Here is a 72,089-nt window from a genome sequence, read left to right on the forward strand (position 1 = left end):
GACGAGCAATGAGTATGGAATTTACTGCCACAGGATGTTATGGTTGATTTATTGAAAGAGTTCAAAAGAGATCTGGATGCCTTTCTTAAAAGAAATAATGTAACATGTTATGTGAGCTAGATTGCTGGAGATGGGTTGCTGATTCAAGTGATTTATTAGGCCTCATGTCCACGGGGAAAATCAGGCCCGCCGCGGATTCTTCATGTAGAATCCGTAGCGGGTCCCTCTTGCACCGCGGACATGAGGCCTAAAAAGAAGAATAAACTCACCTGCTCCGGACGATGCGGTTCTTCCCTTCTTCGCAGCCGGATCTTCTTTCCTCAGCCTGGCGGATGTGCTCGGCACGCCGGCAGCGTGCCGCCCGCATGCGCCGGGCACATCCGCGTGTGGGAGAAACGCTGCGGATTTTAACCCCGTGGACATAAGGCCTCATGTCCACGGAGAAAATCAGATCCGCTGCAGATTTGTAAGGCGGATTTGGGCTGCGGATGCACTGTAATTGTCTTTTATTTTTCATGCGGGAGATCAATTGAGCTATATGCTCTATGAGCTCCCGCACGCGTGATCCACACTAAAATGGAGCATGTCCATTTTTTTTCTTTGAAAGCGCAAATTTTAATAACCAATCCCTGCACTTATAGCTCTGTGCAACACATGGATATATCACCTAGTTATTAAATAATTTGTTGAACATGATGGACTAAATGGTTTTGTTTAATCACTATATGTTATACCAACAAAAACCACAAAAATGGCCATTTACTCACAATTGTGCTAATGAAAGGACAGGTAATTCACCTAATCCTCAGAATGCAGACAGTCAAACTGCTATAATGCAGGAGCAATAGCACAAGTGCGAGGTACTGATAAACAACCCCTTATACATCAAACTACTAACGACCACTTGACTGTATGTTTGTGTGTGGATGCTTCTCATGCTCCGCCCCTGGTGAAGTCATCGTTACACCCCTGGTGACGTGATTGCAGGTACTACAACATATATAAAACACAGAGCCTGACTGACAGGGGAACAACACAGTTAAGGCTCTTGGAAGGGGAGGACAAAAATAACGAAATGAGAATACAACTAAGCCGCTATTATCTGAGACACAACTCACCAGTCCTAACAGAAGACACCGACCTACCACCACCACAGAGATCCAGTGGACCGAAGCACCTGTGGTGATGTCACTGCTGTAGGAGGAGGAGCTATTGTGCAGTTTGGTAAAAAAGATCCAGTGGGCTGAAGGACCTGCAGTGCTGTCACTGCTGTTGTGTAGTTTGATAAAAGAGATCAGGTGGGCTGAAGGACCTGCAGTGATGTCACTGCTGTGGGAGGAGCCATTATGCAGTTTGGTAGAAAGTACTGTATACTTGCTAATCCGACAGCAGCCACCAGGACCTGTGATGACATCACCGTCATGTGATCACCTGTGTGGGTGAAGTCAGGGATCACATGACTAGAGGCTGATCACTGTATCCAGGAGTCTGCTGAGCTGGTGATGTCTGGAAATAAGCATGAATGTACCACAGCTGTGTGTGTGTGATGTGTGTGAGTCAGGATGCATGTAGCAGAGGTGTGGGTGTGATGTGTGGGGATCATAATGTATGTAGCACAGCTGTGTGGCTCATTCCGCAACCAGAAACACTAGTACGATAATTTCCTAATAATTACTAGTCCTCCTTATATCGAGGGGTGGCTGGCTAGTACTATACTTGCACATAGATAAAGCATACACAGGGTTTCAGGCCACATGGTACTTGTCGTGCACCATGCAGGCTCACAGTCTACTGGTGATGCCATGTTTTAATCTAGCAAGCTGCCCAAAACACATGCTTACAAGCCGCGTCAAAGCTCCTCGTTCTCTTCTGAGTCCCTACACCAACATCAGTTAGAAGCACAGAAAAATGAAAAGATTGACCAATGCTTTGTATTTATCAAGAATTGTTGATATGTATTAGTAACATACAGTGCGGCTTTGAATGCTTGGGGAGCCTGGGGTGCCAGTGCCAGTGTGGTTCACCTGTGAGGTGCAGGGTAACCCTCTGGATTGAAATATTGTGTCACTAGTAGGTTGTGAGCCTGCATTGTGCACTACACGTACCATGTGGCCTGACACCCTGTGTATGCTTTACCTATGTGCAAGTATAATGCTAAGCAGCCACTCCCTCTATATAAGGAGGATGTGTGAGTGGTTGTTTTCCAGTATCTTGCACCTGTGCTCCTCCATTATAGCAGTTTGGCTGTCTGCATGCTGAGGAATAGGTGAATTACCTGTCCTCTTGCATTAGCACAATAATAAGTACATGGCCATTTTTTGTTGGTTTATGTCCCCTTTTAATTTTTTTGTTATACCACACATGGGATAAGGGAAATTGTCACCACTTTTAAGCCCTTTAAGTGACTGATAACATCAGATAGATGAATTAAGTATGATAGATGAAGTATAAACATACCTGTGCAGATGTTCATAGTAAGGCTGGCTGTCCACAGACGAGGTGTCATTGCAAGATCTGTGGCAATAAATCGCACGCGCAGCTCACATGACATGCTTTCCATTGGATAATTATGGAAAGCGCAACCTACTGCACATGAGCAGAAAATCATAGCGATTTTCCACTTGCGTGATTAAAATCACGACATGCTGTGATTTACCGAGATTCTCCGCGGTGAGCCTATCATTAATATAGGCTAATCTCGGAGACCTTTTAGCGCTCCCCCCCCTTTTTAGCGTTGGAATATCACTAGCGATATTCCGTTGCGGCCATGACCAGGCGGCCTAGTAATGGAGAAAATTTTTATTTACTCACATAGTGCATACTAAATAGATGCCAAATGTCCATGGGGCATTGCTCAAGCCAGAAAGTGTCCTGAGGTTTCCCCCTTAAACCCCTCCCCTCTGTTCTTGTTTGACACTTCTAGAATTTGCCTGAGTCGTTTTATATACTATCCAAATCCCATACAGTTTTAAAGGTTTGGATTAGAGATGAGCGAACGTACTCGGTAAGGGCGATTTCGCAATCGAGCACCGCGATTTTCGAGTACTTCACTACTCGGGTGAAAAGTACTCGGGTGCGCTGTGGGGCGGGGGGTTGCAGAGGGGAGCAGGGGGGGGGGGTAGCAGCGGGGAACAGGGGGGAGCCCTCTCTCTCTCCCTCTCCCCCCCACTCCCCGCTGCAACCCCCCACTCACCCACAGCGCACCCGAGTACTTTTCACCCGAGTAGTGAAGTACTCGAAAATCGCGGTGCTCAATTGCGAAATCGCCCTTACCGAGTACGTTCGCTCATCTCTAGTTTGGATAGCAGGTCAATGATCTATATCAGTGTCATAGCCTTTGAAATGAGCAGTGCGGTATATGCTTAATTATTGATGCATAGTGCATCCCCCACAATGAAGAGGGGATTGAATGGAATTGCAGTCATACGTGCGTAATACCAATCCATTCATGTTCATTGGAACTACCGGAGGTAGCTGAGCACTTGCACTCGGCTATTTCCATCAGCCCCATTGAAATGAATGGAGTCTCGCCACGCATGTGTGACCTCTGCCCCATTCAGTTTCCATGTCCCTAAAGGTAGGTGCAGTGAGCCCGCATTGAGGAGAAGAGGAGGGCACGTGACCCTGATTCTTGGGATTGGCAGAGGTTCTCAGTGGTGAGACCCCCACTGATCAGACTTGTACACATCATTCTATGGACACAACTCTTTGCTAGAAGCGTGGTAAGTTTCCAGGATCGAGTTTATGTGATGTTAAATACTCTTATGTAGAAGAGACTACGTTTGTTAACATCCCGATGAAGGAGCCTTTGTGCTCTGACAGCTTGCAAATATATTTTCTCTGGTTGGCAAACAAAGGTCTCACTTCTACAATACTTTTGACTTTTTTATATTAAATAGATTTTTTTGACTAACCCCGTGCCATGCTGTTTTTGCTGTACATCCCAATGGGGTTTCAAACTCCACAAGATCCAGCTGATATTGAATCCTTCAAACTGGTTCCTGCTGTAGTTACATGGGAATAGAAAAAAAAGGCTATTTGGGGTGATGCTGCAAGGGTCACGAATATTAGCATAACATATTTAATTGTCATATACCAGTCATGTTTGCAGCCATATTGGTTTTCACTTTTAATTAGCTGCTCAGCTAATGACAGTAAACTGTTAATTGTATTGTTGGTAGAACATGAGGACAAAATTACTTTTTTGTCAGTTTCTGAGAAACTAATTAAAAAATGAAACATGCTTAACTAAATAAACTTACTTAACAAACTTTCACTATTGCTCTAGCTTCTGATTTACAATAAAAATGTTTGTTTTGGGTGGAAATCCTACTCAAATTCTATGATTATCTGTATATTTCTTCTATACGTGTCTCTTGTCTTTCTAAGTAGTACTGTATTTAGTTTATTAGTTTCATGATTGCCTATATTAATTGCTGCATGTATTGTATATCTCTTTTCACACAGAAGATAATCAACAATTGCAGCTCTCCTGGGGTGAAGAAGTATGTGAGTGTTTCAGAATAAATTAGGGGTGACTTACCTGGCGTGATCGGGCCACCCAGGATAGGTCAGTCTCTTACTCCTCAAGTGCCTGTTGGCAATTGGATAATGGGTAGATATTCAGATCAACGTGCCCTGGTCACACGGACTTCCAGAAGGAGAGAGCGTCAATGAGACCCCGAATCAGGATTTTGGATGTAGAAGATGCGAATAATCAATAGATGAAAAAAAACAGCGCTCTAGCAAACTAACCATGAATAAAAAATTGGTAAAAGTAAGGAGAGATCGCTTACTTCACAGGGCGGGGGGTCTATGATGCTTGAGAAAGATGGCAAAGCTATATCCCCCGAAACGCGTTGCATACCTTTTCTGGGCAACGTTTTTTGTTTTTTTTATTGTTATAATGTGTTAGGACTAGAAGGTCCAAAAATCTATTGTAAATAAATGTTGTAAATGAATACTCTGCTGGATCCTCTTCTTCAAGGCCTTTGGCGACACCACTGTAGCACACTGCAAACCAAGATTAGGGGGTGTTCTCATCGGAGACCCCCCTGTGAAGTAAGTGACCTGTCCTTACTTTTACTAATTGTTTGTTTATGGTTACTCCCGTGGAGCGCTGGGTCTCTTTCATCTATTGTTTATTTGCATCTTTTCACACATACATAATATATAAACCCTTTGGAAAATATTGTTTTAAGCAGAGATCAATTAACCATCCATAGCTGAAAGTAAATTTCTACCTTGTTACACCTTGCCATTTTAGTTTCAACATTCTGTGCCAATTCTTTTAACTATCTATATCCCTCTAGCGATGGGGGCTTTATTTCTCTCTTATAGAGCTCTAAATTCCCTACATACATATAGTGACATGATAAAATAAGTCCGCTTGCAGCCACTACTAGCGGGGACTAAGGATCTTACTGCATACTGTTTTATTTTTGCGTTTAAAGTGGTTGCCTGGTTACCATATGATTTTTTAATGACAGGTAGACGGGTGTTAAAATAACAAAACCAATACTATACACAGACCCTCAACCTCAGCGCAGCAGCCCCGTGGTCCTCCTGGTCTTTGTTTTGGAAGGTTACCACCTGACTGCTGCAGCCAATCAGAGGTCGCAGTGGTCAGATGCTGTTCTCCTGGCATGTGAGCGGATATGCCAGGAGAATAGTGCCTAGCTGCTGCGGCCTCTGATTGGCTGCAGCAGCAGTCAGGTGGCAACTGTTCCAAAACAAAGACCAGGAGGACAGCAAGGTTGCAGCACTGGATCCTTGGGACTGAGAATGGGTAAGCACCACTGTTTTTGTTATTTTAACACTTGTGCACTTGTCATTAAAAGATCATATGGTAACCGGAAAACCACTTTAAGGTATTCACAGTATGCAGTAGATTCTGAACCCTCTGCCAGAATTTTATAATTTAATTTCATGTCTATTGATAGCATATTTTGTAGTTTGTAAGGCTGAGTTCATATCACTTTGTAAGCCTTCCATCTGCAGTATACACGTGGAGGACTTCTGATGTACAAGGGGGTACCCAAAAAAACAGGAATCGTCTTCTGGCGGGTGGGGCATTACTAGAACGGCCTTCTATTGCCATATGAATGTCTGTGGATACCTTCTGAGGTGTTATGCCAACCGATGCTGTTGGGATAGGTTGCGTTTAGCTCCAGTGCATTTTTTTCAACACATTTTTTTGCCTATTCAGTTTTTCGCCTATTTTGTGATGGCTGATTCATATGAACAACGTGCAGCTGTGAAATTTTGTTTCCTTTTCCACTGCCCAAAGCACTCGTAAAAAAAAAAATTCACGGAGCGAAGTCAGGTGAATATGGAGGGTGAGGCAAGGGTGTCATGCCACTTTTTGTGCTAGCAATTTAGCGCTATGGAACTATTTAGATGACATGAAAACAATGATCAAGGATTGATATTTACTCTGTTCTGCCTTTATAGCCTGCTACCCAAGTTGAAATTGAGGCGTTACATAGAAGTTACAGTACTGTATTTCTAAGTGTTGTACAGCACTGGAAAAATTACAGAAATTCATCATGAACGCGTTGCTCAAAAAAGTCTCTGCAGACACATCCAATGCTTCCTTGTTGAATATCTGCCATTTAGTGATTAAGGTTACAGTTAACTCATTTTTTCTTGATCAGTGACGTTAACAGTGATGTAGAAGTATTTCATTTATACTACATTTCACAATTTCAACATCAGCATGTTCCATTTGTCATATTTCTTAATCATTCTGGCTTTGAGAACTTGACATGCAATACAAACATAGTAATTACTTTTAATTAGTTCAAACAAACCCCTACACCATCTATAAGATGTTGGCCAGAAAGAAGAAAGCATAACAGACACTTGTATCATAAATATTAACTTCACTTTATTATTTCAGTTGTTATAATGTCTGTCTGGGATGATTTAGTAAATCCTGGACTCAGCAGGGGGTTGGACCCGATGACCCTGGAGGTCCCTTCCAACTCTACCATTCTAGGATTCTATGAATGTCCATAATGATATAAGGATGAGTCAGGAAATTTGCAACTAGTCTTGTGTGCCACCTCGTACTATGCTAGTAGTCAATGTCTGGGATCTGTTCTTTGAAGTATTGCAAAAAATACATTATCACCATAGAAAAATGTAGATTGCTACATAAGGAACAGAAAATGTAACAGCTTTATCTCATCTTTAAGATTTAAATATTTATAAAAGACTTCCTCAAAGATATTGTTCCTTAGTTCCGTAATGATGAAAAAGTGAGCTAGTCTGTATACAGTAGAGATAATATTACTAAGGGGTTACACTTCAGGTAAAAGACATTTCTGTAGCAGTCTGTCAATTTTTAATCATTACGTTCTGGGGTTAGGTCCGAATCTTAGAAAATGGGATTCCGATGGAAATCCCCGGGATGGAGCCATAGGTTGTCACTACTCAAACAGAAATCAGTAAAGTTTCCATCTGAACAGCTTTCTGTTCATTTCTGGTTTTTCTAACAGACAAAATATCATTGGGTACTATGTAATTCTGTCCGGCACAAATGCTGGAAACCAGGAGCGTAGCTAAAGGCTTGTGGGCCTGGGTGCAAAATTTTATCTTGGGGTCCCCTAACTTCTCTTAACCCCTTAATGCAGAGGGGTAACTTGAAGCTCCTGGGCCCCAATGCAAAACCTGTAACAGGGCCCCCAAATATAATGCTTTATTCATAGTACTGGGCTCCCTATATGGAGAGGAGAGAGGGCTTATGGGCCCCCTAAAGCTCTTGGGCCTGGGTGCAACTGTATCCCCTATAGTTACGCCAGTGCTGGAAACTAATGGAATGCTGGAAATTAATGCAGTGGAGCCTGTGGAACTATCATGTGAGGACAATGGAAGGGTATGTTCACATGGGGCGGAAATGCTCACATGGTGCAGATTTTTACTGATTTGAATGTATAAATGCTGCAGAATTTGCAGTGGATTTTCCATTGGGGAAATTCTACAGCATTTCTGTATCCAAAACAGAGTCAAAATTCACACCATTGGTGCGGGGTTTGACCCCAAATCAGCTGCGTAGTCAGAGTTGATTTCAGCAGATACAGTGCTCCCCTCACCTAGAAAATGCTGGGTTACTGGTCAGATGATGCAGAAGTGGATTTTAACTCTGTTTAAGACATTCTGCAGCATTTCTGCCCTGTGTAAACATACCCTAAGAGAGAGTGTGGGACAGGTCTTGTAACTAGAAGCTCTCAGCAGTTATTCAAAGAGAGAGCTGTCAAGAGTCTAAGAGACTGTTGCAAGTGAGCCAGTGGCTGTGGAGAGAGCAGACCGAGAAAACTTATGCCATGATCAGAGAAAGCAAGGTTTCATGAGTACAAGCTGAGCAAACTACCGTAGTAGAGGCAGATCGGAAATACACGTCTGTAGTTATCCTCCTCTTGTAGTTGAGAATTGTGCAAGTGGCACCTAGAGCCACAGAAGTGTAAATATTAAAGTACAAGTGAAACTCAGACCAATATCGCCCTTGTAAAAATTGTAATTTTCTATGCGAGTACAATGCAATTTGCAAGAAAATGACATTGCCGAAAATAGGGTTTTCACATTCACTTTTTTACATATGTAAGAATCTCGTATTTTCAATAGAAAATATTAAAAATCGCATTCCACTTACATGAAACTCACATGTACATGCAAGTGTGATGCGACTTTTTTCTCACCCATTGGAAATAATGGGCAAGATTTCAGTGAAGTTGCAGAAAAATAGAGCATGCTGTGATTTTTCGAACCAGTCAACTAAAAAGATATAGGAATGTTTGTGCCTGCATCAGTGAAGAAACTTACCCAACATACTATATTTTCAATTTTACCTCTGATCACCATTCTGTCCTATCTTCAAGTTATTGGAAGACTGTGGATTTTCTTGTTACAGCAAGATGTCCTGTTTGCTGATCATAAGTAGACAGACAAGAAAATACCAGCACTCAAGAGAATGTTCAGTAAACCAAAAGAAAAGAAATACTGTACATTGAGAGTGGTGCTTACTTGTTAGGGGGATAGGGAATGCCAAGTCATCTACCCTCCTTCCTTGCCAATATCCAAGTAAAGAGCCTCACCCAGGGCGCTGTCTCTTTTTTGATTGGTTTTATTACCTGTTTGCCGATCATGTTTCTACTTATGGCTTGCCCTTCACTAAACAGAATGTGATGGGTGACATAGCCATGTGAATCATGAATGATGCGTCTGTCATTTAGAGACAGTGCCTGCCTGTTTCTTCAGGTGCACTATATGCCTTTTAACCCACCATTAAGCCAGTGCCGCGGTTCTCCCTTTTCTTCTTGCCTGCTCATAGAAGAAGCAAGGACTATGTAGGTAAGTATTAAAAAAAAACATGGCTCATTATTTGGGGGTTACTTCACCACTTATTCCAAATAATGTACAGTATGTTGTAAGACAACCCCTTAAAAGTGACAATAACCACCAGAAGTGGTGTGCCTCTGTGTAAGAAAATAAATATTTCTTGTTTGCATCAAAAAGTGTCAGCAACATTCAGAAGCATTGGCCCCATCAAATAACAATTGGAGCATCTTTCCTTAAATTTTGCACTGTGTTGTTCCTGTTATTTCTGCTTAAAATATGTGAATAAATTGACAAGTGGGTGTTACCATTCACCTTTTTACAGGCTGTGTCTCTACACAATCTGGCAATGTCAGCATTGACCTAAGTGCCCTTTTACAGGGTCCCGTGGGACAATTATAGTTCAGTGTAAATGCATACCCCATCTATGAAGGAATGCCTGTTTACAGTGAATGGAGGTAGGCGGGTCAGAAGATCCCTGGCTCGCTCTGCTTCCATTCACTAGCGATTATTGTTCCTGTATAAAAGCACAGGGACGTTATCGCTGGGACAACCTGTCAGGCATCTGCACCCGACAGGTCGTCCCATGTAAAAGGGCCCTTAGACTGAGTTCTAAGAAAGGATTTTGTAGTATGGTTATTTCTAGGAAGATGCAAGTATTTACTAGAACACACATCAGTATAGTTGACAAATCCACTTTAAAGAGGTTTCCTCCATTACATATAATGTATGGCTAAAAGAATGTGGGCATCCCTTTGCCACAAGTGAAATGTCTAATCTGCTAGATCTGCACTGGTCAACTATATGTGCAATCATTGTGAACTGGAAGTGTCCAGCCTTAACAACAGCTCAGGTGTGAAGTGTAGACCTCACAGAGTGTTACTGTCAAGCGATGAAGCATGTAGCATGCAAAAATAGTCTATTCTATATTGCATCATTCACTATAGAGTTCCAAACTTTCTATGGAAGCGACATCATTACAAGAACTGTGCATTGGGAGCTTCATTAAATGAAATGGGTTTTCATGGTTGAGCAGATGCACTCAAGCCTATGACTACCATGCGTAATGCCAAATGTTGGCTGGAGTTGGATAAAATACATCACCACTGGACTCTGGAAATGTGTTTTCTGGATTGATACATTAATTTTCACTATAAGGCATTCTGGGCTAAGGGGGGATAATGGTATGGTTGACCTAGGCCCCTTGTTTTGAGTGAAGGAGAATATTAATGCTATAGCATACAACAACGTTTTGGACAATTGTATGCTTCCAACTTTGTGACAACTGTTTGGGGAAAGGAAAAGTTATCAATAGTTGATCAGTCGGGGTCTGACGCTCTGTATCACCGCCAATCAGCTGACTGAGGAGATCACGTTGCTCAAGTGGGCACAGCAGCCTTTTATTAGACCGCTGATGTCATGTTCATTAATCACATGGCCTGAAAGCAACCCCATTCCATTCAATTGAATGGAACTGTGCTGTAAGGTACAGCCGCTATACAATGTACAACGCTGTGCCTGGTATGGAGGGCCAGCGGTGCTCCCCCAAGTGCTACTGTCAATACAATCAGATGATTGGTGGGGATCCTGAGTGATGGACTATCCTGAGGATATGTCATCAATAGCTTATTCCCGAAAAACCCTTTACTATAATAATGAAATCTGAAAGATATAAGAGAGGCCACTTCCATGTGCGTAAAGATCTCAGCTCTAAGGGTGTGTTCACACATATAACTGATTTGCTGTAGCTTGTGTTGCGGATTTTGGCACATGTGAATGCACCGTAAGGCCTTCCTCACACAGACATTTTTGTGCAGCGTTTAGCGCTGCGCTAAGAGCTGTACAACGCTCCTATTCATTTCAATGGGGCTGTTCACATAAGCGTCAAAACGCAGTGCCTTCAATGCTGCGCTTTGACAGCAATGCATGTTCTATCTTTGGCTATTTTCAGCCCTGCCTCGCCTATTGAAATAAATGGGCAGCAGTTTCAGTGCTGCTGAAAGCGTGGCACAACTTGGTACCACACTTTTGGCAGCGCTAAATGCAAGCGCTGGCTGCACTACCTAAAAAAAAGGAATACTCACCTAGCTGGCGCCATTGGGGTCCCCACCACTGTTCTCTAGAACTCCGGGCAGGCTGCCAGGCACTTGTCAAGCCGACAGAGCATCTATTGCTAGTGACAGGGATTGAAATCCCCGCCTCTCAGCGAGAGATTGCTCTGATTGGTTCAGAAGCATCGGCTCCACCAATCAGAGCTGGCACTCTATGAACCAATCACAGCCGTCACTACAAAAAGATACTCTGTCAGCGACGACAAGTGCTGGGAGCTCCGGAGAACAGCGGCAGGGACCCGGACAGTGCCAACTAGGTGGGTATTGATTTTTTTTTCAGCATCCTTCGCTGAAAACGCAGCCAAAACATTGTCAAAAATGCATGACAACACTGTTGAAACCACAGAAAACCTGTGTGAGGGAGGCCTCACAGAAGCTGCCACAGGACGAGCAGCTCTGTTATAAGTCGAATAGATTTATCAAGTTGACTATAAAAGAGGCAGTACTATAGGCAGAAATCCATGCGCATGAGCAGAAACAGCCCGGTTCAATTGTATGGAATGGATTCTTCAGCCACATCAATTCCTGCAATGAATCTGTTTCGTGTGCATATATCTTGGGCGCTGAACCACAATTTAGACTTTACAGTATTTATACATGTAGCTCCTGTAGACATGACATAAATCAACAAGTACTCAGTAATAAAAATGTAAGGCAATAAAAAACAACTTGAAAGTTAAAATGTTGTCATGCTGAGATAAAGCAAATATCACATGATTCATGATGTTCATTTGCAAACACAGACCTCAAACCAATATTACCAGGGGCAGAAAAATCATTTCTCACACTGTTGTATTAACCTTTACACGTAAAGGATATTGCACCAATGTATTGCTCATATGCCTTGACCTGCCTTTATAAACACAACTTCATGTAAATGATTAAAGCAGGAGTGAAGAATTTACTTAGAATGAGTAGAAAACTAGTACTATAGCTAAACTAGAGAAGGTTAACATATCATATACATATAACAATATAACCTGAGCACTACATGCTACAACAACTAAATATACATCTTCTGGTAAAGAAAAGGGAAGTTTCATTAAACTTCCATTAAGAGCCATAACATATTTGTTCTGTATGTATATATATATATATATATATATATATATATATATATATATATATATATATATATATCAGCCTCAAAAAGGGGTTAAAAGCCAAATCTAATCTGAAAGCATTAAATCATCAAACATTCTTAACTTTTATTTCTTCATTTTTTTATGGCATGTATGTTAATAATCGTCAGTTTAACTAGTCACAGAAAGTATTGTAGTGACCCTGAAGTAAAAAGCAGAATTAGTTTAGAACCAGACACAGTTTCAGGAGACTACAATTAAATAAGTGGGAAAAGGACAGTGCAGTGTATCTTCAGTGACCTTATCAACCTTTCTTCCTGCTGCATCCTGCACCCACTCCTTTCAAGCTTACATTTTAGAGCAAAGTAAATTGCAGTAGAATGTGTCATAGTCTTTAATGCATGACGCCCATGCAAATTTTAGAAGGAGGGGTTTGGGTATGAGGTATTTTTTTTTTCTCAATGGAAACGATGTGACTCAAGATGTGTCATCTTCTGAAAAAAAACACACACATACACATAGTGAGACTTCCATTCCATCAGTGGTGTATATAAACCCCCAATTTGTAGTGGTGTGAGTTCAAATGCTCACACATATATCCACTTAAGTCAGTCACACTCACTTTCTCCCTCTATCAGACACTGGTAATAGGGAATACAAGGACTGCTTTGCTGTTTCCTACCTCAGAGCCGGGGAGCAGGTGAATTAAAGTGGAACTCTGACAAGCCCTGATAAAGTTGGGACATAGCTTGTGTATCCAAGAAAGAGAAATAGGAACAACAAAAAGAGAGAGAACATTACAGAACAGGAAACATCTTACAAAAACAACTTACCGAAGCAACACAAAATATGAAAAGTAAGTATATTGACTTGAAATGTTTGTTTTTAAAACTTCATTTGTGTATATCATGGGACTATGGTTGCTACTATGTTATCAGCTGAAATGCTTTAACTACTGTCAGGACTTCATTGTATGCCTTAGATTTGTCCTACACTTATAAGAGAAGATTTTGAATGTTGTGACTTAGGGCATCATTATGAACTCTTTCACTTGGTACCCAGAGACTCCTCTGGAGAAAGAACTTCAGCAGAAGCTCATTTACAACAAAGCTATGTGAGCTCATAGCGCCGCCTGCTGTCTACAGATGAAATTCCTTCTTGCACTCCTTTTTCAAGACCCCAAAGTTTTTCTTTTATTCATTTTGGAAACTTTGCTATTATGTAAATTGCCCATTAAAAGCTAACATATAACTTGTACTGCCAGTTAAAAACGTACTTAAAAGCTAAATGTAGCAATACCTTAATAGCTTTATAGAAATATAATTTGATGCGCCAAATGATTTTTTTTTAGAGGTATTTAGAATTAATATAAACTATGAAATAACAGCAATACATATTACATACAAGCAACCTTGTTCACAAGTACTGGACTGCAGCTACAAGTAGAAAACATTGTTTTGCATTGGATAATAATGAGTCTTTATTCCAATATTAGGGAATCCTAATCCTAATTAGCGTCCATTTACTAAACATTCCAACATTTTGTAACAGTTCAGTGAGATTTGTAATGTACCGTGCAATGCCCATTATTGCCTGCATAGCTTACATACAGTTCCTGGAATGCATTTAGAACACTTCTGAGTTGTCAGACACTCTGACTGCTAGTGCTGCCTCCCTGACAACATGTACAACTGCTGCTATAACGCATAACTTAATACGTATGCAGTTAACTACTAAACATGATATAAATTATGTAACTGATATGTTTTTATAAGTTACATTGTATTTAGTTCCGAAAGAGAGCACTCGTCTGATCTAACAGCTTTAGGAAATGGTATAAAGTAGCAGCAAACTATTTCATAGGGTAATATACTTTCATTAGTGGAATTAAACTTTAATTGGCTTTAATGATTTTAACTTTCATTAATTATGTTACATCATTATGTTTTCATTAGCAAACGCAGACTGAGATATATGACACTCAATAAACTCTTGCGGCAAAGCATTTCTACTACTTGCTAAACAGCAAATAGAATAAATGTGTCTGGCTAGAACTGAGGCATTTAATATCATAGGGTTGAACACTATAACCGCATTAAGTCAGGGCATAAAGCCACTTGGAAAATAAATATTATGAAGCAACTATACCCACGTGACCCAACCTAGACAGTGCTTAAAAGCAGAATTCTGTAGTTAGATTATGCCTAAAATAAGAAACGTAAAGTTATATATTTTAATGCTAGCAAATGCATTCGTAAAGCCAAGAAGTACAATATTTATAGTATCATACCTTCGCACTATTTATAATATTTTACAGTTATATGAAAATAACAATCTGCAGACAAATGGTTGTTATGTCACATGTATAACACGGCGGACGTTTGCTTACTGTGCTACGCTATTTGCTGTATATTTAGTGCTGCTCTGCACAAATAGTGTCAAGTTTGGTGTTATTACATCTGTATATACAGTAAGTAGCATGTATATACTATACATATGCATAGATTTTAGTAACTTTGTAAATACTTTCCACTACTTATCTTGTACTACTTCTTCTGCTACATTCTGTATTACAGCCAAGAGCTGCATTCATAGTTCTGCTGACTGCTCTTGGAAACAGTCCATATGTTTGTCAACAGGCACATTTGTATAGTCTTAGATGCAGGGACATAGTTATTTGTACCTATATCAGACTACTGTACAGTGTCCGGTTCAAAAAGGACACTTCTTTAATCCACCTTTACTACTAAGCACTAACACTGTTAACAATTAAGTAGTTTGAGAAATACTAAAATGGGTCCACTTTCAATATAAAGATTTATCTTAGCAGCAGCTTATATTGTGCTGTCTAAACCTGCAGGGAAACTATGCAGTCCTGCAGGTTGTGATCTTGTAAGGCCATCTTCATATACTGCCGAAATTCCATAATGCGTACCATACAAGCCATATGGAGGGGATTTAAAAAAATCTCCTTCACATGGTGCGGAAATTGAAAAATACTGCAGATTCTAAATCCACAGCATGTCTACTTAGGATTTATGATGCAGCATTCAACCACTGCAATACAAGGGTTAAATTCCACAGCTGATCCGCAATTTAAAACATGGCCAAATCTGCACCATTTGTCATGTGTGAAGGAGGCCTTAGGGTACCCATACACATTAGGTGGCCAAACCCGCTGATTTGGGCAGGACCAGCTGACCATCTAATGTATATGGTGATGTCCCGACAGAAGATCTCAGGGAAGATACAACATGAATCCAAAAGATTTTGTTTTGGCAGCAACTTATTCTTCTCTCCCCCTTGAGAACATAAATGCTCCGATGAGCGAATATGGATGCATATGGTGGGGAGCGGGGGTCAGGAAGAATAGCTGTTGGCCAAATGAACATTTGGCACCAGCTATTTCAAATGTATGGCCTACATTACTGTGTTTACAAATTAGAATATTCTTTATATCAGATGAAATCCATAGATTCACTTGAAACAATTTGATTTGTTGTCATCATTGTTCACATTATGATGGAAGTGAATCATCATTTTGCAGACCTACAAATGTCCTGTACATAAGATGTCTTCTTCTTTATAGTCTCAGTATAGTAACAATGCAGAGAACTGCAAATATTTAGTTTTAGCTCTCTGTTACTTCTGGTTTCAGCAAGAATGCTACAGAGAAGCTAAGAACACTGTTCTAATATTTTCCTCTAATACGAAGAAAAACCACAAAAATGCCACATGTGAACATACCCTTCGGATATGTTCATACATGACAGACTTACATCTTGTTCCATACCTGAGAAGTTTGTTTCTGCAGCATGTGCTTACAATTTCTACAAGCTGTATTCAAATGTGTAAGATGGCTTTCAGCTGTAAAAACAAAAACAATTCTCCCATTCCGGGGTCGCTAAAAAGCATTTCTTGTATACTACTTGACCCACCCAAGCTGGAGAACTTGCTGCATACTCCAAACTATGCAATCGAAATTAGAGTGACTGTGGCTAAATAAAGGAACACTCAAATGCTAAACATAATATTTGTATCATTTACATAAATTCTAAAGGAAATTAGGTGCCAGGCAAGTTGCACCCACAGTTGTTCCCCAAGTCACTGCTCAGAGAGCAGGTAAAAAGTGCTCCATGGGTATGAACTGAGCATTCCTGGAGCACGACCGCAATCATCGAGCCAATATATTTATTTTTATATGTTAGTCCTTTACTCTTCTAGTCTCTGAGGACAATTCTAAACAACCAATCTGCCTCGTTTACATTAACTCATTACATACCTTCTCATCGAAGATCATAAGCTCGTAATGACGTCCTTTGGAGATGGACAGGAAATTCTCTGTCCAAAAGCAGCAGAGGAGGAGGAGTCCACCTCTGCAAACAGGACTCGCACAGCTGTAGGAGCTGAACGCACACATCCAGTATGTTTGCTTTCACTCACATGTGATCTGCTAGTAGACTTCTTGCAAGCAGAATTCTGGACATTTTATATACTGTAACTATTCTACTTTCATTCAAAAAGTGTTCAAACTTTTTGCATTTTCTAACCTTTTCATTCCAGGATATTACAGATGCAGTATAACTAGTTGACGGCTTGCTTACTGTTATGGCGTACATATGTGTTGCGCCATAACTGGTTTCAGACACTGGTTTGACATTAACATTTTTGTGGAAAACAGTAACAATAAGCCCTTGAGTTTGTTGCAGATTTCAACATTACATGTTTGAGTACTGGGGCAAGTATCTCATAATAGTCTTGTCCATATATATGGCCAATATAATTCTCCAATATAGTTCTGTAAGTATCCCTTCACAACTAGTCTTGCTGTATATCATTAAACTGTGCCATCTGTATTGTATTTCATCCTTCATAGAAGCTTTATTAATGTCCATCCTTTGTTTCATGCATAGATTTTATTTCTTCCTCTGCAGCTTATGTCTTCCTAGGCTGTTGGTTCATTCACATTGTGATGGCCTTGTACGTGAGACGTACAGGTGGTTTACCTTTTGCTTTCTCTTGTTGAGCGCATTGGTTCTATATCTGGTCTTGCTTTTGTCTTATTTACTTGTAGTGTTTGGGTTGCATTCAGAAGACACAGAGGAAGTCTGAACTGTCATTATTTTTCTTCTGTTCTTGATTCCATTAATATCACCACATCATCTTTTAGATCTTCAGGAAAATAATACATAATTGCTATTAGTAACTGTCTGTTTTGAGGTTTAGGATTCTATACCCTTTGGAGTTGGCCCTATATCCAACAAAGATTCCCTTTACTTGTCTGATTTGTAGTTGGTGTGTTTTTCTTCTGTTCCATCTTCCTTATTTGCATATTTCCCAGAGGAGCATGGATGGCCTTATAAGTCTCCTAACTCACCTCCTATGTGTCTTCTCACACACCTTCTAGGAGAGAGGATACCCTTCCTGATCTTCTGGAACATACACAAATGCTCTGCAACCAATTACTCTCACATGTTTTATAACTTGCTTCTCACTGTGCCACAGTTTAAATAGGGTTATCTCCACTATTCTGGATAAGTCTATTTTGTGACTACGGCAGCTGTCCTTGCGGCTTAAGGGGGTTGTTCAGTTGTAAACTATTGATGATCCACGGGGGTTCACTGCCAAGGACCTCCACCAATAAGCTGTTCGCTGGGTTGATGTGCTTGTGCAAAGAGATGATTTCTGCAGGAAGCAGACTGCTCCATTTCCACTGCAGCGGCCTGGCTTGGTATAACAGGCAAAGTTCCCATTCACTTCAATGAAAATTTTGACTGTAATACCAAGCTTGGCCACTGAAGTGTGGACTGAGCTGTCTGCTTCTTGCAGAAATCAGCTCAGCGTACAAGTACACAGGCCTAGCGAACAGCTGATTGAAAAGGCACCTGGGCTGCAGCTGATCTACTATTGAAAGCTTATGTTGTGGATAAGATATCAATAGTTTACAACTAGACAACTCCTTTAACCCCAGTATTTTTCTGGTAGTCCAGAATCTGTCAGCATACATATGATAATTTCATTCAGAGTTCTGCTTTTTCTCTCAGCTACCCCATATTTCTCTGTTGAGTATGGGATTACCATTCGATACTCTAGTCAATGTAGTCTTAAGTAGTTTCTATTTTGTGTCTTGTGAATTCCCCTCTATTATCACTTTGAAAAATAAGTTTTTTTTCTGAAACGTGTCACTTGTCTTTGTTACGTAGTCTTGTAGTTTATTCAACACTTCACTCTTGTTTTCTATTAGTGAAGTGCGTGAGTATCTTGAAGTCATCTGTAAAGGTCACTATACAGTATATCTGTTGTCTCCAGGTCTAGGCAGTTTTATGGGACCACACACATCACTGTGCATTAGTTCATGTGGTTGTGAGCCCTGGTCAGAGTTTCTGTAGGAAGAGTTACCATTGTAGCTGTAGTTTTAATAGAACATTCACATCTAACAGTAATTAGACAAGTGAACATTATAAGATCCTTTGTCAGGTTTCAGTTTTATAGTAACAGTATGATTTCTAGATGTCTGTTGCTTAAAGAGAACCTGTCCGCTTCCAACAGCACCATAAACAAAGTTATAGTGCCGTACCAAGAGGTATTGGTGAGCCGGGTGATGGAATTTTTATACTTAGCTGTTCTCCTGATTTTGCGTTGTCGATCAGTGAAGTCTGCATGTGGCACAAAAATCTTGACTCCTTCTAGATTGCCATGTGCTCATGGCGCACTGAAGAGTCAGATTTTCGTGCCGTGCATTAACTTCATAGGGTGACAGCACAGGATGAGTATAAAAATATGTAAAAAAATGACATGACCCCTTCTCCCGTCACCTGCTGAAACAGCTCTAAAACTTAGCTTACGTTGCTGTTGTGAGGCAACAGGCATTCAGAAACCAGTCACTTGTGGCCAAATAGGTGAATGGTTCTTCCATCATGACAAGACACCTACCTACACAGCGCTGAATGTTAAGCTCTTTTTGATGAAAAACGGTTTGACACCCTCGCTCACCCTCTGTATTCACCCGATCTCGCTCCAACTTTTTTACTAGTGCTTTGAGCAGGGAAGAAGACAACAACATTTTACAACTGACTGTTGTTCATATGAATCAGCCATCACAAAATAGGTGAAAAACTGAACATAATAACATAGTATAAGGCCAAAAAAAGACGTGTCCATCCAGTTCAACCTATTATCCCCCAATGTTGATCCAGAGGAAGGAAAAAAAACTCCAATGGGGTAGAAGCCGAATTTCCCCATTTAAGGGAAAAAAATTCCTTACTGACTCCAATCTGGCAAGTGGAATAATCCCCGCATCACCAACCCTTCTGACGTTATTAATGATTATAACATGTAATATTGTATCACCCAAGATAGTTGTCCTGGCCTCTCTTAAACTCGAATTCACCCTCACAATATTCTCAGGCAGAGAGATCCATAGTCTCACTGCTCTTACAGTAAAGAACCCCCTTATATGTCGGTACTTGTTGAAGTAAAATCACAGGAGCTGAATACAACCTTCCCTAACAAAGTTGGCTGGCATATCGCCTCAGAAGAGTCCTACTGACATTCACCTAGCAACAGAAGCCTGTACTAGTAACACCCCACCTAGCAGAAGAAGATTCCTGTTTCTTTTAAGCACCCCATTGTATGCCCTTATTGTTATTTAACCACCACTAACTCATTTCAGCACTATTTGTGATAGTTCAGGCTTCCTTCCCACATGCTTTTTTTAACCCCCCCCCCCCCAAAAAAAAAAAAAGATACAAAAAAGCCAACATTTTTTAAAACTGGCATGTGTTTTTTTACATGTGTGGTTTTTTGGGTGGTGTTTTTTTGTTCTCACATTTTTAGCATGTGTTTTTCATATCCTATAGAGAAATCTATGCAAAAACACTAAAGAAAAGTGCCAAACCTACAGCCTGCCGAAATTGCAAAAAAAAAATGCCACTGACCCAAAACACACGTTTTAAGTGAAAAAAAGCCACAAGATAAACCAACGGTAATGTGCTTTGGAATTTCCTATTGACCTACAGCTAACATCTACCGACAGCCGTTTTTTGCCTTAAAAACACGGCAAAAAACATGAGGAAAAACACCACTAAGACATGAAGTATTTCCGAAAAACGCTGTGTGTGAAACTACCCTTAGAAACAACTATTTTCTCCCAATCTTTTGGGATGGCTTTATACCACAATCACTTCCAATAAACAACTCGTCTGGTAGAAAGTCCTTGACTATTTACACTTGAGTTTTCTTTTTACTACTCAGTTCTGCTTAATTTTATATGACAGTAAGCAAAACCCTAAAGACTGCACAGCTGGTCTGGGTATTCGCGATCCGCCCACCCTACCACAGTGATTTCACCTGCACTGTGAACTTCTGTATAAAAGCATTCATTATACTAAGAGATTAACTATCACAGTACTCAGTGTAATATAGGATTCTCTTAAAAAGCAAACGCATTTTGCCTATTGCAGCATATTTAGGAGCAGACTTACTGTCTCTACTACTGGAAGAACATGAAGTGTTCCAATAAGATTTTGGTTTGGTTGGAAAAAGAATGGCCCATTCAATGGCACCTCTTTCTAAATGCCATTTTCCTTGCTCTTTACAGTCCACTTTCCATAAAATATTTGACTTCATCCAGCCTCGCCTCCTTGGAAAGCTTGAACATCATCAGTGTTTCCGAATTTCACTTTAGCCTTTCTCTGTCCTTTTTTTCCCTCTTCTACATTGCTTTACCTCTTTTACGGCGTGGAGGAATTGCTATGGAGACATGAGATGTTCTCACATGGCAAAAATTGTTTTTGGACGGCTCAACTCGAATGCAAAACCCATTCACCGGTCAACCCCGCCCTGCCTAATGATGTCCTCATGGGTCTGTTCTAATAGGTTTGTTGAATGACTGCCTGAAAGACATGTCTCTGCCAGTTAAGCTGGCAGAAAGAAATTGATCTTTGCTTTATTGTCAAAAACACAGAAATACCTTTTTACTTACCTACACTAGCCTATTTAAGGTTGTTAGCATTCCTATGTGCGGTCTGAAGGACAGGATTATATGATTATTGAATGTACAGGCCAGGTATATAGTAAGCTTGAAGTAGTCACTAGTACAAGATTAAAAGTATTGTCGAAGGAGTGTTCAAAAGACACACACACTATTAAGTACTAACTTGTAGAAGGGCGAAAGCGCAAACACCAAGCAAAAAGTATGAAGCACGGTTTCTGAATGACAATACATCTCAGTTCAATCCAGTAAAATTTCTTTAAAAGGAATCTGTGAGCTACTTTGAACCCTATAAGCTAAGTTTATGGGCTCAAAGTAACTGTCCCACTGAATTTGGCGATGTTTTATATTGACCACTCCCGCCATTCCCTCTGTGTTAGCCGTCAAGTCTGCTGCTGAACGCTTCCAATGGACTACATAGAATGAGAGAACTACATAGTGCGCTATGTAGTCAGCGGAAAGCATTGCAGTACAAGTGTGGTGTATGAACTGTCCTGTTCTCTGTTGTTATGCATTCCCTTGTGTGTTGGAGTGAACTGTGTCCTGTTCTGCGTGGATTGTTCACCATCTAGGATGCTAGGTCCTTAGGTTCCAGCATGGGACCGTCCCTATCGGGATGATTGCCCCGTATGCAGGCAGGATTCATGCGGAAGTTGTCTCATTAGAGAAGGGATCCACGAGACAATGAGGACTTTTGTCGGTGGGCTTGTGGGCTTAAGTATCTTGGCCAAAATACAAACTAATACCTCGTATATTCTATAGCAATTCTATCTGGTTATGCATGCAGGCATGCTGGTAAGTGTTTTGGGCATTTGTCAGACATTGTGCTATGTTTGCCCTTCAGCTCAGTTGGAGATGTAGTTGAAGCAGGTTGGAACATCTATCCTGGGTGAAAGCTTTTCACTTTCAGTTAAGTGCAGGTTTTCTTTCTTTTTGCTTTTGTTAGTCTTTACACAGTTTCTTTGCAGTGTTTCACTGCAGTGCTCAATGAACCAATCACAGCCATCATGTTGAATGGTTGTGATTGGTTCATCGAGAGCTGCAGTGATTGGCTGAGCAGCGGCGCTCGAAAACCAATCATAGCCAGCAATTTCGTCGAGAAATAGGTGAACAGAGAAGTGGAGCAAACCCACAGTGAATACTGGGACTAAAGGCCGGGGAACTTACCTTGGTCTTAAAGTGCTTAGATTGGATATGGTAGATAACAGGAGGTGCTGCCACCCAGATTAACCCACGATGGTGGGAGGGTAAAATATGCTAAAAAAATTCTGTTGCATAGGTGCCACTCTCCGGAGGTTCCAATAAAGGTACTAGAACAATTAAATGAATATCCAATGTCTTGTTTCATTTAGAATATTGAAATTTAAACGGAAGGGAACTCATAATCTTAAATACTGGGTAACAGAGTCATGAGCTGAAGTAGAGTTGATGTCCAAGAGAGAAATAGAAGCATTTCCCACCCCACCCTGCCAAAAAAAAACCCTGGCAAAAGATCGCTACAAATTCGCACGACTTTATAGCGCCACAAAATCGCGACATCACCCTCGTCAAAATGCAGCAATATCACACAGAACCCAGGTGCGATATCGCTGTGATTTTCTTGTGGTGATATCATTGCCACAGTAAAATTCTCGACAGAGTACACAAATCATCGAGATCTAGGGACAATGAAGAAGACTTCACTCCACACAAGCAATTCACTTTTTTTAAAATCCTTATTCCAGGTTTTTTCTTTGCTGTCTTATTAACCCCCTGCTGTCCACATATACGCCTTTTTACAGCAGTCCCTACGGAGCTCTATTCTGATTCATGTGCCTTCATACCCTTTCTTCTTTTAATTTTGGAGTTTGAAAACTCATTTTTGTTGCGATTATTGTGCTCAGCATTCATTTTGCATGTATTTTTTTTCTAGTTTTATTATTTTCCACTTTTATCAGAAGCTTCTTATTCCTTTTTTAGTTTTTACAACGCAAGAGAGGTGTGAGAAAGTCGTAATGTATGTCTACACTCCCTCTCTCTTCATCCAGTTCGTTTTTAATATTGTTTTTAAGCCGTCTCACTATGAACGCAGTGCTAAAAGTCATTTATACAAATGGAAAATTCGGTTTCCTAAACATTTACAGTACCTGCTTGTGTCACAAGAAACCCTGCAACTTCATCATCATGACGTCAGAGGCTTCCATGACAACCTTAATTGGCTAAATTCACACTATGTCTGTGGTACACAGACTCTTTCACTAACTTGCCTATAGACTTTAATAGCTGAACGTACTCCAAAAAAGTGTAACTTTGTCATGGGCTTGCTTCTGCAACCTCAGATGAAAAGTGCAGTCAACTTTTCAGTATAACTTTATGCAAATACATTAATTCATGGCAGATGTATACAAGTATGTAGACTAGACATACATTCTGCATACATCTGTAGCATACAGTAAGTTCGGCAAGACAGTTTCAGACAGTTCTACCAGATGCAATCATTGGATGCCGTTTGCATCTAGCCCAAGCAGAAGCATTGCTTCTATATTTGCTAACAATACATCCGATGTAGAACTGTTTGAAGTGATTAAAAGAAACTAAAAGTCGTAAATTAAACTTTTGTAATTTATTACCCGGTGAGTAAAAGGATGAGAATTGAGGGCAGCTATACAACAGTGAAGAGGAATTTTAGTGTTTTGACCCCACACATGGCTCTATGCTGTAATGCTACTAAGCAGAACTGTCAGTCATCCCCTTACTGAGACCACACACAGTCTTTGAATATGCATCTTGGCTTTCTATCCGTCCCTCTTGTGCCAAAATCTAGCCTTTGCTGTCACAATCGCACACAGCACAGTCAGCTTTTGTCAGGTAGCATGGATTTAATTTTAGAAAAATATTCGTACTCCAGAACAACAGTTTTTCTTCGGCAAGCTGCAGTAATCTCATAAGGCAACTAGCAGTTAGAGCAAGAATATATGCCAGTAATACTCCTGACAACAGTGAAACAGCATCTATGATAGACAGATTTAGTAGTACTTAATAGTTACGATGCAGACATTTTTATTAGGCTCCTGGGATGGAGTTAGCGAGTGGCAGGATGTAGTGTAGAGGTAATTGGAATTTAATCCTATTAATTACTGCGTGTCAAAATGACAGCAGGCAATATAAAAGAATGCTGTGAATGCCAAAGGCTTACCCATTTCTGAGTTCATCAGATGAGGGCTTTATCTCATTGCCTTTTTGGCTAAAATAGGGAATGAAATGAAACTTGGAATGTTAGCCAAACCTCAAAGGCTTAGTTCAGCAATATGAACATGAAGTTTCCAAAGAGTTCAAAAGTGCTAAAAATCTTGTGATAGCTTTCTAAAAACGTCCAAAAAAACACAGTATTTTAATGTACAGAGGAAACACAGAAAGAGCTTTTTGTGCATAACTATGCAGTGCATTTAGCACACAGAAATAAACCAAGTGCTGCACAGTTTAACTCCTCAAGCACACAGTTGGGCCTTAAAGATGCAGCAATTTTTTTTGTTTTTTTACATCTCTGCATTTTGAAAAACTTTATGAGGGTTTATATCAGCCTTATCAGGAATTCACAGTGGGGTACAGCTGATACTATTGGTTCAGCTGTATCCTGCTCCCTGAAGACAGGCAGGGTATGAAGAACACAGCTGTATTCTGCATCCCCCGCTCGGAGCGCTCAGCTGTATAACAGCCAGGCGCTCCGAGCAGAGAACAGCTGGATGCAGAAGACAAGCAGCTCCGCTTGTCTTCTGCATCCCCCACTCGGAGCGCTCAGCTGTATAACTGCCAGGCACTCCGAGCAGAAAACAGCTGGATGCAGAAGACAAGACGCCTGGCTTGTCTACTGCATTTCCACCACGTTTGAGCGATTACCTTGCACTAAAGGCAGGCAACGATTATCGCTTAAAAGTCGCTCAAAAGATTTTTTTGAGCGTTAATTGTTGTGTCTAAACCAGGCTTTAGACAGCATAACATAGACCAGAAGATGTGCCAAATGATTCACAATGGCTCACACTGTAGGAGAATTTATTGCATCTTGCTAGATATGTTACTTTAAGTTTACATATTTTATTGGTTGGCTTAGTTTCTGCCAACATATTGCATCAATAAACTGTAACTTGGACAACTCTCTTAGTAAACCTTTTTTTTTAAATAAATTTTTATATATTGCTATTGTTTGATGACTCATACAGTATAATGCAATACCATAGTATTACATTACACCATGTTCTGACAGGCAGTCTATTGAGACATGTCACAGGCAGATCTTGATCAGCAATTACTTATGGCAGCCCTGAGGGCTTTCAAAAAGCCCCAGGCTGTCATAGCAACTAGAGATGAGTGAGCACGCTTATTTAAGGCTGCCACTCGATCGAGTAGCAGTCTTATTGAGTTGCTGTGTACTTGACCGAGCAGCATGCGGGGGGGGGGGGGGGGGGGCAGCAGGGGCCAGCAGTGGGGAGAGAGAGATCTCTCTCACTCTCCCCCCGCCACCCGCCACCCTCCCGCATGCTGCTCGGGCGAGTACACAGTAACTCAATAAGACTGCTACTCGATCGAGTAGCAGCCTTAAACGAGCGTGCTCGCTCATCTCTAATAGCAACCAAACAGCAACTCGCAATCTAATTAAAGACAGCCAACACCCATCGTGTATGGAACAGGATCGACTCCTCATCCCATTCCTTACAAACCCTGCACGCCTAGGACTTAACTGTCCACCCTAGGGCATGAAGACGTTAAACTGATTGCTAAATGGCTGATTTTGCTAGAATACAGCTGTTTCACCTGCAAGATGATATGGCTAATTGTAATTGCTGCACGGTTTTGCAGGTGAAACAGCTGTTTTCTGGTAAAATCATGTAACTACTTTGCAATATATTTAAAAAGTACATTGCCAACCCAGTTTTTGGCTGCATTGCAGCTGCATCAGTGCTTCAGCATTTAGATTTATTCTGACTATAGGCCTCACCAGAATATTGCTGAATGTATCCCACCGGGTGCCAGTGCTAGCATACAATCAGTGTTATCCACTTCTGCTGTTAGTGATTGTAATGTTATGGATGATTTGTGTATATGACACATAGGAATGCATGCCCCTTTTTTATAAATTGTTCCAAATGCATGTGAAACTGGAATGCATGTCATATCAGGAGTTACTCATTACATTGATAGGGAGATTAAAGTGCTGAAACTAGTCAGATCAGATTGATGAAAATCTGTTCCAGGAGTCAGAACTAGTCATACTTGAATACTTTTTACAATGTAATTGTAAGATCGCCTCTGTTCAAATCTGTCTCTACTGGAGTCCCTAAGGCTTTGTTCACATCTTTATCAAACACTTTAATAGGAGCTCCTATCTCATATCACTTGCAAAATGCATGCTGTGCTTTTTTCTGTTAAAATGATGGACACCATGATGGAAACCTGACAAACTCCATTTCCATCTATGGGGTCTGTCGGTCGCCAGTGTATCTGTCGTATAATGGGTCCTGCACTGTTGTCATTTTCCCTTTTTCTGTTCCTATGACAAAACATGGAAAATGGAAACTTGAAAGCATTTGTGTGAACCCAGCCTTACCTACCTTTAACACAGGATGGAATGTTCTGCAACAGCATTGCAGAATATGCCCTCCTGCAGAATACTCAGCATTAAAATCTGAACTGCTAATGTGCAGATTTTGGTGTGGAATTGATAATTGACAGCAGTGCGGATTTTGATGCAGAATTCAGGGATGGCATATTCCGCAACACCGGTCCCTTAGAAATGTAGTGAAAAGATAAGGAAGAATGAATAAAAGAAAAGTTTACAATACTGCCCCCTATGGTGCCCCACTAGTAACAGTGACCCATCAGAATATGTACCACTTATAACCACCCCCTGCTTTCTATCACTGACCAGTTACTTACCCCCTTACACACATTCTCACCCAGACAAAGCATTCTCACTTTATATACCAATCTTTTATGTGGCACAGTATCAAACACTTTGGAAAACTCCAAATACACGAGATCCAGTGACTCTCCCCGGTCCAGTCTAGAACTTACCTTCTAGTAAAGCTGATCAGCTTGGTGTGGCAGGATCGATCTCTCATTAACCCATGCTGATACGGAGTTATGCAGCTATTTACCTTGAGGTCCTCCAAGATAGCATCTCTTACAAACCCCTCAAACATTTCAGCCACAATGGAAGTAATGCCCCTTTTACACGGGACGATTCTCAAATGAACAAGTGAGTGACGTCACCACTAGTTATTCGCGTTTGTACAGAACATTTAGACAGGCACATCATCGCTGAATGTTTATACATAAGAGTAACTGAGTGAACCAGCGATAATTTTTATGCAGACTGAAACTGAGTGACAAACAAAAAGCAAATAAAAAGTGCACAATGGCTCACATTTAGACATAACGATTATTGTGCACTTTTGCTTGTTTGCGCGAAATTTGAGCGACGACCATTATGCGTAAATGGGCCTTTAGACTTACCACCCTGTCTTTTTTATTAGAAAATATAGGAGAAATGCAAGATGCGCTCCAAAAAAAATCAAGAAAAACAAATGTACTGTGTTGCAAGTTTTCATTTCCTTAATCTTCTTTATCTCATTCATTTTACCACGTCCCACAAAACTTATTCAAACTGGAATAAAGACAGACAAAATAACAACAGCCTAGAATTTTCACATTTGTTTCCTGTTACTGATCTGGCAGCTAATGCTGAGTGCTCTGCCAAGGATGCCAGGAAAATACGTCACAATGACAGGGTAAGCTGGGAACAAAAGACTGTCCATTCATAAATCTGCCCATTAGAGGCTGTTAAGCAACTTTTGAACTCCCTAGATTGTTCCAGAGTTTCAGGACAGCAGTACAACTTACTTCATTATAGAGTGCAGTCATCGGGTTCATAAATAGCATGCTCTCCAAAATAAAGCAGTCCATCTAATATGGAGTAAACCTGGGTAGAAGAAATATTGTTTTAATAAAGAATGATAGTGGTCTACATATAAAAACGTTTTACTACATAACAAAGAAAAAACAAGAATAACAAACATAAGTACATTAATGACAGACTGGTACAGAGGGAGAGGGGACCCTGCCTGTGGGGATTTATAGTCTACAGAGAAAGGAAGAAGACAGTAGGTAGGGTCGAAGCTGCTTGTATGGTAGCGAGGTGGCAGTAGGGAGTAATATAGGTTTTGGGCTTTCCTGAAGACGTGAGTTTTCAGGTTCCTTTTCCTAATGCTCTAACTGGCACGCTGTACTGTCAGTACACTAACAGCTTATTACCATATATACATTTTCTGGGTCTAAATGTGAGAGAGTAGTAATTCAGCAATGGGAATATAATGTCATTGCTTTGGGTTCTGGCAGCTGCCTGGGATGCCCAGATTTAAAATAGGGGACTCTGTGTCCTCTTCTAAATATGTACGTGAGAAAGGATTTTCCTTTCTGAACAGCTGCAGTTGCTTGGTAATTGAAAGAAAATGTGCCATTACTAGTAAGCAATTTACATTTACCATGTTCCATATTAGCATCACTTTCTTCCTCTCTGGTGTTCCCCAGTATGTAGAAGAAACATTGCATTTTGGGTGGATGACAGCCAATATTCTGTTACCCAGCTGTTCTAGACCACTTAAATAAACATAGTGGCCCACACACCTCCTTCTCTTTTAATTAGGTGGCATGTTTACAACAGTGGTTATGGCACTGGTCCCTTATTAGTTAAGCCAGACAAAGTGAGACTTTCAATCTAACATGGTTCTTTTATCAAGTTACTTTCCCACCATATATCCGGTGGCTTTTTATTGGCTTGTACCAGAATATTCTAATATTAATTTGTTCTAGTCATTGCGAAAAAAAATACATAGGGTAATGTTATTCTCTTAGTTAAAATGAAGAGTTGCTGGATCCGTAATCACATAGATCTAGCTACAGCTCTTTTATACATCTTGTAACTGGTATATTCCTGTAGAAAACTACTGTATAGAAGGTAAGAGATACCGTAGTGAATGGAAGACAGCTTCAACGATGCGGCAGGAATGGGGTTAATAAAGTGAGAAAGAGTAAAGGATCATTTTTATTGCTGTTTTCTATACAGTTAAACTTTATTGCCCAATTAAAGCTTCATAGCATGTATGGATGTCTGACCGATACTTAACAATACTGAGAGCATCCTGATTGCATGACTGTTCAACCATACCTCAATTTCATGTGTTTCATGTTAGAATAAGGCCGCTTTCACATAGCAGTATTTTAATAAGTATTTTGCTTCGTATTTGCAAGCCAAAACCAGAAATGGACTATTTCCATTATATCTGTGTAGGTTCCACTCCAGAATTAGGTTTATCAATATAGACTAAAATACCGCTGTGTGAAAGTGATTTATGGTGCAGGATGGCCGTTTTCCCATATATCTGGCTATCCAGTAGTAGTAATAGTGAAATGCCAGATGGAAACTGGGTTTATAATGGCATTATTCATGGTATCCGACACGTCAATTTTGATGCTGGTTGTCTTCCTGTGCTGGATAGACCCTGTGGATGTAGAAACTGTAGGTCTGTCAACTGAGGTATGTGAAACTAGCTTTAGGGCTTCTTTATATTCTTTGCAATTGATTAGCCTTGCTTAAAGGCTAGTCACAGCTGTGTATATGGAGCTTGTTCGGAGCCATAGGCACATCTTGAACCACTGCATAGTACTGTAACTCAGCATGGCATAGTGTTATGGAGATACTGTAACTCCATCATGTAACCTTAAATGGAAGATGGTACCTTTCATGAATCCAACAGAAAAATATCTGTATGCTTTCATGTAAATTTCGCAACGTACAGTAATGTCACATAGACTTTTATGGGTGTCACATTATGACTCTGTAGAGCTCAGAGGTAATAATGAGCTTTGGTATAACATGGCAGCGTGCATGAGGCCTTAAAGGGGTTTTGTTATTAAAAAAAAAAATTCTTTACTCACCTATTCCTCCAGGGGCACACTCCTTACCACATCTTCTCCTCACTGATCTTAACCAGTCCCCCCTTGTCAGCTCACCACAAGCCGTCTGGATTATCTTCTTGTTATGAAGCTAGCATTCCTCGCATTCTTCTTCCTGCAGCTCAATGAAGGTCACGTCCCTGTGAGTTAGTGTCCACTGGCTACGAAGGAATGCTGATCTATTGCAGAGACAGCATACATGAACAGTCTCTGCAATAGCTCGGCACTCCCTACCAGACTGTGATTCAGTGACGTAGCGTGTATTGTCGGGCAGGAAGGAGACTGCCTGTGAATGTACGTAACCTCACAGGAAGCAGAAGAATCAGCCAGCTGGAGGTGAGGTGATCCCCCCACAGCTGGACTGCAGGAGACAGGAGAAGATCAGCGAGGTGAAGATCTGGTAAGTAGTCTGACGGGGAAGGAATAGGTGAGTATAGAATTATAGTTTTTTAATGACAGAACCCCTTTAAGCTGCATAAACAACTGATATATAAAATGATTTCTATCTGCATCAGTTTTTAGTTGTGGAACTTAATAAATGTAGCATATACGTAAAAAAGGAAAAATATGAACCAATTAAAATTGTATCACTTATGTATCTTTGTAGTTGAGTAACAAACTCCAATAAACTCACTAGCAGGCACATGTTTATACAACAATTTTGGATTTGCTTATATATGTTTTGTCTACAGTGATACCTTTTCTTCTTTACTTCAGGCAGCCTCTACCAGATAGTTCTAGCTATTATGAGTGTAAGCGAAGGAATATGGTCGATTCCTCTAATGAAGACAAAGCCTTCTGCAGAATTTGACAGTGTATGGAGCATGGCAAAGCATCTTTTAAGTGATACCAAGCACATGTACAACAACTTTGTAAGTTTATCTTTTACAAGTCATATTTAGTAATAAGTTGGTCTAGTTAAAATACTTTCTCTGTTGAATAAACTGTAAGCAAATGCATGTTTTTAAGGTTTGTTTAAAGTGCTACACTGTGGTTACATTACTACAATATAAACAAAAAAGGAACATTATGGCAGAGCATGGGCTATAATAATAATTAAAAAAGCACTACTCACTCCTTAAATGGCCCCCTTGTCCAAAGCAGCTGTCATGATTCCCACCACTTCGGCCCTAGAAACTCCTACAGCAGTCACATGCTGTTCATTATTAATGTGACCACTGCAGCCAATCACTGCCTTCAGTGCTTAAATGCTATTAATGGCAGTATCACCTCTAAAGCCAGTGACTGGCTGCAGTAGTTGCATGAATAATGAATGGCCCATGACCACTGCATCAGCTTCTGGAACTGGAATGGCAAGACTAGGGTGACTATGCTGGACCAGGGAGCCAGGTGAGTAGCCCTGTCCCTGTCCATACATTTTTTTTTTAGTCTTAGAAAATCCCTTTTACTAAGTTAGGTTGCAAGATTATTGCTGCAATTATATATTTTTCAGCACTTTCAACAGACAGCTTGGTAGTTAGACATGCTTCTATGGTGATACTCAAACGTACAGGTCTTGAAATAGTCTTTATATTCATGTCTGAAAGCAGTCCACAGATTCCTATTCCTGACTATTCCTGGAGCCCTAGATGTGGGTTGGAACATACAGGTCACATTGTGTAGAATGTGCAGATCACTTTACCTCCAAACGTCAAGGACTATAATTCCATTCAATACCAACATTTGAACATAACAATTTCTTAAAGTAGAAAATGTATTTAAAAACTTTGTGATACGCTTGTGCTTGAATATTCTGAATACTGTGCTTAATGATTACTCCAACGCTGCGTGTATATATTTGTTTAGTAGATTATCTAACTCTTATGGTCTATAATCATATCAATGGGCTATGTGTATTTTGCAGAAAACCAAGTATCCTTACGAAGGAGAGCATAAGTTAGAAAGTTTACCTGTACTCTCTATAAATGCTGCAGAATTGTCTACTATTCAGGTAATTACAACTTATTTGGTTTTGAAATATACTTTTAATTTTCTCTCTTTAAATCTGCACTTCATGGCTAAAAAGTAACTCCACTTATAAGCACGCCTACTGTATTTGACTGGCATGAATCAAAAACTGATATCCATGACAGAAGTAGTAATTATTTTTTGCGTAAATGCTTAAAGGGAATGTGTCACCTAGATTATCTTTGCTAATTAAAATCAGATACTGAAACACTTTTCTTTTTTTCTAATGTGCCTTTAGTTTTGGATTGTAGTTTTTAACATTTTGTTTTCTGTACATGTTATGGAGGTTGCATGAGCTTCTGTTAACAGCCTACAGAGATTGGCCTTACAGCAGCCATATGGAACATAGAAACCTGAAGTCTGGAGATTATTTGCTGTTTGTCATTGGTTTCATTAGAAAAAAATATCAGTACTTACTTACCTATTCCTCCCCAGGTAGTTCTCCTCCCTGATCTTCTCCTGGCTCCTCCAGTCCCCTGGGTCACCTCGCCACAAGCTGGGTGGATCACCTTCTTCCTGTGACGTAGCGTTGATTCGCAGTATTCTGCTTCTTGCAGGTCAGTGTACACTATATTACTAGTGATGTAGCATTCAGTGTTTAGCAGGAAATGTTGAATCCTTGGCAGCCTGTTTTAGTGCACAGGCACGGGCTATTGACATGAATGCGCATGCATGGTGTCTCGCCGTAAGTGTTCAAATACTATTGCCATGAGTCACCATGCATGCGCAGTCGCGGCAGTAGCCAACGCCTGTGTGCTAAAACAGGCTGCTGAGGATTCGTGAATTCCTGCTAGGCAGTGAACACTACGTCACTATTGATACAGCGTACACTGACCTGCAGGAAACAGAATGTCACGAATCGATGCTACGTCACCGGAAGAAGAGGATCCGGCCAACTTGTGGTGAGTGACCGAGGGAAATGGAGGAGCCAGGAGAAGATCAGGAAAGAGAAGATGTGGTAAGGAGACTGACGGGGGGGGGGGGGGGGGGGAATAGGTGAGTATTTAATTTTTTTATTCTAATGACAAAGCCCCTTAAAGAACTACAAATGCTCTCTTTCCTTTTCTTTTCTATTTGGCCCAGATTACTATTTGCACTTCTGATGACTGCAGAGTTTACTTGTGTGACATCTTTGGCTCCTCACTTCTGCAGCCATCTACATCTCTATATCAATATGTATACTGCAAATACAGATGACAGATAGACATACAGTATAGTAAACATAAGTGCTCCATAAGGATCCTAGGATCAATGTGGAATTGTCCCCATCTACAGAGATATTGGATGGAAAAAACAGTATATCTGAAATATGAATAAATCGAATCCTTAGAATGTCTTTTGGGTTATGTGTCAGAAGTTCCTGTAATGGAGAGCCATTAGCTAGCTAATCTCCTTTTATTGTACCATGCTGGTAAACATTTTGCATTCAGCTGACTAAAGGATGTACTTGTTGGCTCATCCTGTTCTGCTAGTGTTTTAAATGCAAAATTAATCATAGCACGTCTCTGCCCTTTTATGTGTATGTATGTATATAAGCCTGATGAAGAGCCTGATGTTGTAAGGAGCAATCACCTTTGATTGTCACACATGCCAGGCCCCAGGTCTACAAGAGCTGAAATCCCTACACTGTGTAACAGCCATTAGTATTTACTTCATTACCGAACAATCCATGTCCAAATTCCAAAAAGGTCCGGACTCCTAACAAATTTCCATTGTGTGCTGCCATCTCTCTTACACAAACTTCTCAGGCTCCCCCGTCCCTACCTTTCCCCCCATGTATCACACAGACTGCTCCTCCATGCCACCAACTTTCTCACAAAGACTGTTTCCTATGTCACTTTCTCGCAGACAGCTACTCATACTCCCCCTATTACGCACAATGCTCTGCATAGACTTTTCCTTAAACAGGCTGCTCACAATGCCCTCTTTTTAATATGGACTGCTTCCCATGCTTCACACTAATAGACTCCTCCTCATGCTGCATAGCACTATACAGTCTTAAGGCCCTTTTACATGCAAAGATAATCTTTTAAATGACTGAAAGATTTAGCTATCCATTTGCATAAAGTGTTAACACTTCATCATCTTCATTTGCATGTATAAGGACATCCAGTGGTTGTTTGCAGAGCCCAGTGTGTTTTAAAACACACACCCAGCTGTGCAAACAACTGCCAACAGATTGCATTATTCTCCTTGTGGCTAGTGTGAACCTGCCACAGTGAGAACATCCTGCTGTCTTTTGAAAGATGCATGAAATACATTCAAATGGAATGTATTTGCTCAGTCTTTCAGCGGCTGAACAATAGATTTTAAGTTTAACTGAAATCCATATTTCAAACAAAAAATTAAACAACGCCAGCGTTTACATGTAACGATTATTGCTCCTTTTCGGCAGTTTGAGCACATTTTGAGTGATAATCGTTGTGTGTAAAAGGGCCTTTAGCCAGTGGACCAAGTGCCATGACAGAGTGATGCCAAGTTGGAACGTCATGGAAGAAAATTATACATACAGAAACCCTAACAAGCAATTAAGATAAGGGACTGGTTTTGGGATGGTTGGCAGCTATGCTTCTTTTTTCTCCATTCTTTCACTCTTGTCATGTAACTTCAGGATCATGTGACTAATCCAGAGCAACTACATTCTAGACCCTATGCAATCTACATCTCTGTGGTGCAGGACCTTTATGATCTGGCTTTAATATCAGTAAAGATCCTGCACCTTCTAGTTGAGGTTTTGTAGTAATTTGCACAAAAATGTAGCAAAAACATTGTGATTCTGCTGCAAAAAACAAATCTAGAAGCCTCTTTCTAAAGTGCCATGCTGTGCCTTGTCAGCCAACAAAAGTGTTAGGACAGTGCTTTCATTTCCTCACAATTTTCAAGACATCTACTTGCCCTCAGATGAAGCTCAAATAGAGCCTAATGGACATGGCAGACTTGTAGTTAGGAGGCTGTACAGAGGCAAATAGAAAAGTTGAGCTTCTGCATTATTTATGCAGTAATCCTTCAAGGGGTAGAACAACAGGAACAAATCTGTGTGCCTCTTATTGAAATCTGAGGCAAGTATAGTAAGGCATTATACACTTCTACAGTATGTGGCCGACTCCTATATTATGTCTCTGTACAAGTCAGTGGTTATACAGAGACATAACATGCAATGTTCACATCAGTGTTTGCAGCACCGTTCATATCCTCCATCACTGAATTCCATTAAAAAAACTGAAAATAGTGCGGCATGCTGCGCCATTTTATCCAGGAAAATGACAGACCGCAAGACAGAAACCAAACAGACCCCATTATGGGGTCTATGCGGTGCTGTTCATTTCCATCATTTGGCCAGGGGGTCCGTTTGACTGCTCCTATAACAGAACACTAAAACGGAACCCCCAATGCTGATGTGAACATAGCCATACTGAGACTTTACTAGCAATGCTTCCATTAATTCCAGACTGATACATTTTACCTTCACTGATACAATGTAACAAACTATTAAGGAAGGAGATTTTGTGCTGCTGATGAATTTGCTGACAGAGAAAAGCCTGTGGTATCTACATTTATATGGAGATCCCCAACACTTTAGGGGTTATACTTGTGTGTGTTCAAAATAAAAGCCTACTAAATGGTACCCACATTAAAATAGTGTTTGCAAAGATTTGCCTGGCCTCTTGGCTAGAGGACAATAAATGGTTCAATCAGTTCTGAATGCAGACAGATGTTGGAGTCAGTGTAGGTTTTGACATGCGTCCTGCAAGCACTTCATACTAATGCAATAGAGTATTAATTTATTGAATCATTTGCATTGTAATGATGAGGGCAATGTGGATAAACTTTCTTGTAATGTACACTTTTGTCAAAGAAAATCCAGCACCTCAAAGGAGTTGCTTTGCTGCAAAACTCAGCATGCAGTTACATCTCAAGCAGATATGTAAATGATTTGAGTTGGGGCGTGATTAGATAAAATATCTTGCCACCTGAGGCCCTAAGGGTGGTTCACATGTTGTGGAAATGCTGTGGATTTTCCACAGCAGACAAATGTACTACTAAAGTGAATGGGATTAAAGCAGATCCTGTTCACATGTAAAGGACAAAATGCTGCAGATTTTCTGCTGTAATTGTACTGTAACTCTGACCTGCGGTTTTGCTGCATTTCCACTGTGTTACTTCCGCAGCGGAGCCACAATGTTTTCGCAACATGTGAACACACGCTAAAGGGGGTTCCACCTTTGGCTTATAAAAAGATTCTCAGAGACTACTTGTGTGCAATGACCTCTTTTTCTGCTTATGTAGAGCTTGTTGACCACTAGATGCCTCTATGATGCAATCAAAGAGTTTTTACCCAGTTAACAGAGTTTGGGGGGGGGGGGGGGATTTTTGGAATGCAAGAAGCTAAATGGTTGTATTGACAAATTGCCCGATACCTGGGCCATTCTGAACAGACTGTTAGGTGTTGGAATCAGTGGATGCGTGAGGGCAGGATGTCCTCAACAGACCACCAGTAGAGAGGATCATCTGATCGACAAGCATGATCAGTTCCAACTATTTCGTTGTCTCCCATCCAGAAACAAGTGGCACCATCGTTACAGGCCCCTGTGTCTGTTGGAACCATTTCCAGGTGCTTTGCTGAAGGACATTTGGTCTCACAGAGCCAATTACATGTACTGCCTTTGACACCCACCATCACCTCCATTTGCTGTGATGTCATGAACGACAAAACTGTACTGCTGTGAAATGTAACTAGGTTGTTTTCAGTGACGAATCCAGGGTTAGTTTGGGCACTGATGACGGCTGTGTTGCTGTCTGGAGAGATAGGGGTGAGTACCTCAATCCTGCCTTTGCAGTGGAGCGGCACACTGCCCCCACTGCTGGTGTGATGGTCTAATGGATCATTACATACGACAGTCGGTCACTCCCAGTAGTGGTGCAAGGGACAATGACAGCTCAGTGACATGTTCAGGACAACCTGCAGCCACATGTGCTACCTCCCATTGCAGGGCTTCGAAGAGGCATTTTTCCAACAGGAAAATGCTTGGACTCACACAACAAAGGTGTCACAGAAATGCCTCCACAACATTGCCACCCTGTGGCCTGCCAGTCGCCAGATTTAACTCTAATATATAATGGATTGGACCATCTGGGACACCAATTTCAACAGCCCATGAGTTTGCATGATCTAGACTTGAGTTTCAGTTACAGCAAATGTGGACTGATATGCTGCAGGATACCATAGGGAACCTGTATGCCCCCATGCCCGCCTGTATCATATCTTGTATCCAAGCTAGAGGTGGCTCAACGGGGGGGGGGGTGTCTGTTCAAGGGGTCAGTTTTCCCCAACAAATTATCCTTTTGCTCTGCTATTGTAAACACTTACTTCTATAAGTGTTACAATCAGACATATAATGTTTCATTAAATTCTAACAACTCCTTCTACGTGCTTGATATTTTTTGTCAATTAGTGTTTTTGATATCTCAATTAAAGAAATTAAATTAATCGTATTCTGGTATCTTAGTTGTGCAACTAAATACAATAGAAAAGTCATGCAACTTCATGCAGATTCTATCAGATCCATAGTAGTTTAAGTCATAGAAATGATACGGACCACAGTGAAAGTAGCAAAACCTTTTATTATTAGGTCTGATCACATCCTAAATCTGCGATGCTATTTTTGTGCATCTGAAATGCTTTCCGTCCAATTTATATCTTGAGTTGGACTTCATTTCTTAAGAGGCCTTATTCGTAGAGTGTGTTATCCAACTGGACAGAGAATGACTGGAAAATGCTGAATAAAATGTATATTCTGTAAATCACACAAGTATTAGTAATATGACCTCATAACGTATAAACATAGTGCTGGGAAAATCTACAATTTGGAAAGAGACAGAGTTTGAATACAAAATAAGAGTTACAGTGTAATTAATCATGAATTGTAAATGCCAGTTCTATTTTTATAAATATTACACATGTGAGATGATATCATGTTCCAAGAGAATAAAGCTCACAGATTAAGTTGTGTCATTGAAGAATAACAATAACTTGTCATTGGGGGCAATGTGTATTAAACAGATGATGTCACACGGACATGTGATATAATCCCAGTTTTATGTTACATGGAATGCAATATTCAAAGAGCTTGATGTCACTGACAGCTGGAATCTTTTGGAAACAACTGCAAACATGGGGTTTCCTGCGCAATTCCTGACCCCAGGAAATCAATGCTTAGCAAAACTCCCACAATCATAAGCAATGTTCATCCAAGGAAGCAGTGAAGCAAAAATCATTTCCTGCCTCCTTTCACTGTCGTAACTGGATGTATTAGTCAAATGCACATCTAAAGTCACAACAGGAAAATAGTCAAAACAACACAGCCCCAACTAAAAAGCAGAGTGGAGTTTTAAAAAAAAGTTAACTTTGTCCACACAAGCACAGCTGTATGACTCTCCCCAGACTGTGAACTGTGCTGACACCCAATGGCCGCAATAAGGAATGTAAAAGCAAGCGTGATTCTTTACTCTATAGAAGTATAGTATCATATATATACGTATATATATAATAAATTAAAATCTAATTATTATATGTAAACGTATTTAAGTATAAAAATCCATATAACTGACAGAATTTTAATACGGATCTGTCCATGTAAAACTTTTTGCGTGGGATTCTTCAGAACGCTGCAGGTTCACTCTTCAACTGGCAATCTATAAAACAGGCCATAGTTAGTGCGCTTGAGTTAGACCATAAATTATCTCACCAGAAAGAAGGCTTAAAGGGCAATTTTGGTAAAAAACACATTTTCCGTCCCTGTTCCCCTCATATGATTGCCTGTCACACTCTGGAGATCTCCTATGTACATTCCATTCAGTGCATCCTCTTCTTTGATGCTTATCAGACACCATCTTGATGTTGAGATTTTTGATTTCACTTTCAAATCAATCCCATGATGCATCAACATTAATATTACATGAGCAGCTAAAGACGGTACCATCCCTGCTGTAGGGAAAGCACTGCCATTACACTCTGTATTCACCTAAATAAGCTACAGACCATAAATATACAGTCATGGAGGATGAGCTGTGATCTCCTCTATTATACCTGTGTGACAGGAGCTGTGTGATCATCATCAGTAACTGTGACAGTAGTGCCTGTGTCCCTCTCTAAGCAGCTTCTGTGCTAGGATTCATGTAATGGCATCCCACAGACTGAGAAACTCACTAGAAACTAAACATATACAGGAATAACTAACCCAAGTAATATTAGCTCCCTTATATATATATATATATATATACTGGGGGGCTAGGTATATAATGAATTAAAAAAATCACTGGAATTGCCCTTTAAAGTGGTATTTCCATTCTAATGATCATATTAAATCTAATTCCTGATGTAACGTTATGAATCTTTTCAAATAGTGCCTTGTTGTTAGGATTTGGTATGCTTTTCATCCTAGGTCTCTTCAGTTGCCTATCTTCTGCTTCCAATAGTTATGGCCATGGGCACGCTTGTGCAGATCCTGCCGTATTTAGTTGTATTATCCTGGCTGGGTTCTCCAGGGGCTTCCAACCTGGCCAGCTCTCTACTACTCAACAAAACTGAATTGGATGTCTTTTAGGCATGCGCATTAATCTTGGAGCCATTCTGTTTAGCTTCACTCAGGCTTGTTTCTACAGACACCTAGCGCAGCTTGCTTGTCACATGCTAAAAGAAATTCATACCACCCAATTCCTCGCCAAAGCCAGTGACGTATAGGCAGCAGAAAATTCTCGTCTGGCGGTGAAACATTACATCTGACTGGTTGATTACAATTATTTTTCAGTATATATATTAGGTTTATTTGGAAACAAAATACTGTAATGGGTAGATAGGAATAACCCTTTAATGCAGATGAATCGTTTCTATGCAAAGCACAGTAAAATACTGTGAGTGCTGACGCTCAGGATGTACATGGGCCTCCAGTCCAACATCATCAATGTGCTGTACAAGGAATATGTCTATAGAGAGCAATGGAAGTATTCTGTCCACGGAGCTCCCTGTACTAAAGAGACGTGTGTAAACAAACAATTCCACCACCTCTTTTTCCCCTTGCGGCTACAGTCCATGAGTCCAGCTTGCTGAATCTGAATTTTAACACAGTATATATTACATGAGCTCTGTTATTTTAGTAACATTTACCACATACCAGAGAACCCCTTTATGTGAATAAGGAATGTTTTATGTTGATAAAAGTATTGAAGCTGGGACCTTGGCGAGTTTAACTGCGTTGTTCATAGTGAAAATGTAAGCCAGGGGTGATCAGACTTCTCTGCTAGGTAACTTACTCTTTGTCGAGTCAGAGAACTAAGTAAATTACCAACCACTGATGAAGTGAGGCTATGGCCAGTGAGTCTTGACATTAGCTGCATCCTACTTCTTGCCAAAAGGTCATATAGAGAAGATAGGTACATACGTTGCCTTTAACCTTGTTCATGAAGATGCATGCAAGAAAACAGTAACATGTAAAACAGATTCCAGGTATGCATTATCTTGTAGTTACAGATGCCCCATAAAATAGTTTTCCAGCGACAGATGCCCCCCATAGCAGTGTGCCGCAGCTGCTGATAACCCCATAACTGTAAGCATACTCATCGTACATTTAAAAATGTGGCTGTCCATTACATTCTCATAAATCACCATAGCAGCATGCTCCAAACACAGACCTCCATATCAGCCAGTACCAATCACAGATGCTCCTAATGTGTGGCATCCACAAATTGCCTTCATGACAGCATACAGCAGCCACAGATGCTTCCATTACAGTATATACGAGTCTCAGATACCAACCCTATGCTTACTTTTGGTTTTAGTTGGGCAGGAAATGCGACTATATCCCATGAGCTTTCTTACTTACTTAAAACCCTCAGGACCAAACCATTTCTGGACCACACACATTTTTGTATTTTTCATTCTGGAACTAGCACAATTCATATTTTTGCATTAAGGCAATATAGGCTCTTGTCTATTATGCAGAACTGTTACGTTTGTCCTGGACTGCAACAAAGCCAGTTGAGATTTTGTACCTGAGCAGTCAGGACAGATGTGTTGGCATCTTAGTATATGGGTGGTTAGATGCAGAAACAGACAGACAAAAGGGGTAGCAATTAGAGATGAGCGAACGCGTTCGTCCGAGCTTGATATTCGTGCGAATATTAGGGTGTTCGGGATGTTCGTTATTCGTAACGAACACCATGCGGTGTTCTGGTTAATTTAACTTTCTTCCCTGAGACGTTAGCGCTTTTTTTTGGCCAATATAAAGACAGGGAAGGCATTACAACTTCCCCCTGCAACGTTTAAGCCCTATACCACCCCCCTGCTGTGAGTGGCTGGGGAGATAAGGTGTCACCCGAGTATTGAAATCTGCCCCTCCCGCGGCTCGCTATGGATGCATTCTATATGCGCTCAATGGGGCCAGCGGCAGCAGCGCTGACCCCATTGAGAACATATAGAAGACAAATCCTTCTTCTCTGGCACAGCTGTAACAGCTGTAGCAGAGAAGAACGATGTTTGCCCATTGAATTCAATGGAGCGGCAATACAGCATGTTCCACTGAATGCAATGGGCTGCCGGCGATCGCAGGATGAATGGTCGGAAAGGGGTTAAATATATAACCCCTTTCCTGCAATTCATCCAGAAATGTGTTACACTAAAAATATATACCGGCGTATAAGGCGACGGGGCGTATAAGACGACCCCCCAACTGTCACCTTATACGCCGGTAATACAGTGGAGCAAAGAATAAAAATCATTACTTACGTTTTTAGATGATCTGCGGCGCTCCTGCAGGCTGTCACTCCCTCCTGGTCCACGGCAGAGTATTGCTTTCTCCACGAAAGACTTTAAATCCCTGCCTCCAGAAGCACATGTGCCTTCAGCCAATCACAGCCAATGACAATGATGTCATTGAATGGCTGTGATTGGCTGTGTTTCTGGAGGCGGGGATTTCAAGGCTTGAAATCCCCGCCTCCAGAAACACAGCCAATCACAGCCATTCAATGACATCATTGTCATTGGCTGTGATTGGCTGAAGGCACGTGTCTTTCTGGAGGCAGGGATTTAAAGCCTTTCATAGAGAAAGCTTGTCTGCCGTGGATTAGGAGGGAGTGACAGCCTGCAGGAGCGCCGCAGATCATCTAAAAACGTAAGTAATGATTTTTATTCTTTGCTCCACTGTATTACCGGCGTATAAGGTGACAGTTGGGGGGTCGTCTTATACGCCCCGTCGCCTTATACGCCGGTATATATTTTTAGTGTAACACATTTCTGGATGAATTGCAGGAAAGGGGTTATATATTTAACCCCTTTCCGACCATTCATCCTGCGATCGCCGGCAGCCCATTGCATTCAGTGGAACATGCTGTATTGCCGCTCCATTGAATTCAATGGGCAAACATCGTTCTTCTCTGCTACAGCTGTTACAGCTGTGCCAGAGGAGGACGATCTTTATGCTGACAGTGGGGGGGGGGGGGGCACTCTTGCCGCTATTGTGGCTTAATAGTGGGACCTGTGAACTTGAGATGCAGCCCACCATGTAGCCCCTCGCCTGCCCTATCCGTCACTGTGTCATTCCCATCACTTTCCTGAATTGCCCAGATTTTCACACATGAAAACCTTAGCGAGCATCGGCGAAATACAAAAATGTTCTGGTCGCCCATTGACTTCAATGGGGTTCGTTGTTCGAAACGAACCCTCGAGCATCACGGGAAGTTCGTTCCGAATAACGAACACCCGAACATTTTGGTGTTCGCTCATCTCTAGTAGCAATGAGACCGGGTACCCTGAACCAGTCCAACAAAACTCAGCTTGCAGCTGAGCACCCATCCCGAAAGGGATGACCCCACTTCTTCCATGAGAAAAGGGCCAAGGTCAGAGGGGAAAAGAGTACAGTAAATCAGAAACAGAGTAGAGTAAACCATGGACAAACAGAAACTGACAGTAAATAAAAGGCGAGAACACAGAATACAAACAGAAACACAGGAGACAAACTAGAAAACAGGAGTCAGATCACAGACAGGAGCACTGCACAAGATAACTAGAACAGGAGCACTGAAAAATAACTGGCAACTCCCAGCTAGGAAGAGCTAGGTTATATAGGGAGCGGACGGAAACTGATTGGCTGACAGAGCTATTAATCACCAGCCACTACCTCAGCTAACAGCTACAAGACTAATTAACCTGAAATAATTAGCACAGGAGATATTAACCCTAGCTAGTCAGGATACCACAGTAGTAAAGGTGTGCTGGCTAGAGATGAGCGAGTATACTCGCTAAAGGCAATTGCTCGAGTGAGCATTGCCTTTAGCGAGTATCTCCCCCGCTCGAGACAGAAGGTTCGGGTGCCAGCGCTGGGGAGCGGTGAGTAGTGGCTGTCAGCAGGAGGGAGCGGAGGGGGAGAGAGGGAGAGAGTGATATCCCCTCCATTCCGCCCCGCTCTCCCCCGCAGCTCCGTGCCCCCTGCCGGCACACGAACCTTCCGTCTCGAGCGGGGGAGATACTCGCTAAAGGCAATGCTCGCTCGAGCAATTGCCTTTAGCGAGTATACTCGCTCATCTATAGTGCTGGCAGAAACTTGACAGTGTGCTGGCTGAATGTGACAAGAACAAGTTCTAGTTTCTACATATACCATTTTGTAGTAGGTATATGTTAGTGTTCAATTTTTATACATTTAATATTTGGGGACAAACAAAAAAACACCATTCTATTATGTTTTGATTGTATATAAGTCTACTTATAGAAATATGAACAGGCACCTGTAGGGGCATGCCACTGGTATTCCTTAGCAGCCCTTTAGAAGCCACAGCTCTGGGAACCTTTGTCAGGTTCCAGGTAGACTCCATAGAAAATTGGTGATGTGGGCCCCTGTCTTGTGCAGTGCCACTATCAGGTTTTTTTAACAGTACTAAACAGGTTAAAGGGGCATTCTAGGACTTTTTTTTTCTATTGATAACCAGCATAGTAACATAAACATAGTAACATAGTTCGTTAGGCCGAATGAAGACAATGTCATCAATAGATGTTTGGTGGTGACCTGCCGCTCGGATTCCTGTCGATCAGCTGATTCCAGTTAACCAGCGCACACAGCGGCCCGGGTTGGTACTGCAGGTGCAGCTCCCATTGCATTTAATGGGAGCTGTGCCTGCAGCACCAACCAAGGCTGCTGCGCTATGGTAAGTGCTTTCTGCTTCCTGCACTGACAGCAGCCCTGGCAATCAGCTTATCGGCAGAAATCCAAGCAGCGGGTCCCCACTGATCATCTATTGATGACCTGTTTGTCATCAGTAGAAAGAATTTTAAAAAGTCCTAAAATTCCCCTTTACCCTGTTTAATGCTGCTATCAAACCTGATTGTGGCACTGCACAAAGCAGGGGCCCTCATCACTGGTTTTACAATGGAGACTACCTGGGACCTGACAAAGGTCCCCAGAGCTGCGTCCAAAACAGAAGAGAAGCAAATTTTGGCATTACAGTTTTCACTCTGTAGGTTCTACTCCTGGTTTTTGCTTAAAAATACTGATGCAAAATACTGACCAAATATTGCCGTTGCAGTTGCAGCTGGTGTGCTACGGCAGTGGTTAGTTATTTTTGTGGTTAGCTGCTTCCATCAATCCCACCACTTCATTCAAACTCCTCACTAAACGTAGGCGGTAAGGAAAAATTGGAGATTCAGTACCTCTGTTCTACTAATTCGTAGTGGTACCAGCAGGAGCGCTCCCCGCAATTATGCATTTAACACCTATTCTGTGGATAGGTGATAAATGTAATTTTGGGAAGACCTCTTTAACTATCTACTACGTTAAAGTGCAAGAAGTGGTTAAGGCACAGTACCTCCTTGTCCTTGTGACCAATGTACTAAATTCATATGACACATATGTTTAATGTGGATATCTTAAGTAGGAAACTGCAGTAAGATCCAGCATGGACAGGTAGGGACATGAAATTATAAATCTAAAAGTATAAAAAAATCTATAAAAAGAATACATGTAGCATTCTACTTCGTAAGGGTATAATGCCGAGCCCCTTTTACATCACATACAGGAAATCCGTTCTCTAACATATGTCTTTTAAAGGTCAAAAAGAAGATCGGTGAGTCGCCAAAAAGAGAGGGAAATATTTTCCAAGGAAATACTAGGGAATGTTTCCCCTCTTCCTTGAGCCAGGCTCTGATTCTCCTCCAGCTAGAAAGACATATGGGAGAACAGATCTCCCATAAGTGGATGTAAAAGGGGGCCTTAAATTACTGGAGTGCTACAGAGTTCTTTTAGTGTTTTTAAGACGTAAAACCCGAGACTTCCATCAGCATTCCACTGTACTAAACTGTTTGTCAGACAATTAGGTGCCATATCACAAGAATTCAGGTCAAGCCATAAAAACTTCAATGAAAAGAAAGGATGAGCAATCCACAGTTACAGTTCACTAATTAAAACTTTCTGTAGACGGCTGTTAGAAGCACGCAGTACTCCCCGCAGAACTCAGACAGTAAACAGTCCAGCAAACCAGTTAAACTTTGTCTTTTAAGAACCATTTTAGTTAATTTCCTTCCTTGAACAGAAGTCTCATTCTTTGCAAGATTTCATAGGTTGCTTGCCCAATCCTAGGGTTAAAATAATTAAATCTACTAGCAGCAAGCCTAACAAAGATGTCTCAAAACAGAATTCTAATGCCTGCACTGCTAGTAGTTCATTCTGTGCCATTTTTCCCACATTAGCTTCAGCAATGGAGAAACCAAAACCTTTTTTCAAATAGGGCCCTGTGCCTTAAGATTTTCCATGTGATTGAGTCAGTCTCTCCTTCATCCTCGAAACAAGGTAACCCTTCATCTGCCAGCAGTTTTCTCATTTTCAGCAAATGACTGTATTACTGTGTCAGCTTAATTTCCATAAGTGAACTGAATACACAGACGTTATTCCCTTTAGAAGTGTACTCTAACCATTGAATGCTTAAAATTGTTCCACACTCTGGCTTGTTGAGAACTGTACTCTCATAAAACAATGTTTAACCCTACATGATGCATGACTGAATTGCTACACCCAAAAAGTAAATATACAGCAATCATTGCAATTTCTTCATAAATATGTTTCTTCTATTTAGCAAGATATATAAAACATTCGTAAGGTCCAAATTTAGAACCACTACTTTTTTGTCTTTTCCTAAGAATTCTGTATGGGAGAAAGAAAGAGTGTTTCATGATTGTTTCAAACACAATCTAAAGATTATCTCCAATAAAAAAAATAATAATAATTTTATAATGTATTCTCCGTAATTAAAATTTTCAGCAAGAGCTGTGCTTGCAAAGCAGAACCACAGCAGTTTGGGTGCTGTCCCAGTATCAAGTACCTCTAGCGGTAGACAACACAGTTTTCGTTGACATCAAGTTTCCTGAACAAGTGTGGCACATACATGTGGAAGGTATCAGGATATGCAGTGTAACATATTGTAGTAAAACAGTACCGGAAGGGGCCACTAGATGACTCCGTGAAAAGAAGAAGTGGGTGTGCCATTCCTAGTAAGCCTAAGCTAGGGCTCCTGGGGTTCTGCCACCCAGGGTAAGAGAGAAGAGACACCTCCTGTACTACAGCCCAAGTCTCAGCAATAGACTTTGTTATGATGGAACTAGGCCTGTGAGTTAGGGCAAAGTCTAATGTATAGTTAAAGGCCAGACGGGCAGGGGTTTATTTGTGTACCGGTTTACTGTCAAGTGTGGAGTTCTGTAAACCTTTGGTGGCAATACAATAAAACTAGTAGAGAAAAAGATAAAAGCTTTCCCATTGTCATATGGTGTTTTCCAACAATCTGCCAATATTTCAAAGCAAACTGAAATGAGATATAACCCACTATACTATAAACCCCTTTAAATTCGTGAATAGTCAAATGACCCTTGCTAGTCTCTGTATGACCTCCTTAGCTTAAGTGACCATTCTGGTAAAAAAAAAAGTTTTATCCATTATGTACTGTAAGTAGCCCTCAGTATATATGTCAGCTAGTACCATGCTTCCCCCAAAATAAGACACTGTCTTATATTCATTTTTACGCCAAAGAGGGACTAAGGCTTATTTTCAGAAAATGTCTTACTTTACTTACCTAACAGACTCAGTCTAGGTCCTTCCCGCTGCTCTCTAGAGCTCCAAAGTCCTCGGCCAGCCACACAGGATCACTTCCTGGTTATGAATTGATTAAGCGGCAGCTCAGCCAATTCATAAATCCCACCTCCTCGAAGCGATGGCTGTGATTGGTTCTTTGAGCACTGCGGGAAGGTCCTAGACCGAGCCTGCTAGGTAAGATATTCCTTTTTTAAAAAAAATGTTTTTAAATGTAATCTAGCTAGGGCCTTTTTGGGGGGGGGGGTAGGGCTTATATTTCAAGCCTCTCAGAAAATCCAGAAAAATCAAGCTAGGCTTATTTTCAGGGTAGGTCTTATTTTTAGGGAAACACTGTATTACTTTATTTAGTTATTTCTATCTGAAAATTTCTGGTAGATCATGAGTTTTCATTGTGACTGACTTAGAATTACCTGGCTTTGTGTTCTCTCAAGAAGTCACTTTTTCAGTCACCATCATTCCTGTTCCACAAAAGCTATTCATGTGTGTGGAAGGGAGGGTGGAAATTCCTATCACCTTTACTGCTGATGATTAGAGGCTTCTGTCACACAATTATAATGAAGAAAATGACAGTTCAGCCTCACTGACTGTATACTTGTGGTTTTCAGCTTATTCGGGTGAATATAAAAGGTAATGATAATTACAGTGTCCTGCCAGCAGGCAGAGATGGTATTGGTTCTAGGTAATCATGTGATAATATGCTGATGCATTATGGGACTCTTAGAACAGCACAGAGTATTAGACAGGAGGTTGCACTGCATAGAAGTGACTACAATATATATAGGAGACATCCCGAATGTGACAATCAGGTGAGGGGTGTAGTGATGAAAAAATGTGTTTTCACTGGGGTGCCCTAAGAAAATTATTAAATTATTTTAAATAATTAAGAAAATCTCCTTCACAGACTTCTAGTTGTGTTAAATACCTTTAATACAATCTTTTCATGGTAACATATGCCAGTTAAAGTATGAAAAATATACAATCTGCCGGGGGATATGCGCTGTAGATGCAAAATAATACAGAATATTTCTTTATATATTGTAGTTAGGCTCATACTTCATTGTCTGATGGAAAAACATAGAGCATTTCAATTACCTCACCCTTGTTTTCTGTTCTATTTCATAATGTGTTCCCTTATTATCTGACATTCTCTTTGTCTATATAAAACCTAAAACTGTCTGAAAACTGAATATTTCATGTAATTGGTAATATTTATCGTATACCTTCAATTTACTAAAGGCCATTTTACACGCAAAGATAATCTTTCGAATGACTGAAAGATTTAGCGATCTATTTGCATAAAGTATTAATAGCCATTATCACTTTATTATCTTCATTTGCATGTAAAGGGACCTCCAGAAGCTGTTTGCAGAGCCCAGCCTGTGTTTAAACACACACCAGGCTGTGCAAACAGCTGACGCCACATTCCATTGTTCTCCTCCTGGCTGCCAGCAGATTGCATTGTGCTACTCAGGAGAAAACATCCTGCAGTCTTTTGAAAGATGAGTGAAATACATTCAAAAGGAATGTATTTGCTCAGTCTTTCAGCGGCTGAATAATGGATTTTAAGTTTAACTAAAATCCATTGTTCAAATGAAAAATTCACAATTGCAGCGTTTACATGTAATGATCGCTCATTTTTGGCCGTTAGGACAAATTTTAAGCGATAATCATTGCGTGTAAAAGGGCCTTTAGTCAATAAAAAATAAAAAAAGAGACTGTGAATATGTGAGAGACTGCGCAAAATAGAGTAGAGATTTCATAGATCAATAGGAAGAAAAACTGCAAACTGAAGGAAAAATGATGGACTGCTGACCTGTGGTGATCAGCTGCTCAATAGGTAGGCTGCAGTTTGAGGCATTGTCTAACTGGGCTGGATCGCCCCCTCCAGAATGGAGTGATGTTTATAAATTATTTTCTTATGGCAATGATAGTGAATTTTTGTTGTTTGAAGTAACTTTTTTTTCTTTATTTTATTACAGATTCCAGCCGGTTTAACAAAGCTCAGCTCAGAACTGTTCATATATCAGAAGCACTTTGATTGGCTGAAGAAAGCTGCACATATTGTCCGTCCCTTAGATCATGAATTTACAAGCATACACAATCGCATTGATAAGCTGGTGAAAAAAATTGACTTCTTGGTAAGTAGATGGTTACTGCTGCAAACTAGTTTAGAGTAATAATAATCTTTATGTATATATCGCCAACATATCCTGTAGCGCTTACAAGACAATGGGAACAGAAACGAAACCATGGTTACATTTAGTAATCAACTGATGGAGACAGTAGGGGTGAGGGTCCTGCTCCAACGAGCTTACATACTACAGATAATGGGGTGATACAGAAGGTAAAGGGCTGGAGATGTGCACGGTATGGCGAGGTGGAGAGTGTGGGATGCTATACACACAGACAATTGTCAGACTTAAGCCGTGTAGTGGCTGAATCGGTGTGACTGCAGGGGGCGGTTGATGGCGGTTAGCAGGGATTGCAATCAGTAGGGCAGGGAGTATGTTATCAGGTGGAGTACAGAGGGGTTTGGTTTAGGAAATATGGTATGCCTCCCTGAAGAGGTGCGTTTTACAGCACGCCTGAGGTTTTGTGGGTCGGAGATTTCCCAGATAGTTAGGGGTAGTGCATTCCAGAGGACTGGTGCTGCTCTGGAGAAGTCTTGGAGGTGGGAATGAGAGGTTAGGGTTAAAAAGGCGCTTAATCTGATTTTGTTAGTGGAGCAGAGGGCGCGGGCTGGGTGGTGGATTGAGATGAGGGAGGCAAAGTGGAGGACTTTATGGATGAAGTAATGAGTTTGAATTGAATTCTGCATTTGATGGGCTGCCAGTGTAGTTACTGGCACAGGGCAGAGGCGTCCGAGTAGCGGCTGGACAGGAAGATGAGCCTGGCTGCAGCATTCAGGATAGATTGGCAAGGAGAGAGTCTGGCGCAGGGGCGGCCTATCAACAACGAGTTGCCATACTCGAGCCGAGAGCGGATGAGGGCAACAGTGAGTGTTTTTAGCGTGTCCACTGTGAAAAAAAGGGCAGATTCTTGAGATGTTCTTGAGGTGCAGGTAACACTTTTGGGCATCAGATTGGATGCAGGGGTTAAAATAGAGATCACAGTTGAATATAACCCCAAGACAACAGGCGTGCTGGGAGTTATGGTGATGCCACACACTGAGATGGAGATGTCAGGATGAGGTCACTTGGCAGAGGGCGGAAATACCAGTAGGTCCGTTTTTGAGAGGTTCCATTTAAGAACTCCTTCACACAAGCGTGTTAGTTTTTACGTTCACTTATGTGTGCTGTTAATTCACTTGAATGGCTGATTTTCAGTGATCAAGTCCCGAGCTTAAACAGTGTTTACATGTCTATTCACATGGCTGGGTGCAATTTATTAGCGAATGACTATATTGATTGGGATATACGATAGCAGATTTGCTATTCAAAATATGACAGTACCAGATTAAGACAGTTTTCTGGTACACACATTTTGCGCCACATTTACTATGTGTTTTTAGAAACTTTTATGAGCACCCAAAAAAGGGTGCTCATTAGAGATGAGCGAGCGTACTCGTTAAGGTAAAATACTCGAGCAAATATTGCCATTTTCGAGTACATGCCTGCTCGTGAGAAAAGATTCAGGGGCCGGCGGGGGTGAGCAAGAGGGAGAGAGAGAGAGATCTCCCCCCGTTCCTCTCCGCTCTCCCCCACCGCCCCCCGAATCTTTTGGCACGAGCGGGCATGTACTCGAAAATAGCGATACTCACTCGAGTATTTTGCCTTAACGAGTACGCTCGCTCATCTCTAGTGCTCATAAAAGTCCAAACTATTAAAATATAATATTATTTATCCCTCAAAGTCAACACTGTAAAAAAAAGAAAAATACATAATGTCAGAATTATGGGTTTTTTGTTATTTCATCTTCCAAAAAAATTGAACGAAAAATGATTAAAAAGATGTATGTACTCCAAAATAGTACTAATAAAGAAAATACAGCTCACCCTGCAAAAAACAAGTCCTCAAACAGCCCAACTGATGAAAAAAAAATAAAAAGTTATGAGTATGAATATGGCAATGGAAAGCAATTTTGTTTTAAAAAGTCTCTTGACTTTCCTAAAGTAATAAAACATAAAAAAGTAAATAAATCTGGAATCACAGTAATCGTACTGACTCACAGAATATGGTGCACATGTCATTTTTACTGTACCATGAGTGCTGTAAAAATTAAACCTTCTGAAAAATGGCGCTATTGCATTTTTTCCCCCATCCAATGAAACATTGGTACGTTTTTCAGCATATTATATAGTACATAAAATGCTACCATTAAAAAATACAACTTGTCCCTCAAAAATACAAGCTCTGATACAACTATGTCGGCAGAAAAATAAGAAAGATATGGCTCTTGGAAGGCGGGGATAAAAAATTTAACAAAAAAAAAAAAGCTTCATCTCTGGTCTTCAAGGGGTTAAGTAAATGTGACCCCACTTTCTGTGATTTGTATGCTAATACAATATACATCAAAAAGGATGCACTTTTCGCAAATATCAAGCTTATGAAAGCATATTGGCACTTTAGGGATATACAGTGATACCTTGGGTTAAGAGTGCCTCAGCTTACAAGCTTTTTGATTTGAGAGCAGGCTCACTCCTGAATTTTTGCTGTGATTTAAGAGCAAAAACTTGGGTTAAGAGCCTTGCTCTCAATGGGGCCGCTGCTGCTGCCAGTAGCCCCATTGAAAGCAATGGCCTGCCAACAACCCCTGCAGTGATTTTTGGGGAAGGGTTTTAAATATAAGCCTTTCCCATAAAATCATCCCTAGCTGTAGTAAAAAATATATACTCACCTGTCTGCTGCTGTCGGGGCTCAGGCGTGTCTAGCCGCCACTTGTTCTCCCTGTATTTTTATTCCGCACCTGCTGAAAAGCTTCAGAGCAGTGCAGGGAGAGCAAGTTCCGGCTAGACACGCCTGAGCCCCAGCAGACAGGTGAGTATATATTTTTTACTACAGCTAGGGATGATTTTCAGGGTAGGGCTTATATTTAAAGCCCTTCCCCAAAAATCACTGCGGGGGTGCCGGCGTCCTATTGCTTTCAATGGGGCAACGCCATCCCCATTGAAATCAGTGGGAGAGCTTCGCGATCCGGAATGGATTAATGGCTTTTCCATTCATTTCAATGGGGAAAATTGATTTGACTTACGAGTGTTTTAGTTAAGAGCTCCGTCACGGAACGAATTAAACTCTTAACCCAAGGCACCACCATACACTGTATGGCAACAGCCTTTTCTAATGTATACCCCCATAAGGAAAAACTTTGGCCCTACAACGGCCTAACGAATATCAATTTCTCATCTACATGACTGAATTTATCTTATTTTTTTTCTCAGATGACAAGGATGAACATCGCACGTGTTAGTGACCCACCTTTGCCTCAGCTTCCCAACACAACCACCCAGTGGGGAGTAGTTCAGACTGGCCATGCGATTTTCCACCATTTTCACCTATTTTTGGATTATACTACACGTGTAATAGTTCTGATGAAGAATAAGTTGTAGACAAGACTCCTAACTCAAAGATTTGCTTCAGGAATGGAAAATTTGCAATTAGAAAATGTGCCTTTACAAAACGGAAATGGATATTCCTTGACTCTGAATGTTCCAGGGACCTTTCAGACAACAATCATCGATCTTCCCCCATTGTGCCTAGTGCATACTGACTCTGTATACTTTTTCATGCATGGTAGACGGATGTCACCTATCTATTTATAATGCTGTATATTTATTTATTTATTTATTTTCCTTATTAATATTTAATTTTTTATCTGGCGGATTTTTCTAACAACATGTTTTTCTTATCATATTTAATTATGGATTATTATTTTATTACGTATTCTATTTTTAAGAGATGATTACCATTTTGTTTACATTTTATGAATGGCCGCAGAAACATGACAGCGTTGGCAGTCAAAACTGGCAGGCTGCAGATCATTGGGAACAAAACTAACTTGTCCTTTTTTTTTGCTTTTTACCAAAGGGATGTATGGAATGAATATATTGAATGAGATATTATGTTCTTAAAGGGAGGTTATTAAGATTGGTTCATTTTATTCTGTTTTACCCTATAACACCGCCCTCACAAAACATAGTGGAGACAGGCTCTCTCCTATGTGCTTTTAAATCATAATGATGATTGGATTGAAGCAGAAGCTAGAGGGAAACATTCCCTAAGGAGAAATTATAGCAAGTTTCCTCTCTCCCTTTCGCTCTGCTCCGATCCTCGTCTTAAAAGATGTACAGGGAAACTGATGTAATAGTGGCCTGACACAATGACTCTTGAAGTGTTGAGAATAGAGATGAGGGAGCATACTCGATAAGGCAAACTACTGGAGCGAGTAGTGCCTTATTCGAGTACCTGCCTGCTCGTCTCTAAAGATTCGGGTTCCGGCAGGGGGCGGGGAGTGGCGGGGAGGAAGATTTCTCTCTCCCTCTCACCCCCCCCGCTTCCTCCTGCTCACCGCCACAACTCACCTGTCACCCGCGCCGGCAGCCGAATCTTTAGAGGCGAGCGGGCAGGTACTCGAATAAGGCACCACTCGCTCGAGTAGTTTGCCTTATCGAGTATGCTCGCTCATCTCTAGTTGAGAAGTATGAAACTGCATTTTGATTTTATTTTCTTTGAGTCCAGAGAGATAGTGTGTATGTTTCAAACACATTAGTCCAAAAAAAAAAGTTTCTTCTTAAAGGGATTGTCTAAGTATTTTTTTTTAAATTTGTGCTCACTATGTATAAAGACAATAAAAAATCCTATACTCACTTCTTCTGGCTTCCCGCTGTGTCTAGCACCGCAGCTTTGGTCTCTCCACTGTCACTGTGTTAACAGGCAGCAGTGAGTATATGTACAGGATGTCACTGGCTTCTGCAGCCAATCACATACCTTAGCATTCAAACACTGAGGTCTATGATTGGCTGTAAAGTCCCTTAAACATACTGACTGTAACCTGTCAACACAGACCTCGTGGAAAGAACTGAGCTGCGGTGCTGGAGCTGCCTGGAGCTGGGAGAGGTGGGTATAGGATCTTTTTTTGTTGCTATACATGGAAAGCAAGAAATAAAAAAAATAACTCTGATAATCCCTTTTAAAATCAATCTAAATATAATGAAATCTACATATATAATGTCTTATATGGAGTCTTAGATCAGCTTGTATAAAACGTATTTTATTGCCATTGTGTAAAAATCGAGGCACATTATGAATGTAAATATTGTAGCAATTTGCAGATGATGAATTATTTATGAGCAAAGTTGTGTTCTTAAAGGGGTTTTCTAGGTTTGAAAAAAAAAATTGTGTCTCTTTACAAAACTATAGCGATGACTTTTTGGCCTGACATGTAAGCATGGCAGCTAATCACTAACATGAGTAAGGTTCACTTGTAAGGATTGCAGCCAATGACTATCTGCAGTATTCACATGTTGGGAGAACACTGAGAGCATCTGGAAAACCCGTGTAAGAGTGCTATTACACAAGTGTTATTGGCTGCCGCCGATGTTCGCGATTTACCGCTAATTCCCAAGCTGCAACTAGACAGTGGCATAACTTGAAGTTACTGGGACCCAATGCTAAAACTGTAATGGGCCCCTAACTATGTTGTTGTTAGCCGTTTAGTCGTTCATGACCCTTGGTGACCCTAAAGGCGAGCTCCCTCCATGTTTTTCGGGTTTGCACTGCTTTCAGTTGTCTGATATCCATGCTAGTATTAGCTTGGACAGTATCAAGACTCTAACTATAAGTGTTGTTCAAAGTACTGGTCCTCTAATATGGGGAACGGAGTTCATATAGGAACCCTAAGGCTGCAGAGTCGGATGCATCTGCACCCTCTATAGTTACGCCTTGCATCTGAAACTTCAGCCAGGCAATTAGCGGTAATTAGCAGGAGCCTATGTAATAGCATTCTAATTTCATCTCTGTCTTTTTAAAGGAAACCTGTCATCAACTATAACTTATGGCGCTTATAGTTTGGGTGCTGTGAAGTCCAGGGAGCCTCTTTTCACACTCACCTGGTCCACCATTCCTGCAGCGTTCCCCGATGAAGTCAGCCCGAGTACAACAAGATGACTCTTTTCAGAAAGTTGTGCATACATACTCCTATAGAGATGAATGGGAATGCACACATATAGCTTTCTGAAGAGAGTCAAGTTGGCTGTAGATTCCCTTATTTCACTGGGTGAGTATGAAAAAAAGGCACCCTGGAGTCCACATCACCTAAACTATAAGCTTCAGAACTTTGTTGATGGTACTTATAGTGAGCCTTGTGTGGTGCAGAGTGTTAAAGCAGCAGAATGCAGTCCTAAGCTCTCACTCATGACCTGAAGGTTGCGAGTTTAAGATTGACTCAACCTTCCATCCTTCCGTGGTCAGTAAAATGAGTACCCAGCTTGCTGTGGGGAAATAAACAAATGATCTAAAAGCGCTGCGGAATAAGTTGGCGCTATATGTCCCCCCCACCTTATAGTTGATGACAGGTTCCCTTTAAAATAGGAAGTCAGCATGGTAATTGTAGCTATTAAACCTTAAGCTCGTCTCCGAAACAACAGAATTTAGTTAGTGCTGGTCTATGTGTATAATAAAATAAAGCAGGGTCAGCTCACATGTAAGCAGATATGAGATGTTCTGCATGAATTTATACTGATATTTACAGTTATTGAAGGGCTCGTTCCCATCGGTGCTTTTGGGTTCCACTTTACTGTTCTGCTATGGGAATAGAGAAATGGCACCCAGTGGCTGAATGGAACTGTCATAGGATGGAACTGAACGGCACTGGGTAGACCCCATTGACTATAAAAAATGGTCTGTTCGGTTTTCGGTCAAGCTTCAGGTATTTTACAGGAATACATGTTGCGGCATGCTGCACTATATTTCAGCCTATTTTTTTAACGGAATAGCCATAAATTATGTTTAAAACATTAATTTCAGGTCTCTGGAAAATATGTCTAGCTGCACAGCAGTAAAGCAAAATACATTTCAGTGTTCATTACATTAATTATTTTTAATATTTATGCTTGTTTAATTCTCCTAACATTTGGTTCACAGTATTTTATGATTTTCCTCTTGTTTTCGTTCACCTTCTCATTTGCGGACTGTTCTGAAAGGGTGTGACACACCGAGCATCCTAGCACTCACTCCTTCCACTTAGAGATGTGCAGAAATATTATGCCTTGTTATAACAAACTGGCTTTTCTCAACTAGACTGGATGACATAGCTACAGGACAAGCAGGAAATTGTGGGCTATCAGGGACACCTAGTGGCTGCTTGTGGATCTTCACATTCATATATTGAATACACTTGATTGTAGATTCATTGGCTTTGTAGAGGTTTTTTTTAAATGAAATTATTTATATCTTCACATTTAAAATTAAGAATTCAGGTTTTCTTACAATGCAGAATGTTGAGATACATGGAGTTAGGTTTACACGCTATGGAGATATTTTAACTTTCCCAGTCTGTGACATGGAGGGAAAAACATAGTCACTGACTACTAACTGTACTTTTTTTTAAATTTAGAAAGCGCCCCTAAGTTTTTCAAAGTCATTCTTCTTGACTTGTTATATTTGATCAATAGACTTGCATTAGTGAATCAACTATATTGCTCCATTAAAGGAGTGGTCTCCTCAATAACGTTCCATATGCCCTATTATGCCTGAGGAAGCACCCTGTGAGTTCCGGAAGCTCGCAGTAACATCATGTATTTTTGTTAGCCATTAACCCTTTCCAATCCACTGTCTGACCTCTGAAGACATTATGATTTAAGGCTGTACAGCTCTGATGTTGGAAGACGTCCGTCGGGGTTCTCTTACTGTATATTGCCAGTCTCTCTGCTGTTGAAGCCTATCCAATGTGTCGCCTCATGCAGTACTGGCTTTAGCCAGCATATAGCGCCGTTGTATAAGGGCGGAAAAAGAGTAAGCCCCCGAGGAAAACCAGGATACAAATTGGATTGGAAAGGGTTAAAAGATATCATAGCTACAAGATTACTTGCTTCTCTTACTGAGAACAATTACAATATCCCTTTTTTAGGCCATGGACATCATAGATGGTGGCCCCCTGCGCAGATCTCTCGTCTATTAGCAATAGCAATAGTTGCTGCAAACATATCTACATCAGAATTGTAATACCTACTTTGGCCAGCAATGACAACTGATTTCAAGGGCATATGCAAAACTTCTGCAGCACTGGATAACAAAATATGCAATGGTGCAAGCCCAACAAAAACCTTGATCCAAAAAGTTAAAGATGCTTGGGCAGCACTTAGAGGAACGATCCTTTTATTCACACCTGCTGATTTCAGGGGGATTGTGAAACACATCCTGCAAGGATCATCTGATCATCGGGTTGCTTCAATTTAGAAAGGAATGTCAGAGACTAAGGGTGGATTAAAAAAATGGCATACTACATAAGCAAGGAAAATCAACCCCTCTCGAAATTGGTGAATTTGGCCTTAAATATATGTTTTCCTGTAGCGAAGCTTGTCCGATATCCTTGTAGTCTCTAAGATCAGAGAACGCAGTCGTTTGATGTTCTCATCAAGCATTGTAGCATTCTAGCAATTCACTGAAAAATAATCTAGTTTATTTATTTTGTGTCAGGTAAATTAAACAGGTATTTACAATACTGTTACATCAATGCAAATACATGACATCTCAGTGACTTCACGTTTAAAATACACGTCTGGTATTTGAAGGCGGTTATAGACTGTTGAAAAATGTTTGCACACAGATTGTTTTGTATGATATTTAATGTTCTCGTTCAATCGTGTTATTTATAACCTTATTTATAACCCAACCTGAGGTGTGGCAAAATGTCATTCTTAATTCCAATATACCTCACTTGCATTAGATATTTATATCAATCATGTTCCCTATTCTTCTTTATCTATTTAAGTAAGACTTGTTTCAAATCATGTGCAACTGAAAGTCAACGTTTTAGAGTAAATTAATATATTATGTGTTAGCTGAGGATTTTCCACGCAGATTTTCCGACTGCAAATCCAACACAAATTACAGTTCCAGCAAAGTGTGGACTTTGAAATCCACAGCATTTCAATTCTTTCTGTGGATTTTCATTGCGGCTATCACCCATTGCAATACATAGGGTGAAATCCACCCTATGTGCAAGTACCCATAAGACCTGGTCTTGCTCCCTATGTTTTTGACACTAGTTCATTTTTCACTTGTTTATTTATATGGTTACTCTACTTATGTTGTCTTCTACTCCATGTTCATTAGAGTAAGGATTTTGAGGTTTTTGTATAATTCATGGCTCCATAGAAAATTACTGTAAGGTCCAAGGTTTAGATATGAAATTCTACTATATATTAAATAGAAGAACCAAAAACGCTCCAAATTCAACCACTCAACGCTATATTATTTATTGTACATTACAGTTATTTAATACTTAATGGACTCCTATGTATGTATATGATAGAAAGCAGTTAAAAAGTACAAGTGGCAGACAATAAATATCTTATTTAACGGGGCCGTCTAATGTAACTGTACAATCTGATTATTAACGTGTTAAATTAAGACCATATGCATATATGGAATCCTTCATTTGAACAAAGACCCACGTACCCCAAGACAGAAAGATTATTTTAATTTGAACATTTTGTATTCTTTTGTAAATTATTTATTTATTATATGTTGCATTATAGTTATTTATTAATTTGTATTTTGTAATTTTATATCTTATTAAATAAAATGATTTTAAAATCATGAAATATCCCTGTTTATAGAAATTTGTTGATACAGTACTGTACCAATACCATCAACACCATGTATAAATTAACACATCGTAAAAGTAATTTAGGAATTTTAAAATAGGCAGATACACATAAGAGATTGCTCAAAATGAATGGAATGGAATGGTAGAGTAAACCAGAAAAAAAAATTATGAGTTTTCTGTTGCTACTGTGTTCTCCATAATGCCAGTGAATGAAAAACACAAGAAAGAAGAGGCACTCACTAGGGTAATATCATTTGTACACAGATAAAATATTGTAAAAGATAAAATATTGTAAAAATCACTGTGAAACAAGGGACCTTGTTCAATATATAGTGTCACGTTCGTGCAGCACAAGAGCGCCACGCCCAACATGAATGTAGGGCGGCATTTACACTGAAAGGCAAAATGCACACACAATACTATGCTAAAACAGTTTACACAACTCCAGGCACAATTAGATGAAAAACCCTGTCCCTTACAAATCAGGGGAATGGGGAACCCCTGCTTAAAAGCGGGGTAGGCGTCCTGGTAGGGACGTCCCCACGATCTTCAGCTAGGACCTGACTATCCCTGAAAGGACACCTGGAGAGATGCACTAAAACCTCAAAGAAACTGTAAAGACTAACAAAAGCAAAACAAAAGAAAACCAGTACTTAAAACTGAATGTGGAAAGCTTTCAACTAGGATAGAGGTTACAACCTGCTCCAACCACACCTCCAACTGAACTGGAATAAACAGCAAGGAAGAAAGGGAGGAGTAGAAATATAAAGCCCTCCCCACCTGCTGATAGGTGGCACAGATAAGGATCCACACCCCAAACCCTCCTGCACAGGTAGCCTACCAGTATGCAGCATCCAGGTAAATACCATAGCAGCCAGCAACCCACACAGAATGTGTGTTAACTGTGTCTTGCATAGCAGCAGGGTATCTGTCACTGCATCATGGCCACCTTGGCACGATGCCATCACGACTGAGAAGCTGCAACAGTACCTCCCCTCGAAGAAGGGGTCTTTAGACCTCTAGGACCCGGTCTACGAGGATTCCATTTATGGAAGTTACTAACTAATCAGTCTGCATTGATCTCAGCAGCTAGAACCAATGACCTCTCTTCGGGAACGTACCCTCGTCAATGCACCAGATACTGTAACGAGTTTCTGACTTGACGAGAGTCAATGATGCAACTGACTTCGAATTGAAGATTCCCATCCAGCAACATCAGCGAAGGCGGGGACGACCCAAGTACCAGACTCACAAACATCTTAAATAAAGACTTGTTGAACACATCAGGGATATTTAAGGAGCTAGGAATTTCCAATCTAAAATGCTTTCCATGATCTTAAAAGGGCCAATAAAAAGGTGGCTCTAGCTTAAAGGATGGTTGTTTAAGCTTGATGTTCTTGGTAGACAACCATACCAAAACACCGACCTGAAAACTAACACCCTCTGACTGACTATTATCCGGCACCCTCTTGTAGCTTCTTACCGATCTTTTAAGGTTTCTCTGGACTTCTTCCCAGACTGCCTTGAGGCTGGATGAGAATTCATTTTCTTGGGGCACCTCCAAAATTGATTTAGCAAATGAACCAAAACTCAAATGGAAACCATAATTGCAAAGAAAAAAAGGAGATGTGCCCATTGACTCTAAAGATCTATTGTTCAGTGCAAATTCTGCTAAATGTAAATACCCCAACCAGCACTCTTGATTATCAGAAACAAAGCACCACGAGTACTGTTAGAGACTCTGGTTACACCTCTCCATCTGACCATTAGTCTCCAGATTGTAAGCAGAAGAAAAAGACAGCTGTATACCTAACTGATAACACATAAAATGCCAAAACTTAGATACAAACTGAACACCGCGGTCAGAGACAATATTAGATGGTACCCTGTGTAACCTAACAACATGGGCTATGAACAGCTTAGCCAATTTTTTACCATTAGGCAGACTAGGCAGAGCAACAAAATGACACATCTTGCTGAATTGATCAACCACCACCCAGATAATAGTGTTTTACTCCAAGGACGGCAAGTCCCCAGCTTATCTAGGTCCATTTGCATTTGTGCAATGTCCTCCGTCAGTCTGACTGACCTATGAGCAATGCCCGATGGGAAACCTTTACTAGTCAAGGAGACGGAGGAACCCCTGCCTAAAAGGACGACCCAATGGTCTTCCTCTCGGGCTTGACTATCCCTGGTAGGACACAGAACACACCACTGTACACACCAATAAGAAAGGGCAGGACTGGGAATAGTGCAGGGATAGGAAGACAATGGACAAGTGCACACGGATAAGGCAAAAGACAGAGAGACACACAACAAGGACAGAGACAGGAACTGTACAACGACAGGAGAGCAGCAAACAAACAAATACAGAAACAAGTACAAGAAAGCCCAGACAAAACAGTCAGAGACAAAGCCTGTGCTGGGTATCTGAGGCATACACAAACCAAAACTTAGGCAATAAGGGAGGATTCCTAGCTCAGCTAAATAGGGAGATAATGGCTTAGCTGGAAGTGCTGGAGATTGTAACTCATGCAGTGCTGGTAAAAAGTATGGAGCAGTTCAAGCTACAGAGGAAGCAGGATGACACCCGCATCTGCGCATCTGCCAGAAATAGCAGAAGGAAGGCAAGTCTGAAAAGCTGGAATAATACCACTTGAATATTTTTCCAATTATTGAAGTGAGACTTACTGGCCTGTAGTTACCAGGCTCTCTTCCTGACCCTTTTTTGTATATTGTAACCACATTGGCAATGCGCCAATGCAACGGTACAACCCAAGTCTCAATCGAGTCCTTAAATATAAGAAATAGCTGTTTGTCTGTCAAGTCACAGATCCAGTGATTTGTCAGTTTTAATCTTTTTTTAGCTGACTCTGGGGTTCCTCCTGCATTAGGCAGGTGATATTTAGCCGGGGCTTAATTTTACTCCTGGCATCTCATGTGACAATTCTTTTTCTTTCGTAAATATACTTGAGAAAAAAACTATTTAATAGATTTGCCTTCCCCCCCATTATCTTCTATGGTTTCTCCTGCATTATTTGTTGAAGAGCCAGTACTTTCAGTGCAAATACTTTTGCCGTTTTTATATAATTGAAAAATAGTTTAGGGTTACTTTTTCATTCTTTGGCAATCAGTCTCTCTGCCTATTCCTTTGATGTCTTTATCTTTTTCTTACATAATTATCTATGGATTATTGAGGAGGCAATTCTAGAACACTAGTTGGAGACAGAGACTGTGCTCTGGGCTTAGTAAAGTCCTGGGGAATACTGCTGTTGTAGCCAGAGACCATATGAGTGCCAACCCAAGATGCCCTGCCAAGTTCAGGTAATGCGAGTTACTCTGTGAGTTAATAATGTTTAGTTTCCAGTAGTAACCGCCAAGCTCTGTACTAAATTGTGTCTGTAACCACTAAGCTTTGTACCATGTACTGCAACCCTTAAACCTTGTGCTTCCCGTGAAATACAGCATAATTCATAGTTACTGCTGGATGTCTACCTCTTCACTGCAACATCCTCAACTAGGGCCCCACAATACGGGTCAAAAGGCACGCACAGAACTGATCCTTTTGCAAGTCTTCACTCGTGGAGATACCTACAGCATTCTCTGACGTAGGAGTGCAATAAGCTTGAATAACACTATACAACTGGTGGCACAGAACTTTGGGGTTTCCTTTGCTGCTGACAAGATGGAGGGTCCTACTACTTAGCTTTCTTATGGAGTGTTAGCTTTTTGCCTTTTGTCAGGAAGTAGGCTGGGCTTATCATCTTAAACGGATTACCTGAAAACTCCTCTGGAAGTTTAACTTTGCATGACTTATGCTGATGGGCAGGGTCTTTTATCCCTGTCTGAAGGTGGTAACAGCAGTAACCCTCTTGTGGTTGACAATAGGGCAGATCATCGGTTAAATTCGATCTTTCTGAGATACTGCAATGGCTATTCACTTTGGATGTCCCTGGTGACAGTGTGGTCTTTGCTCTGATGTAGAAACCATGAAGGAAGTGGCTGCATAAAAGGATCTCATAAAAAATAATCTTTATTCTTCCATGATTGTTCTATAAAAGGGTAGGCTACGTTTCGACCCACATGAGGCCTTTTTCAGCTTGAAAAAGGCCTCATGTGGGCCGAAACGTAGCCTATTCTTTTATAGAACAATCATGGAAAAATAAAGATTATTTTTTATGAGATCCTTTTATGCTGCCACTTCCTTTATCGTTTCTCGGACTGTTTGTGGAGGCTCAGACTCTGTGCACAGTGGCTTGCATTTATCCACTCCTCCTGCTGGGATTTGCATTGAGTGCTGCTGTATCTTGTTTCCTCTGGATTTACTCTGATGCATTGATAATGGTGACACATGTCCTCGGGATTGTTAATTCCATTAAATACAATTTAAGGAAAATCTTGTTTTTACTTGAAGGGAATTAGATTTACAGAATAATATAGAAAAATATAGATTTGCATTGAAGAAGCAAAAGCATCATCAATTTGTGAAAGATCTGAACAAATGTAAAGAGAATAGGGCATATTTATTCCTGAATAGGATAACAAATAAAGGGACTGACACAAAGGACTCTTCCTCGGACACAGATTTTTCTAAGGCACACCAGAAAACCCATTAAGGGTTCCCCTATCGTACCTGTAACATGGGCAAAGGAGGAATGGGGTGGGGCAATGTGGGTGGGATGGAAATGCCCAATTTCAAGGTTGGTCTCCCACTGCCATGGGGCCATCTCTCCCGACTTGTTCTAATTTGGCCTCCTCACCTGCTCCTGTGTTACAACAAACCTTTTTCAGAGGGAGTGATTTGAAGTCTTTGGGGAAATTTGGGAACCCAAGGTGTAGGTTTGGCCACATGTGAACTGGAGAGAATATCTGTAGCTTTGCCAACTTGCACATCTAACTTAACCAGAAAACAATGTAAGTATTGTACTAAGACCTGCAGACAAAGGGAGGAATTTGGTGATATTTGACCAAGAACAATATAATGATATGTGTCTTCAAATTCTTAGAGACAAGGAAAGCTATAAACCTTTGATGAGTGATCCCAAAGCAAAATATAAGGAGGAGGTGGCACTGATCCTAAATGAAGCCTGCACATTAGAGCTAAATAAGGAGGAATTTATTTGTTTTATTTCCACTGTTTCAATAACTAGACACTTTTTATGGCCTCCCTAAAGTCCATAGGGGGCTGAATCCCTTCAAATGTCAGCCAATAGTGTCTGGAATAGATTCTCTGATGCAGAATTTGGGTACATATCTCTAGATCAAATTCTTTGTCTTGTCATTACCATCTTAAATTAGGAATGCTACAGATTTACTGTTAAAACTGGATGATATACGCATAGATGAACATATTCTTCTATGTAGTATTGACATTAAGGCCCTGTACAACTCAATCCCGCATGAATGTGGGATGGAGGCTGTAGAATATTTTTTAAGTACAACTCAAATTACATAATGATTTTGTATTGAGACTTTTACATTTCATGTTGACCTATAACTACTTTTTACTTAACACATGGGTCTACCTTCAGCTCAGGAACATCCTAATTTGCTCTTGGGCTGGTGGGAAGACACACAGGAGTTTGGTGAGCCATTACAACATAAAATCGCTTTCTGGGGCCACTATATAGATGGAGTGATAGTTATCTGGACGGGACGAAGGATGTGTTTGTATTATTCGTGAAGTTGAATAAAAATAACATCAGGTCCTGTAAGCACACGGCCGCTGTCTGGCTAGGTGTTTGTTAGTATTCCATAGCAACTGAGGCCACGGGGATTTTTAGGGGATGTAGTCCGCCCATAAACTGCACAGGGATGAAGGATCTGTGATGACGTCACCATCTTGTGATGGGGGGAGCATGTAACTCACTCAGGATAAAGGACCTGTGATGACATCACCATAATGTGATCAGGGGCGGAGCATGTAACTCACTCGGGATGAAGGACATGTGATGATGTCACTGTCAAGTGATCAGGGGCGGAGCATGACAGGTCCTTCATCCCAAGTGCTGTGCTGCTTGTGATCCCTGTTGTATGGGATAAAGAATGTATGCAGCAGAGCTGTATGTAATGTACATGTAGCAGTGCTGTGTGTGTGCGTGTGTGACATGCATGTAGCAGAGCTGTGTGACACATTGCGCCACCAGAAACACTGGTACTATAATTTCCTAATAATTACTAGTCAAACTACTAATTACCACTTGTCTGTATGTTTGTGTGTGAGTGCTTCTGATGCTCCGCTGCTGGTAACATCATCGCTCCACCCCCTGGTGACACCATCAAAGGCCCTACAACATATATAAAACACAGAGTCTGGCCGACAGAAGAACAACACAGTTAGGGCTCTTGGAAGGGGAGGATAAAAATAACACACTGAGAATACAACTAAGCCATTATCATTTCAGAAGACACAACTCAACAGTCCTGACAGACGACAACAACCTACCTCCACCACAGAGATTCGGAACTGTGGTGATATTACTGCTGTGGGAGGAGCCAAGCTGTGTGTATGATGTGTGGGGTGTAGTAAAGCTGTGTGTGTGCATGTACCATGTAGCAGAGCTGTGTGGCACATTGCGCCACCAGAAACACAGGTACTATAATTTCCTACACAACCAAGCAGTGTGGGAGGAGCCAAGCTGTGTTTGTCTTTTGTGGTAATCAAGCTGCTGTGAGTGTGATGTGCCACCAGAAACACTGATACTATAATGTTCCAATAATTACTAGTCAAAATATTAATGAGCACCTGTGTGTCCGTGCATGAGTTACATGCTCCGCCCCTAATCACATGACGGTGACGTCATCACAGGTCCTTCATCCCAGTGCAGATTATGGGTGGACTACATCCCCTACAAACACCCGCAGCCTCTATTGCTATGGAATACTAATAAACATCTAGCCGGACAGCAGCAATGTGCTTACACGACCTGTGATGATGTCAACGTCATGTGATAAGTCACAGGGAGGAGTCTGGAGTCACATGACCGGGGGTGATCAGTGTGTGCAGGACTCTACTGTGCTGCTTGTGATCCCTGTTTTATGGGTTGAAGAATGTATGTAGTAGAGCTGTATGTGATGAACATGTAGCAGAACTATGTGTGTGTGACGTGCATGTAGCAGAGCTGTGTGTATGACGTGCATGTAGCAGAGCTGTGTGTGTGACGTGCATGTAGCAGAGCTGTGTGTGTGACGTGCATGTAGCAGAGCTGGGTGTGTGACGTCCATGTAGCAGAGCACTGTGTGTGACGTCCATGTAGCAAAGCTGTGTGTGACGTGCATGTAGCAGAGCTGCATGTGTGACGTACATGTAGCAGAGCTGCATGTGTGACGTGCATGTAGCAGAGCTGTGTGTGTGTGACATGCATGTAGCAGAGCTGTGTGTGTGTGACATGCATGTAGCAGAGCTGTGTGTGTGTGACGTGCATGTAGCAGAGCTGTGTGTGTGACGTGCATGTAGCAGAGCTGTGTGTGACGTGCATGTAGCAGAGCTGTGTGTGTGACGTGCATGTAGCAGAGCTGTGTGTGTGACGTGCATGTAGCAGAGCTGTGTGTGTGACATGCATGCAGCAGAGCTGTGTGTGTGACATGCATGCAGCAGAGCTGAGTGTGTGTGACATGCAGGCAGCAGAGCTGTGTGTGTGACATGCATGCAGCAGAGCTGTGTGTGTGACGCATTGTGCCACCAGAAACACTGGTACTATGTGTGCAGGACTCTGCTATGCTGCTTGTGATCCCTGTTATATGGGATGAAAAATGTATCTAGCAGAGCTGTATGTGATATACATTAAGCAGAGCTGTGTATGTGTGACATGTATGGACCTAAGCTAGGTGTAACATAGTAATATAGTATGTAAGGCCAAATGAAGACAATGTCCCTCTAGTCCAGCTTGTTTATCCTCCTATGTTGTTGATCCAGAGGAAGGCAAAAAAACCCAAGAGGCAGGAGCCAATTAGCCCTTTTGGGGGAAAAATTCCTTCCCGACTCCCTAATGGCAATCAGACTAATCCCTGGATCAACCCCTAATAGTTCCTACCTGCCTGTATACCCGGATTAACAATTAACCTAAGATTTGTATCCTGTAATATACTTCCGCTCTAGAAAGACATCAAGTCCCCTTTTAAACTCCTCTATGGATTTTGCCATCACCACATCCTCAGGCAGAGTGTTCCACAGTCTCATTGCTCTTACAGTAAAGAACCCTTTTCTGTGTTGGCGATAAAACCTGCTTTCTTCTAGACGTAGCGGATGCCCTCTCGTTACCGTCGCAGTCCTGGGTATAAACAGATCATGGGAGTGATCCTTGTATCACCCCCTCATGTATTTATACATAGTTATTTGATCACTAGAGATGAGCGAACGTACTCGTCCGAGCTTGATACTCGTTCGAGTATTAGCGTGTTCGAGATGCTCGTTACTCGAGACGAGTACCACGCGATGTTCGAGTTACTTTCACTTTCATCTCTGAGACGTTAGCGCGCTTTTCTGGCCAATAGAAAGACAGGGAAGGCATTACAACTTCCCCCTGCTACGTTCAAGCCCTATACCACCCCCCTGCAGTGAGTGGCTGGTGAGATCAGGTGTCACCCGAGTATATAAATCGGCCCCTCCCGCGGCTCGCCACAGATGCATTCTGACAGAGATCAGGGAAAGTGCTGCTGGTGCCGGAGCTGCTATAGGGAGAGCGTTAGGAGTTATTTTAGGCTTCAAGAACCCAAACGGTCCTTCTTAGGGCCACATCTGACCGTGTGCAGTACTGTTGAGGCTGCTTTTAGCAGTGTTGCACAATTTTTTTTTTTGTATATCGGGCGTGCAGAGCATTGCGTCCGCAGTCTGCAGTCATTGTACAGAGTATAGGGCCAGTACAGGTGAGGCAGGGAAAGAGATATTCAGGCTATATAGGCAGTGGGCTTTTTCCCCAAAATTGGGGAAAAATACTATATTTGGGCTGCCTGTGACCGTATTCAGTTTACTGCGTGTCTGCTGGGGGTAGTAGTCCTAATTAATGCGCAGCTAAGCGTTACAGCAGGCTTGCGCAAAATTGTTTCCTGGATATGCTGTCTCTTTTACAACAGCGCCGTCATCCCACCAGAGGGAAAGAGTATACATAATATTATACGCTGCCTACAGTATCTATCTGCTGGGGGTAGTAGTCCTAATTAATACGCAGCTAAGCGTTACAGCAGGCTTGCGCAAAATTGTTTCCTGGATCTGCTGTCTCTGTTACATCAGCGCCGTCATCCCGCCAGAGGGAAACAGCATACATAATATTATACGCTGCCTACAGTATCTATCTGCTGGGGGTAGTAGTTCTAATTAATACGCAGCTAAGCATTACAGCAGGCTTGCGCAAAATTGTTTCCTGGATCTGCTGTCTCTGTTACATGTTCGCCGTCATCCCGCCAGAGGGAAAGAGTATATATAATATTATACGCTGCCTACAGTATCTATCTGCTGGGGGTAGTAGTCCTAATTAATACGCAGCTAAGCATTACAGCAGGCTTGCGCAAAATTGTTTCCTGGATCTGCTGTCTCTGTTACATCAGCGCTGTCATCCCGCCAGAGGGAAAGAGTATACATAATATTATACGCTGCCTACAGTATCTATCTGCTGGGGGTAGTAGTCCTAATTGATACGCAGCTAAGCGTTACAGCAGACTTGCGCAAAATTGTTTCCTGGATCTGCTGTCTCTGTTACTTCAGCGCTGTCATCCCGCCAGAGGGAAACAGTATACATAATATTATACGCTGCCTACAGTATCTGTCTGCTGTATCAGCTCAGCATTTAAAAAAAATAGAAGCAAAATACTTAAGGCCTACTACTGGCCTTTGGCCACTTGACTGCTTCTGCGCTGTGAATTCCACTAGCTCAGTCATATGCACCTACGTCTCATTACAGGCGTGCGCAAAATTGCTTCCTGGCTCTGCTGTGTGTTCCGTAAGGGAAGTCAGCCTCCAACCACAGGCCAATAAGCGGCACATTTAATTACAGCGTTCTGTTTCTGCACTACTGGTAATACAGCATGCTGAGGGGGTAGGGGTAGGCCTAGAGGACGTGGACGCGGGCGAGGACGCGGAGGCCCAAGTCAGGGTGTGGGCACAGGCCGAGCTCCTGATCCAGGTGTATCGCAGCCGACTGCTGCGGGATTAGGAGAGAGGCACGTTTCTGGCGTCCCCACATTCATCTCACAATTAATGGGTCCACGCGGTAGACCTTTATTAGAAAATGAGCAGTGTGAGCAGGTCCTGTCGTGGATGGCAGAAAGTGCATCCAGCAATCTATCGACCACCCAGAATTCTGCGCCGTCCACTGCTGCAACTCTAAATCCTCTGGCTGCTGCTCCTCCTTCCTCCCAGCCTCCTCACTCCATTACAATGACACATTCTGAGGAGCAGGCAGACTCCCAGGAACTGTTCTCGGGCCCCTGCCAAGATTGGGCAGCAATGGTTCCTCTCACACCGGAGGAGTTTGTCGTGACCGATGCCCAACCTTTGGAAAGTTCCCGGGGTCCGGGGGATGAGGCTGGGGACTTCCGGCAACTGTCTCAAGAGCTTTCAGTGGGTGAGGAGGACGATGACGATGAGACACAGTTGTCTATCACTCAGGTAGTAGTAATTGGAGTAAGTCCGAGGGAGGAGCGCACAGAGGATTCGGAGGAAGAGCAGCAGGACGATGAGGTGACTGACCCCACCTGGTTTGCTACGCCTACTGAGGACAGGTCTTCAGAGGGGGAGGCAAGTGCAGCAGCAGGGCAGGTTGGAAGAGGCAGTGCGGTGGCCAGGGGTAGAGGCAGGGCCAGACCGAATAATCCACCAACTGTTTCCCAAAGCGCCTCCTCGCGCCATGCCACCCTGCAGAGGCCGAGGTGCTCAAAGGTCTGGCAGTTTTTCACAGAGAGTGCAGACGACCAACGAACAGTGGTGTGCAACCTTTGTCGCGCCAAGATCAGCTGGGGAGCCACCACCACCAGCCTCACCACCACCAGCATGCGCAGACATGTGATGGCCAAGCACCCCACAAGGTGGGACGAAGGCCGTTCACCGCCTCTGGTTTGCACCGCTGCCTCTCCCCCTGTGCCCCAACCTGCCACTGAGATGCAACCCCCCTCTCAGGACACAGGCACTACCGTCTCCTGGCCTGCACCCACACCCTCACCTCCGCTGTGCTCGGCCCCATCCACCAATGTCTCTCAGCGCACCGTCCAGCCGTCGCTAGCGCGTGTTGGAGCGCAAGCGCAAGTACGCCGCCACGCACCCGCACGCTGAAGCGTTAAACGTGCACATAGCCAAATTTATAAGCCTGGAGATGCTGCCGTATAGGGTTGTGGAAACGGAGGCTTTCAAAGGTATGATGGCGGCGGCGGCCCCGCGCTACTCAGTTCCCAGTCGCCACTACTTTTCCCGATGTGCCGTCCCAGCCCTGCACGACCACGTCTCCCGCAACATTGTACGCGCCCTCACCAACGCGGTTACTGCCAAGGTCCACTTAACAACGGGCACGTGGACAAGCACAGGCGGGCAGGGCCACTACATCTCCCTGACGGCACATTGGGTGAATTTAGTGGAGGCTGGGACAGAGTCAGAGCCTGGGACCGCTCACGTCCTACCCACCCCCCGAATTGCGTGCCCCAGCTCGGTGGTGGTATCTGCGGCGGTGTATGCTTCCTCCACTAAACCACCCTCCTCCTCCTCCTACGCAACCTCTGTCTCGCAATCAACATGTGTCAGCAGCAGCACGTCGCTAGCAGTCGGTGTCGCGCGGCATGGCAGCACAGCGGCGGGCAAGCGTCAGCAGGCCGTGCTGAAACTACTCAGCTTAGGAGAGAAGAGGCAGACGGCCCACGAACTGCTGCAGGGTCTGACAGAGCAGACCGATCGCTGGCTTGCGCCGCTGAGCCTCCAACCGGGCATGGTCGTGTGTGACAACGGCCGTAACCTGGTGGCGGCTCTGCAGCTCGGCAGCCTCACGCACGTGCCATGCCTGGCCCACGTCTTTAATTTGGTGGTTCAGCGCTTTCTGAAAAGCTACCCACGCTTGTCAGACCTGCTCGGAAAGGTGCGCCGGCTCTGCGCACATTTCCGCAAGTCCCACACGGACGCTGCCACCCTGCGCACCCTGCAACATCGGTTTCATCTGCCAGTGCACCGACTGCTGTGCGATGTGCCCACACGGTGGAACTCTACGCTCCACATGTTGGCCAGGCTCTATGAGCAGCATAGAGCTATAGTGGAATACCAACTCCAACATGGGCGGCGCAGTGGGAGTCAGCCTCCTCAATTCTTTACAGAAGAGTGGGCCTGGTTAGCAGACATCTGCCAGGTCCTTGGAAACTTTGAGGAGTCTACCCAGATGGTGAGCGGGGATGCTGCAATCATTAGCGTCACCATTCCTCTGCTATGCCTCTTGAGAAGTTCCCTGCAAAGCATAAAGGCAGACGCTTTGCGCTCGGAAACAGAGGTGGGGGAAGACAGTATGTCGCTGGATAGTCAGAGCACCCTCCTGTCTATATCTCAGCGCGTTGAGGAGGAGGAGCATGAGGAGGAGGGGGAAGAAACAGCTTGGCCCACTGCTGAGGGTACCCATGCTGCTTGCCTGTCATCCTTTCAGCATGTATGGCCTGAGGAGGAGGATCCTGAAAGTGATCTTCCTAGTGAGAACAGCCATGTGTTGCGTACAGGTACCCTGGCACACATGGCTGACTTCATGTTAGGATGCCTTTCTGGTGA

At 41.8% G+C, this 72,089-nt stretch overlaps 1 protein-coding gene and 1 long non-coding RNA gene across 2 annotated transcripts; one reads left to right on the top strand and one right to left on the bottom strand.

Annotated features, from left to right (window-relative positions):
- Window positions 1–12,612: 12,612 nt before the first annotated feature.
- LOC136631464 (uncharacterized) lies at window positions 12,613–16,945 on the bottom strand. The gene is made up of 3 exons (XR_010793023.1): window positions 16,812–16,945; window positions 13,212–13,277; window positions 12,613–13,023 (listed from the first exon to the last, which is right to left on the bottom strand). It is a non-coding gene; the product is annotated as an uncharacterized lncRNA (long non-coding RNA).
- A 12,970-nt stretch (window positions 16,946–29,915) lies between these two features.
- Window positions 29,916–53,144, top strand: IL11 (interleukin 11). Its single transcript, XM_066572396.1, has 5 exons — window positions 29,916–30,063; window positions 31,227–31,381; window positions 32,374–32,460; window positions 49,579–49,737; window positions 52,977–53,144. The coding sequence occupies exons 1-5, from the start codon at window positions 29,916–29,918 to the stop codon at window positions 53,142–53,144; spliced, it is 717 nt and encodes a 238-aa protein (XP_066428493.1).
- Window positions 53,145–72,089: the final 18,945 nt, after the last annotated feature.

This window comes from Eleutherodactylus coqui, chromosome 6 (genome assembly GCF_035609145.1).
Source record: "Eleutherodactylus coqui strain aEleCoq1 chromosome 6, aEleCoq1.hap1, whole genome shotgun sequence".
Lineage (NCBI taxonomy): Eukaryota > Metazoa > Chordata > Amphibia > Anura > Eleutherodactylidae > Eleutherodactylus > Eleutherodactylus coqui.

Coding starts and splice junctions, on each gene's coding strand:
- IL11 (XM_066572396.1), top strand. CDS start 29,916: ATGGCCGTTTTCCCATATATCTGGCTATCCAGTAGTAGTAATAGTGAA. Junction 31,382..32,373: donor AGCACATGTACAACAACTTT/GTAAGTTTATCT, acceptor TGTATTTTGCAG/AAAACCAAGTATCCTTACGA. Junction 32,461..49,578: donor CAGAATTGTCTACTATTCAG/GTAATTACAACT, acceptor ATTTTATTACAG/ATTCCAGCCGGTTTAACAAA.